Source organism: Ornithorhynchus anatinus, chromosome 1 (genome assembly GCF_004115215.2).
Source record: "Ornithorhynchus anatinus isolate Pmale09 chromosome 1, mOrnAna1.pri.v4, whole genome shotgun sequence".
NCBI classification, from domain to species: Eukaryota; Metazoa; Chordata; class Mammalia; order Monotremata; family Ornithorhynchidae; genus Ornithorhynchus; species Ornithorhynchus anatinus.
This window is the reverse complement of record NC_041728.1, coordinates 13,050,776-13,111,723: the sequence shown is the minus strand read 5'-3', so window position 1 is coordinate 13,111,723 and position 60,948 is coordinate 13,050,776. Positions and strand designations below refer to the sequence as shown.

The following is a 60,948-nucleotide window of genomic DNA, read 5'->3' as shown; positions in this document are numbered from 1 at the left end:
ATACACACACACACACACACACACACACACACACACACAGAAAACACATATACTCTTGTATGCACTCACATACACACACAAATCCCTTCCCATAGTTCTTTGACAACACTGTTGGTACTATAAATTTATGGTCAGATTTGTGTGGGTTTCCACGTTTTACCAGAGAGCCCAGAATGTAATTCAAGCATCTTCATTCACATATTTTCTTATCACTCTTCTCTCAGGAAGCAACGTTAGTACCAATTTCTAGCTATCTGGGGGCACTGCATAGAGTACAGGGCATGTTTTAACATGTAATAGAGCCAATTGAATAGATGTTTAAGTAAATTCAAATTTCCCAGCATTACAAATTTCCTTTCAAACTACTTTATCTGGACTCTAAGTCCAAAGATCCATCTTATGAAATGGTAGCACTCCAATTGCTTCCAGGCTTTCTTTGGTTTAGATAAGCACTTTAAAATTGGGATACTTATATGACTTGTCTACTGGGCTTTGCCAAATGCATCTGAAAGTCAAGAACAGATGATATTATACTGTTTGGGATAATTCCTAGTTGTTCTTGCTTGCAGATACCAAGCAATAAAACACTTTCCCTTAGGGTTTCAGGAAATTTTCTATCTAATTTCAACCTGATCTAGAAAGAGTTGTAGTCTGCAGATCAAACATTTCAATAACAAAACTGGGACGTCACAAGTACTAGTTGATTGACTCTCAATATAGGTTTGCTATCATTTTGGTTGGAAGTCGAGAATAATTCTAATTTTGCTGAATGTTTTATTATCCTTTCTTGAAGAAGAATAATAAATGGTATTTGGTAAGCACTTACTATGTGCCCAGCACTGTTCTAAGCACTGGTGTATTCATTCATTCATTCAATCATATTTATTGAGCACTTACTGTGTGCAAAGCACTGTACTATGCGATTGGAAAGTACAATTCGGCAACAGATAGAGACAATCCCTGCCCAACAATGGGCTCACAGTCTAGCAGGGGGAAACAAACAGCAAAGCAAGTAGTGAGGCATCAGTACAAGGTAATCAGGTTGTCCCGCATGGGGCTCACAGTCTTAATCCCCATTTTACAGATGAGGTAACTGAGACACAGAGAAGTTAATGGCATTGCCCAAAGTCACACAAATGACAAGTGGCAAAGCCGGGATTAGAATCCACAACGTCTGACTCCCAAGCCTGGCTCTTTCTACTAAGCCACCCTGCTTCTTGGAGCTGAAGCAGCTGGAAGAAGGACGTGAATAAACAGCATGCTTGTGCAGCCCTGTCTGTCATGGGTGGCATTAGGCCCAATCAGGTGGTATGCATTAGGAAGTGGACTGATAATTTTGCTCCTTTGCACCAAGATTCCACCCTCAAATTTCCCAGACTATCACAGTACAAGGAGGGTTAATGGCAAATCCCCTTCCCCCTCAAGTCACTCCAGCAACAGGTGACAGTAATATTATTAATGGTTTTTATTGAGTAATAGTGTTTTATAATGGTATTCATTGAGTTCACCTGAGGATAATGCATTAAATTCAGTGCTTGTGAAATTTTAACAGGTTCTTTAGCCACAAAGGGCTTACTCTCTAATGAGGGTGGGGAGGGGCAGATATAAAGGAGGTGTTTCTAGGGAGTTTTTTCAACTTGGAATCAGGCTTATCCCAAGCAGAAAATGAATACTGACAGGAGAATTCACAGGTAATCCCCTATGTAAGAATTTTCTCATATTACAACATGTTTTAGAATTTTATCATATTTGTAAATGCTACAGATGATATGCTGCCATCAGGAGCCTATAAATTGTCACTCTTAGGATAAAAACAAGAATACACACTTATAGAAGCACAAAGTTTGCCAGTGAGGGAAAATGAAATGTAAAACAGAAAAGCTAAAAGGGATCTGAAAAAGCTCTATTTAGTTTCAAATCTTTGAGGTTTCAGATTATTTTTGTTTACTTATGATGTCCTATTTTTATGTTGATTTCTATTTATCTTGTCTTTTTAAATTTGGAAGCACCACCAATGTATTTGTAGAGCTGTAATATTAAGAAAAAGCACAACACCTGGAGAGTCATTTCAATATTCTTATAGGTTCACACTTTTACAAAAGGAAACAAAGCTCTTTTAAAGTGCCCAAATATTGCTAAAATGTGAATGGAGAACACCATAGAGTTTAAGAAATGTGGTTGCAATTTCTGATATTTAAATGGTCCTATATTTTCAAATCTTAAACTGCAATTTCCTCATAAAGAGTTTTAAGCTGAAAGTTTAAAGATGCACAATAAGTCCAGATTTCAGGGCACAGAGCTTCTACAGTGTCTGAAACTAAGCTTTGATTTTCTTTATTTTTTAATGACATAATAAATTCTGGATTATGTCTAGCCAAGGATTCAAGACTGGATTTAATGAAGGGACTGAACTTTTAACCTTTCATCCCACCCCACTTAAAAATGGTCACGTATACTCAATTTACTTTTTACTCGAGTAGGGTATTCTGTGTGGAGAGTGCCTGTCTCAGTGTAGGTAGAGCCTTATTTATTGAATTGGTTTCTGATGGCGAAGGGTGGGAACAGATTTTCCTTCAGGTAACCACTGAGAGTCTCAGGGAACAGGAGGAGCAGGGTAGCCCTCACTCTTTCTGCTCAATTTGTAACTGGCTTTGCAAATGTAATGCTTCTGTGTCCAGCGTGAACACATTCAGTCATGTTCAAGCTCCAAATCTATCCAATGGAACAAGGGTTTTTACCAGGTCACCTTCTGTCTTCCTTAACTCCCAAAGTCACTTCAGCTGTGCTGCTTGTCTTTTTCTACTCTCGGTGAGCCCAAGCCATGCTTCAGAAAGATATCTCCACAGAGCTGTGCTGGTGCCTTGAAACAGATGGAGAAATAAAGTCAGAAAATATGTCCAAGGACTTCATTTACCTCATCTTCTAGCCATACCGTCTTTAACATACAAATGTAAGACCAGGGACCGTCGGTCTGTAGGGAGCTACAAACTGGCAGCACTTTTTCCTCCTCGATGAAGGAATAACGTGATGAGTAGTGAACACTAGAGGGGGAGCTTATCCGTTCAGGAGAGTAAAATCTCCAGACCCTCTGGGAAAGGATCACAATGATACCATAGCTACTGACTTAAATAAGCAAAGTTAAGATTTGGGCAGCTGTGGTTCAGAAGTCAAGAGGTCAAGAATAGGAGAGAGTCCATTCACTGACATTTTCCAAAAAGCCAGCAAATCATGAGTGGGATTGAGAATTTTAGGCTCTGCTACTGCCATAATGTGGAGTATTTTAAACACCCCTCTGGAGGGAGTTGAACATGAAGAGTAGGATTACAGAGGAGTTTTTTTTTAAGGACTGTCTGTCATTTAAATGTCTGAAGAATGATGGAATGAATTATCATAAAATTTTGACAAATGTGATGGCTGAACCAAAGATCGAACATAGACATTGCACTTATTGTGTTCTAATAAGACATGACATTTAAAATGAGTTTACATGCCTGTTAGACCTTTGCTTTTTTTTTCCCAGTGATTCAGAAAACCCGGTTTGGGTGGAGAATTTGTCACCTAATACTCATCTTTACAAAAGGAAACTACATTTTTTGGTCATTCTTCATTCTAGCTAACTGAAAGATCTCTTTTGCAATTTACACGTTCATGTACTGTAGTACCTAATATCCTCACTGGGGAAAAAAACAACTTCTTGGAAGTTGATGTAAACTTCAAGACTCTTTGATCTTTCAACTCTGATCTTGTTTATTTTGATTTTGGATTTTCAAAAAAATGAAAAAGGGTAAAAGTAAACTGAGCGTGATTTGAAATTAGGTTTGATTTTGTTTATCTAATGTTTGACAGCACAAAGACATGGAATGTGGGTAAATTTGAAATGTATAGATAGACAAATATTATAGTCCAGCTTCAAACTAATTTTTTCCTAAGTTACTGGAATGTCTGGGCAAATGGAAAGTGTTAGAGCTTCTCATGCTGCCAACAAGGAGGTCAATTGACTATCAAAATGTCCTGGGTACACATCAGAAGTTTCTCACCAGAATAAGATCCCATCAATAGCTCTTCTTATCACCTTTCTAATCTTCAGAGGTATTTATTAAGCATTTACTGTGTGCAGAGCACCTTACTAAGCACTTGGGAGTATTCAGTGCAGTAGAGTTGGTAGGCAGGTTCCCTGCCCACAAAGAGCTTACATAGAAATATGAAATAAGTTAGGAAGAGAACTGGCCAGAGGAGGCCTGTTCCATCCGCTTTAGCTTCCCCAAACTCTGTGTGGACTCTCGGGTCAGTCTGCTGGGCCCTTTCATAAGGGGATCCCACCTTGTTGTAACTAGCCTACTATGAATTCCACAGCCTCTCACATCTTTATTTGACCAGGCACTTAGGTCATTCTTGATAACCTGGTTCTGTTGTTCCCGGCTCTGCCGCTTGTCAGCTGTGTGACTGTGGGCAAGTCACTTAACTTCTCTGTGCCTCAGTTACCTCATCTGTAAAATGGGGATTAAGACTGTGAGCCTCATGTAGGACAACCTGATTACCCTATATCTACCCCAGCACTTCGAACGGTGCTCTGCACATAGTAAGTGCTTAACAAATACTAACATTATTATTTATTACTTTTAAAAGTCTAGTGGAGATATCATAGAACTGTTAGGCACTTCATTCCTTCAATAGTATTTATTGAGCGCTTACTATGTGCAGAGCACTGTACTAAGCGCTTGGAATGTACAAATCGGTAACAGATAGAGACAGTCCCTGCCCTTTGATGGGCTTACAGTCTAATCTGGGGAGACAGACAGACAAGAACAGTGGCAATAAATAGAATCAAGGGGAAGAACATCTCATTAAAACAATAGCAAATAAATAGAATCAGGGTGATGTACATCTCATTAACAAAATAAATAGGGTAATGAAGATATATACAGTTGAGCAGACGAGTACAGTGCTGAGGGGATGGGACGGGAGAGGGGGAGGAGCAGAGGGAAAGGGGGGAGAAGAGGGTTTAGCTGCGGAGAGGTGAGGGGGGGGGTAGAGGGAGCAGAGGGAAAAGGGGAGCTCAGTCTGGGAAGGCCTCTTGGAGGAGGTGAGCTTTAAGTAGGGTTTTTAAGAGGGGAAGAGAGTTAGTTTGGCGGAGGAGAGGAGGGAGGGCATTCCAGGACCGTGGGAGGACTTGGCCCAGGCGTCGGCGGCGGGATAGGTGAGAACGGGACGGTGAGGAGGTGAGCGGGAGAGGAGGAGAGGGTGCAGGGTGGGCAGTAGAAATAGAGAAGGGAGGAGAGGTAGGAAGGGGCAAGATTATGGAGAGCCTTGAAGCCTAGAGTGAGAAGTTTGTGTTTCGTGCGGAGGTTGATAAGCAACCACTGTAGGTTTTTAAGAAGGGGAGTGACATGCCCAGAGCGTTTCTGCAGGAAGATGATCCAGGCAGCTGAGTGAAGAATAGTCTGGAGCGGGGCAAGAGAGGAGGATGGGAGATCAGAGAGAAGGCTGACACAGTAGTCTAGCCGGGATATTACGAGAGCCCATAGCAGGCACTTGATCTGGGTTCTAGTCCCGCCTCCGTTACTTGCCTGCTGTGTGACCTTGGGAAAATCCTTTAACTTCTCTGTACCTCATTTTTCCTCATCTACAGAATGTAGATCATATACCTAATTCTCTCTCCCTTTTAGACTGTGATCCCCATGTGGGACAGGAACTCTTCCTGATCTGATTATTTATCTCCCCTCAGCCCTTAGCACTGTGCTTGGCACAGAGTAAGGCCTAATAAATACCATCATTATCATTATTAAAAGCAGGAGTTTTTATTTTACAACTTTAGGATACCACAGTGTTTTTTTCCCCCTGTGGATTGTTGCGTTTTCAAATTGGAATACGGTCATTCTGAAAGCTAAGATGGCAAAAAAAATGTAAATGTTAAAATGAGTGGAAAAGTGGAAGAACTCAACAAAACTGATTAATAGCCCACCAACTTTTGATTTGCAAATTTGTGGGTCCCAGATTTCTTGTATTATTGATCCTAGTGGGTCCCACATACAAATACATGACACATGAATAAAGGGTTTTTGTCATTCCGCATAGGGAAATCAAGAATATTTGGCACATGTAAAATGGAAACATGAAGGCTTTGAGCATCATGCCATTCTCTTGAAGACATAATATTTCAGGATGCTAACAACACATTCAGTATTGGGAGGATGTTTCTTTGATTCATTTTTTAAACAAAATTGTTCAGTGGTAATTTTCAAGTTTAGAGACAATACATGCAGTAAAAACAGAGTCATGATTTCACAAAGATGAGGAGAACAGCTGCTGGCTTAAGAATCAAAACATTGTCAGTGGTGAATCCCAATGAAATTTCTCAACAATCCATTCATAGAGCATGGTTGGATATTTTCCCCCAATTCTTAAATCAGTGACAGTGATTTTCTTTGGGAACCTAAACCAATAAAAGGAAATTGCAGCAATTTATTTAGTCACCAGAAAGAATTTCCTGGCTGATAATTTCATGACAGTGGAAGAGGATTCTGAAGATGCTTCTCTGGGTCTTCTTCCCAGATGAATCAATCAATCAATCAATCATATCTAATGAGGGTTTATCCGCACAAAACATTGTACTGAAAACTTGGGAGAGTAAAATAGATGTAGAAGCCACATTCCACCAGCCTGTGAGGGTGTATTCTCCCAGGAGTTTGGAGAATGAATGTGTAAATTGATCAATCAATGGTATTTATTGAGTGCTTTCGATGTGCAGAGTGCTGAACTAAGCACATGGAAGAGTACAATGCAGCAGAGTTGGTAGACACAGGAGTTTACAGCCAAATTCCTTCCAGTCTTAGGACCTTGAAACCTTAGAATCCTGAAACACTGCTGAAGGCGAACAGATCTAGACTGTCAGCTTGTTGTGGGCAGGGAATGTGTCTGCTTATTCTTATATTGCCCTCTCTCAAGCACTTAGTAGAGTGTTAGACATACACAAAGCACTCAGTAAATATGACTGAATGAATGAAATCGATTGAGTACACTGTGTCACCTAAAATATTCAAGAAGGAACATTTCTTTAAACATAGCATTAACTTCCCAGTCCCTCACCCTGGGAAGAAGTTAAATTGCTCCTACAAGGAGAACCCTACAAGAGCCTCTGTCCAAAATGTGCTCCTGGAAGAAGACATCCATGGCCACAATGCTAACAATGCTTTGAAAGTTGTGAAACATAATTTTTGTTCTACATTTTCAGTCCAGAGGTATAACGTCTCAGTGAGATGGACAGCAGAATACCAGTGGGAACAGAATGGGAGAATGTTAATTCTCAGAAATGTGGTAAATGGAACTCTCTGGTAGGGATATTTCCTAGCAAAAATGGTTGCTTTGGAAGATAGAGAAAAGATCCCAAGGAAGGCTCTTGATGAGTAGGTGATATGTTGGTCAGGGAAAGATGGTAAGGGAAGCTTGAAGGCAAAATATAACATGAAACAGTAATTTCGAGAGTGACTTGAAGCAGTTGTGTCCAGTGGTACACGAACCTATTTTTCTGAGGCATTTAGGAAGCTGAAAGAGTATGAGAGGCCTTGTAAATGTGTCTGTGATAAATGAGACTTGAGCAGCCTATATAACATTGCTTTCCCATTTTCCAGGCACATATTTGGTATTTGTAAAGCGCTAAACATTGGGGTAGAAACAGTACAATCAAAGCAGTCACAGTCCCTTTCCCTACATAGGCCTCACAGTCTAAGGGGGAGTGATAACGGGTATTTAAACTGCATTTTACAGATGGGGAAGCTGAACCACAGAGAAGATAAGTGAATTGCCCAAGGTCACTCAGCAGGCAAATTGTAGAGCCAGGATTATAACACAGGTCTCTTGACATCCATTCATTCATTCATTCAATAGTATTTATTGAGCGCTTACTATGTGCAGAGCACTGTACTAAGCACTTGGAATATACAAATCGGCAACAGATACAGTCCCTGCCCATTGACGGGCTTACAGTCTAATCGGGGGAGACAGACAAAAAACAATAGCAATAAATAGAATCAAGGGGATGTAAATCTCATTAACAAAATAAATAGGCTAATAAAAATATATACAAGTGAGCGGACAAGCACAGTGCTGAGGGGAGGGGTAGGGAGAGGGGGAAGAGCAGAGGGAAATGGGGGGAAAAGGGAGCTTAGCTGAGGGGAGGTGAAGGGGGGGTAGAGGCTGCAGAGGGAAAAGGGGAAGCTCAGTCTGGGAAGGTCTCTTGGAGGAGGTGAGCTCTCAGTAGGGCTTTGAAGAGGGAAAGAGAGTTAGTTTGGCGGAGGTGAGGAGGGAGGGCATTCCAGGACAGTGGGAGGACGTGGGCCAGGGGTCGACAGTGGGATAGGTGAGAATGGGGGACGGTGAGGAGGTGGGCGGCAGAGGAGCGGAGCGTGCGGCGTGGGGAGTTGAAAGAGAGAAGGTAGGAGAGGTAGGAGGGGGCAAGGTGATGGAGAACCTCGAAGCCTAGAGGGAGAAGTTTTTGTTTCGTGCAGAGATAGGCAACCACTGGAGGTTTTTAAGAAGGGGAGTGACATGCCCAGAGCATTTCTGCAGGAAGATGCACCAGGCAGCGGAATGAAGAATAGAGTGGAGCAGGGAGAGACAGGAGGAAGGGAGATCAGAGATAAGGCTGATACAATAATCCAGCCGGGATATTATGAGAGCCTATACCAGTAAGATAGCCGTTTGGGTGGAGAGGAAAGGGCAGATCTTGGCGATATTATAAAGGTGAGACTGGCAGGTCTTGGTGACGGATTGGATGGTGGGGTGAATGAGACAGCCGAGTCAAAGATGACACCAAGGTTGCGGGCTTGAGAGACGGGAAGGATGGTCGTACCATCCACAGTGATAGGGAAGTCAGGAAGAGGACAGGGCTTGGAAGGGAAGATAAGGAGCTCAGTTTTGGACATGTTGAGTTTTAGGTGGCAGGCAGACATCCAGGTTGAGATGTTCTGGAGGCAGGAGGAGATACGAGCCTGAAGGGAGGGGGAGAGGACGGGCAGAGCTGTAGATCTGTGTGTCATCTGCATAGAGATGATAGTTGAAGCCGTGAGAGCGAATGAGTTCACCGAGGGAGTGAGTGTAGATGGAGAACAGAAGAGGGCCAAGAACTGACCCTTGAGGAACTCCAATTCTGTGCTCTTTCTACTAGGCCACACAGTTCTTCCTATCTAAATGTGAACATCCGGCCAAAGCAACTCAGAATGGCTTATGAATAAGGAAGGATAGTGATAAATGATCCTGAAATGGACGTAGCTTGTGTCTGCTTAAGCAGATACCATACCCCCCTACAAGGTGGTGGGTGACATGGAATAATTTGTTATTACTGGTGCAATGGTTTTATGAAATACTGGAATTGCAGTGATCATATAAATGGAACAGTCAAATGGGTAGCCAATTTCCAATTGATGCCCATAATGGAACTTCTCAAAACGAAGTTTGGTGAGCTCTTGAAGTGTTTCCAAGTCTTTGGAATTTGGGATTTACCTCATATTCAAGGAAAGGGAAGGAGATTATTATTTCCTGCTGTTCAGGTTTCATTGGACTATCCATCACAATTCACAATTGAAGAATTTCATTTTACACTGACAGACCAGCTAAAAACTGCTAATTATGGTTTGCACAGTTCCTGATTCCATGCTCTAGATTGACGTAAAATGATCCAAATTAGTGGAGCAGCCTTTTGAAACCTAAAAATACTGCTGTGACTCGGCTGGGAGGAGAAGAACATGAGCAAAGTAGAGGGCCCAGGAGTCTAAGGTAAAATCGGTGACTTCTAATGTGTTAAATGTATTTATTTGTGCTTCCAAAGTTCAGATTTCCCCATATATTTTCATACTGATAGAGATAAAATACTAAAGTCTTAAATCCCTCTATGCCATGCTGAGTTGCTAAGGGCTGTTGAGTTTTTGTTATTTCTCCTCTCGAGTTAGCTCTGATTATGCCTGCTGAGTGAAAAATTTGTATTTGCCGACAGAAATAGGAACCGCACCACGTGCACTTGAGCTCAGCAAATGCTCCAATACATCACAAAGATGTGCTCAACCCACCTTCAGAGGCCAAATCGAGCATGTTATTTTCTGTTTAGATCTGATTCTGGAGCCTATCCGTCAGGAGTGTTTTCCGATCTCTGATTAAAGCAAGGCCTACAGAGCTGAGAATGTTCATACAGTCTCATTAGAGGGCTGGATGGAGTGACCTAGGCCTTCCAACACAAACCTCCAAGTGAACTTCAAATATGAGAGTGCATCAATCAAATCCAAGCAAGGCTTTTATGTCATTTTTTCTACTTTGCCTTTAAAGTCCTATAGGAATGGCCTTTCCAGCTGTACAGGCAAGGAGCATTCAATAGAAACAAAAAAGCAAAGCAAGAAAAAAAAAATGCCTCCAAATAGGTATGGTTTTACATCCTCCCTCAAAACATTAGAGAGTCTTCTTAGTGCTTTAAATTATTTAGCAGGCCCAACAATGCAATGGAGAATATATTTGCGTCACTCAATAGCCCTAGATTAATTATTAGTGCTGGGTAGAAGGTAAACCAGTGTGCCTTTTTCGTCTCCCATTTTTCTCCCTCGTCCTTACTAGAAAACAGTCTGGGAGCTATGGACAGCAAGACCATTGGGCTGAAAAGGTTATAAGGCACAATATGAGTCAGGTATTGAGCTAATGTTTCTACTAAGCACTGCTCTGGGCCTTGGAGACATTTCCATAATACATCTTTGAAAGAAAAACATCAAGAAAACCAAGTCTCATATTTTCCCCACTAATATTATTACAGGAAAATGCACTGACGCAGTTAGCAGTGATTATTGGATTAGAGGTACTTTTGCTTTGAACACAAAGCCCACAAACTTATTGTAATAAGATGAGTAACATCAGGGGGAATTAAATAAAATGGGATTTGGGAGCTTGAAAAACAAAATAAATGAAAAAGGGTCAAAATATCTCTAATATCTAAGAGAACTTTGCTGAATCTTCTAGCTTGCTTCAAAGTAAATACTTTATATCCTCAAGATGTCTTAATCGGTTTCAATAGGGATTAGCCATATGCTGAAAACAGAGTGTGCATCCTATAATATGGGTTAGATTATAGAGGGATTCCCTCAGAATGCACCTTGTCTGCCTCTTTTAAAATTTACTAAAGTTGACACAAACTCAATCCTTCACCTAGTCAAATAGACATCGGGTTCTGGTGTATTCAGGTTTTAGAGCTCATTTCCTCTATTTCATTTTATTTAGCATGTGTTTCTTGCAGGCCTTCAGATGTTTAGAAGAATTATGCAGATTTTATAAATGAGTACTACAGCATTATGCCACTTGATAGTGCCCCATCTGTGCTTCCCCATAGTGTTTGACGGGGCATCTGTGTAAATTGTTATTTTTTTTAAGTTAATTAGCTTATTGCATAAAACTTAATGTGCTACCTGATAAAACTTTTGTTCATTTCAGCACTTTTTTTTTCCTGGAGCTGATGTTCAGTTTTAGCTTTGGATAAATCTAAGTTCTGTCTTCTGTAGACTTCTTTATAGCACATTGAAAATGTTTTTGGTGGGTTTTTTTGGTCTTTTTTTTTTAAATGCACTTTCCTCCATAAAGAATCTCCTAGTACAGGAAGAATCTCCCAAATGGTACACCTCAGGGGAGTGTGAGGATGTATTTCTGTTTTTTTGGGAAATACATTCTACAGAGAGGGTATTGATATTTATTTGACAGTTTAGAGATCCCCATCTCTTTTTTCTCTAAAGGAAAACATTGAGTTCAGTAAGACAAACATTACAGATGTTCTCAGAAATCTTCCACTTCTGGAACAGCTTAGATGATAAGGCTCTTAGAGGGTGAAATCTTGTTTAAAAACGTTTACTTAGATCCTATAAAATATGTTATTTAGAAAAAAGCAACATCTGTTTCAAGTGATTCTTCACTGCCATATGAGTAAATAAAAGGTTCCATATTTATTTATGAGTAGTTTTGGTTGCCAAAGAGATGTATTTATATAGGTAGAGGTAGGTAGATAATTTTTTCTCATATAAATCATGGGTTTAGGGATTCTACTAATAGTTTAATATTCATTTGGTCCTGAAATTCTGCCTTTACTCATCCATAATGTTCCAATTCTATGATACCATACAGCAAAGCTATCATTGCTTGGTTTTAAAAGGACATTAGCTAGTCTTCATTTAAGTGTAAAGAAGAACACAATTTGACTTTGGATCGAACACTTAAAAAAAGTCAAAAGCTAACAGTAGGATCATTCCTTGTCTCTTTTCAAGTAGTCAATGAAAGGGTGCTGAGTAAAGACGGGATTTGAATAAGATAGAAAGACAGACTTAATCAACCAATGTTATTTATTGAACACTTCCTGTTTTCAGAGCACTGTACTAAGCCCTTGGAGGAGAATACAATACAGCCGAAATACAATACAGCAGAAATGGTAGACATGTTCCCTGACCACAAGAAACTTACAGTCAAGATGCAACATGAGCATTTCATTGTTCAATATCAATTTCATTCATTCATTCAATAGTATTTATTGAGCGCTTACTATGTGCAGAGCACTGTACTAAGCGCTTGGAATGTACAAGTCGGCAACAGATACAGTCCCTGCTGTTTGATGGGCTTACAGTCTAATCGGGGGAAACAGGCAGACAAGAACAGTGGCAATCAGTAGAGTCAAGGGGAAGAACATGTCATAAAAACAATGGCAACTAAATAGAATCAGGGTGATGTACATCTCATTAAACAAAATAAACAAAATAAATAGGGTGATAAAGATATATACAGTCGGGCGGACAAGTACAGTGCTGAGGGGGTGGGATGGGAGAGGGGGAGGAGGAGAGGGAAAGGGGGGAGAAGAGGGTTTAGCTGCGGAGAGGTGAAGGGGGGGTAGAGGGAGCAGAGGGAAAAAGGGGGGAGCTCAGTCTGGGAAGGCCTCTTGGAGGAGGTGAGTTTTAAGTAGGGATTTGAAGAGGGGAAGAGAATTAGATTGTCTGAGGTGAGGAGGGAGGGCATTCCAGGACCACGGGAGGACGTGGCCCAGGGGTCGACGGTGGGATAGGCGAGACTGAGGGACAGTGAGGAGGTGGGCGGCAGAGGAGCGGAGCATGCGGGGTGGGCGGTAGAAAGAGAGAAGGGAGGAAAGGTAGGAAGGGGCAAGGTGATGGAGAGCCTCGAAGCCTAGAGTGAGGAGTTTTTGTTTGGAGCGGAGGTTGATAGGCAACCACTGGAGGTGTTTAAGAAGGGGCGTGACATGCCCAGATCGTTTCTGCAGGAAGATGAGCCGGGCAGCGGAGTGAATAGACTGGAGCGGGGCGAGAGAGGAGGAAGGGAGATCAGAAAGAAGGCTGACATAGTAGTCTAGCTGGGATATAACAAGAGCCCGTAGCAGTAAAGTGGCCGTTTGGGTGGAGAGGAAAGGGCGGATCTTGGCAATATTGTAAAGGTGAAACCGGCAGGTCTTGGTAACGGATAGGATGTGTGGGATGAACGAGAGAGATGAGTCAAAGATGACACCGAGATTGCAGGCCTGAGAGACTGGAATTTGATAATGTGCATTCTAACCTGAACCTATCTTTGAGGATTCCACAAGTACCCAGAGAGCCTTGATACCTGTGGGATGAAAATTTAGGACAGGAATAATACACTAGCTAATAATCATTGTTTTTAATAGGCACTACTGCCACTGAATTATCAATTTATCAATTAAATTACATTACTTCCTGGTTTAGTTCTTTTTTGCTTAACACTCAATCTTCATGGAACTAATTAAGAATACTATCTGGGATATATCAATGTGTACATGTGTATTTCCAATATATGAGTGATTCATTCATTCAGTCACATTTACTGAATGCTTATTGTGTGCACAGCACTGTACTAAGTGCTTGGAAAATAAAATTTGGCAACGAATAAAAACAATCCCTACCCAACAATGGGCTCACAGTCTAGAAGGGGGGAGACATAAAACAAAACAAGTAGACAGGCATCAATAGCGTCAATATAAATAAAATTATAGATATATACACATCATTAATAGAATAAAATAATAAATATGTACATATATACACACAAGTGCTGTGGGGAAGAGAAGGGGGTAGTGCAGAAGGGGCAGTGGGGAGGGGAGGAGGAGCAGAGGAAAAGGGGGGCTTAGTCTGGGAAGGTCTCCTGAAGGAGGTGAGCTCTCAGTAGGGCTTTGAAGAGGGTAAGAGAGCTAGTTTGGTGGATGTGAGGAGGGAGGGCATTCCAGGCCAGAGGTAGGATGTGGGCCAGGGGTCAACAGTGGGACAGAAGAGAACATGGTACACTGAGGAGGTTAGCAGCAGAGGAGCGAAGTGTGTGGGCTGGGCTGGAGAAGGAGAGAAGGGAGGTGAGGTAGGATGGGGCAAGGGGATGGAGAGCTTTGAAGCCAAGAGTGAGTAAGAGTTTTTGCTTAATATGCAGGTTGATAGGCAACCACTGGAGATTATTGAGGAGGGGGCTGACGTGCCCAGAGCGTTTCTGAAGAAAGATAATCTGGGCAGCAGAGTGAAGTATAGACTGAAGTGGGGAGAGACAGGAGGTTGGCAGATCAGAAAGAAGGCTGATGCAGTAATCCAGTTGGGATGTGATGAATGACTGTACTAACAAGGGAGTGGGTTGGATGGAGAAGAAAGGGTGGATCTTGGCGATGTTAAGATCAAGTTTTTATACGAGTTACCGAAAAAAAAAAGCCTGAAAAAACAATGCTGTTAAATGAGTGGCTGTAAAACCTTTGAGATAAAGTATAGTTTGCACTTATATGACAACTTTCTCTGCAAAACTCAAGGAAACTTAAAACACGCTCAGCAAAATATATTTGAGTGCTTTTATTCCAGAAGGTTTTTTCTCAACAATCCAGGTTCATCTAAAACTTGAAAAGAAACACACCAATTATTCAATAACTGCTTTCCCCCATCCCCTGCTCCCAAAGCTCCCCACATCCAGAGGCTTTGTTTAGGCAAATCTGTTTTCTAGTAGGTAGTCTGCCATAATCATAACTGGTGACCAGCTCCTCCAAAAATTTGACAATGATTAAAATGGATTTTACTAATTTGCCAGGCTGCATAGATTTCAGTGTCACCGTTATCAAAAACTATTTTGTAACCTTGGTAACCCTTGTTATGCATTTTATAGAAGAAATGAAGCAGCCCCATAACCTTGCTCTGAGAAGTTTGCAATCTGAAACTACCTTACCTGTCTTACACTTGATAAGTGAGACATTTCATCAACTGTGATCTCTTGCCTCAGTTAAATAAGATTCAGTTCCCCTTCTAGGACAAACTGATTGGTAAGGCAGCAGTTCAGGAAAGTCAGATTTCTCTGCATGGCTTTCAAAAGGCCTAGTCATTGTGAAATTTTTTGAGGTCTTTGATTTTGAAATAAAGCCTGTATTTTCTAAAGTGAAATGCTGCAATATAGTGTAAAAAACACAAAATTCACCACAGTCTTTGGCACAAGTATTTTGTCATTGTGGATTTGGATTCCAATGAAGAAAAGCATACTTTCATAGCCTGAAAAACAATAAAGAGCAACTAGAACTGGACAGATGAGAAGAGATATAAACCACCTGTAGCACTCAGAGCAAATCCTACCCAACTTTAAACATTTCTTGAGCATTATTTTTAAGGCCCAGTTTTCCATCCTCCACCCAAGAAAGTGTTGAATTGCCTAACAAAAGAAGAGGAAGCCCCAAAACAGCAACTTTAAAATGCTTTTACATTTTCAAAAAGCATTTGAGATCCTGGATTTTTTAAGAGTTCTTTTATATGTGATCAGTCACAGGGACAGTGACTTTTGTGAGTTAACACAAAAGTGAAACAGCACTTTTAAGTGCTTTTCCTCTTTGGAGATTTAATGCACTTTGTAATATATCTGAGATCAGTCAGAGAGAGAAGAGAAGAAAGAATTTTGATTTTGAGTCTGGACCAAAGCTCGAGGACTTGAGAGGTACCTAAACATAATGAAAAGGAAGAAATTTCAAAGGAAAAGTTGGCAGTTATGACCAGAACCCACAGGGCTAGCAGGAGTAACATCAACCAAACTCAAATTTAGAGGGGCACTCTATGATGTCTCTTGATGCCATTGACACTTCAAGGTCCAGTTTCATTGGGGAACGGGCCGGTGAAAGAACCTCTCCAAAGGACACAGCGTGGTAGCACTACTGAGGAAGATATAAAAATACCAGCACCAGCGGCCTATTGTTGTTCTTTCTCCAGTGAAAAAAGTCACATACACCTGGAAGCAAAAGTCAACATTGGAAATGTGGTGATTTAAAATCCTTGGCTTGAATGATACAAAGTTGGTGATATAATGGATAGGTGCTCACCTCTGTGACCTGGGTTCGAGTCACCCTGGGATCCAGGGATTAACATTTTTTGAGCTGTTGGAGGTTATTTTGTCCTAGCAATTCCTTAAAGAAAATATCATAACAAAGAATTGAAATGAAATGGGAAAATGAATCTGAGTAGTCAACTGTTCCTGGGTGGCAAACTTTACAGGGTACTATGAATGTCTTAATGTTAATGGAAATGACTAAATGACTAGCTTTATATTCATTAGAATTTAAAACCATGGACTCTACGAACTCCAGGCTAAATCATCTATAAGCCACAAATGTACCAATTCTTGAACTTCTTCCTACTCTGGTACAAAATATAATTGATTTTAAGTGCACTAAGGGGAACCAAACCTTAGGGGGATTCAGTAGACCAACAGTCTATCAGTGTTCCAAAATCTCCATTAAGTTCAGAGGTGAAAAACACAAGAAGGAGTTAAATTATTGATAAAGATGGGAGTGTAAACACATAAGTTAATAAAAGGTAAAAGGAGAAAAAGTTTTCAAAAAGTCACCATCAAACAGTGTCCAGGGATTCTAAATTCCAATTTCTGACCAATATATGCTTTATTTGAGAACCTAAAACTAGAGGCAGTTGGCACTTTCTGAGTTTAGGTCAAGCACAGTAAACTTTATTTCTATTCAAGCTCCTGAATCCTGTCTTGACTAAGGTTCAGTTCTGGTGAAATCTCAGTGATTCCCTCATCAAAGACATTGTTATGAAATACACATATAGGAATAGTGGGTGGGGCATTTAATGATTTAGTCCAAAGTCAAAACCAAAATGAGAACTAATGGCAAGTTTACAGGGCTTTGCTAACTGCATCTAAAATTTAGAGGCAAAAAAGGGGCTCATTTGATACTTCAAGAAAAATGAAGAATTGATTTCATTTTAATACATCCCCCTGCATGAGGGATTAGAAGGAAGAATTTAGGAGAATTCCCACAAAGACCTATGACATTAAAAAAAAAAAAATCTTTTTAAATTTCCCCATCAAATACATGTACTCTGATTTGATTCTGTTACCAGCAATCCTATTTATATGTTTGTCTAACTGTGAAAAAAGACCAATAGGTTAAAGAAGAGTTTAGATAAGTCACATTTGAAAGCTCAATGATGGGTTTTTAGACAGAAAAAGTTTGAGCTCTTAGAAAACTTAAGGGAATAATTTAGTTCATGAATTAGAAGTCCACTGAGAGAAAAATTCAGCACAGTAGAAACTGTCTAACCATGGACTTGAATAGTTAGACATCCATTGCACTCTTCCTCCAAGCATACATTTTTGCCAACCATTGTTAAGGACAGAATACTGGGCTGGATAATTGGTCTTTTCCAGTATGGAGGTGGTTATTTTTATCTTTTCATAATTTTCCTTTTTCCAAGCATAAATGAAACATAGTCAACTTTCAGTTGAATCAGGTTGGCCTACCACCTATATTATCCCTTGATGATTGATGATATACTAGATCTAGATGAAATGTCTCCCATCTTGCAAGAGTTTCTTTCATCACAAACAGGTTTCTGAGATTGCCTCACTAACTATTATTACTGCTAATACTATTATGATTACTACTACTTATAATAATAATAGTGATTATTATTAACTAATAATACAATACCACTTGAATGACCAGAACACATCTATTGAGTTACCTGCCTCTCTTTAAGGCCAATTATAAGATTTCCCAAACTAGAGGAAATCTCTATCTTCAAAAGGCTACCAGTGAACTCCTCAGTAGGCTATTCATGAGTCTTACAACCTAAGAATTGATGGTGTTCCTTCTTTCATTTGATTTTCTGCTTCTTTAAAAAATCTATGATGTTTAATTGAAAGAGCATACTCTTCCATCCGTTCATTCCTCAAAATTATTTTTTTACATAATTCTTTCCATCACAAAGTGTGTAATGGAATGATAAAGCATATGCAAATTGGTTTTTCATCATTCCTGCTCTTTTTTCCTATTTACCTGATGTAGGTTCAATCACAACGCAAGTTTAACATGTAGAAAGATTCATTTTGGAGTTCCAGGTGGTTGTTGGGTGGTTATATATAATTTTGTTCAATTAAAAATTGATATTCCTTGACCTTCTTTAGACTTGAAAAGAAAATGGGATTGCTAAAATTTATGGTTCTTTAAAGGCACAGATTTTATAGAAACCAAGAACAAGCAAGTCAGTTACCCAGCTGTTAATTTCGACCTAGAATGCTATCCTTTCTCCTTCTCAGTAAGATATCTTCTTCCTCATCCATTCCCATGCTCATTATTACCACTAATTATTCCAGACTGTTAAAACACTATTTTGGAGATTCTTACTTAGTCTTAAAATCTATCTTCTCTGCCAGTACCTTGTACCTTCTAAAATCACTTGCTCCAATATTACCTTCCTAATGGCTTTCTCTTTCCCACTGTTTTCAAACATGTTCAACTCTTCCCCATACTAAAAAACAAAAACTCCTCACTCATCCCTACTCTACCCCGAAGCTATGGCCTAATTTTACTGTAACCTCCAGCTATAGCCTAATTTTTTCTTCTCATCATGTCCCAAATCCTGGAATGGGTTGGCTACACCTGTTGCCTACACAACCTCCTGCCTCTCAAACTTCCTTCTTGACCCATTACAGTCTAGTTTCCACCTCTTTCACTCCAGTAAGACTGTACTCTTCAAGTTCCCAATGAACTCCCTCTTGTCATTTCTAATTGTCTTGACCTTTCATCTGCTTTTCCCACTGAGGACTAACTACCTTCTTCTGGCAACATTAATAGTTGTTTCATAGTTATAGTTCTTTCCTTGATGTACATCAGGTCATATTGGTGAGAGTTCAATCATGTCATGGCAGAACCTTTAGCTGGTCTTGAACTCGAGAAGCCACCTGGCCTAGAAAGAGCACAGGTCTGGGAGTTAGAGGACCTGGGGTCTAATCCTGGCTCAGCCACTCTTCTGTTGTGTGACCTTGAGAAAGTCACTTCATTTCTCTGTGCCTCAGTGACCTCATCTGTAAAATGAGGATTAGGACTGGGAGCTCTATGTGGGACAGGGACTGTGTCCATCCTCATTATCTTGTATCTACCCCAGTACTTAGTACAGTGCCTAGTACATAGTAAGGGCTTAACAAATTCCATTTAAAAGCTCACAGAGAGAAGAAAATGCCTAAAAACTGGGAAAAGGATGTAAAAGTGGAAAAAATATAAGCAGAAATTCTAGAACTGGGTCTGAGTCATACCAAATGTGGCTTTGTGACTGGCAAATCTAATGTTTTCCTTAGGCAGCGGGATAGTCTGGAAGTCTGGAAAAGAGAAGGCTAAAGGAATAGCATAGAACCCAAGCACTGAGCAGACCCGACACCACCCAGGCTTGCCTTTTTCCCTAAGCCTTCTACCTAATTATAAAAAATGAATGATTGTACTCTTCTAAAATACCTTCAGGTATAAAGAGCTTAAGACTCTCCCTCAGTAATCACCTTGACTGTTAGGAGCTTTTACTAAGTCTCACCTAAATCATGTCGCTTTTAAAACCTAAAGTTCTCAGGAAACTTATTGCTCACCTCCGACTGTGTCCTGTAGAGAAACAGAGAAGAACTAGCTGGTGCCTTTTACCCTAGCTTGGTTCTTCTCTTCAGCCTCTAAACACTTAATGTTGCTGCTCTTTGGAGCCTAGCCAGATGTTCCTTGGGCAGATTCAAAGGTCCTGAAAAGGGGTATGACTATGTTTTCATGGAGCAAGTGGGCAAGTGTCTCTGTCACTCCCACTCAAGAATGTGAGGGCTCATCTTCGAGTGGAAAGAGACCCCACCCCCGTACTACTGAAGTAGTGTGACTTGGTGGAAAGAGCACTGGCCTGAGAGACAGAAAATGTGAATTCTAATTTTGCCTCTGCCATATGTCTGCAATGCTACCTTAGGGAAGTCACTTAACTTTTCTGAGTCTCAATTATCTCATCTGTAGATTGGGGAATAAGACTGTGAGCCCCAGGTAGTACAGGGACTTTGTCCAACCTGAATACCTTGCATCTTGTATCTGATTACCTTGTATCTTGTATATTACCTTGTGCTTAGAACAGTGCTTCGCATATAGTAAGCACTTAACAAATACTACAGTTATTATTATTTCCTAGTTTTACTCCAATTTCTCTGGCTACTCTTTCTTAATCTCTTTTGCCTGCTCCCAACTCTACCTCCCACTCCCTAACCGTGGATGCCCCTCAAGAGTCTGTTTGAGTCTCCTATTCTTCTCCCTCCACAGTCACTCAACAAGGGAGTCCATTTACTCCCAAGGCTTCAACTATCAACTCTACGAAGCTGGTTTTCAAGTCTATTTCTCTAGTTCCTGCTTTCCCCACTCCTGCAGTCTTGCATTTCTTCTTGCCCGCAAGACATCCCTACACAGATAGTCCACCAGCACCTTAGGCTTAATATGCCTAAAACTAAACTCACCTTCCTTCCCAAATCCTCTCCTCTATACCTTTCTCATCACAGTTACCACCATCCTTCCAATTTCCAAAGCCCATGATTCCTAGTTTTGATTCAACTCTTATATAAGTCTATTGTTTAACCCAATTTGTTTATCCTCCATAACGTTTCTTGCATCCACTTTTTCTTTTCCATCCAAAAGACTGCCATCCTAATCCAGGACCTCGTCAATAACTTGGTTGATTATTGTACCAGCCTTCCCACTCTTCTTCTCCTTGTCTCTAGCCCTTCTCCTTTTCCAATCTCTACTTTCAATCATTCAATAGTATTTATTGAGCTCCTACTATGTGCAGATCACTGTACTAAATGCTTGGAAAGTACAGTACAGCAATAAACAGAGACGATCCCTGCCCAAAACTGGCTTATAGTCTAGATGGGGGGAGACAAACATCCATACAAGTAAACAGACAGCAATATAAATAAATAGAATTATAGGTATATACATCTATACATAAGTGCTGGGGGGCGGTAAGAGGTGGGGAAGAGCAAAGGGAGTGAGTCGAAGAGAGGGAGCTGAAGAAAAGGGGACTTGCAGTGCTGCTTGGATCATCTTTCTAAATTATTGTCTGAAGACATTTCTCCACTCCCCTCAGAGCCCTCAAATATTACCCCTTAATCTTTGTATCAAACAAAACCACTCATCAGGTCTCATCAGGTCTCTCCCTCATACCTCTCTACTCACTTCTCTTGGACACCCCAACTCACATTCTCCACTTCTCCAAACTCACCTTAAAATTGGGCCTTAAACTAAGCTCTTTCATCTGTAACTCCCTCCCTCTTCAAATGTGCTAGATCACAATCAACCTTCCTCAGGAGGAGGTCTTTTAATGTTTTTATCCTTCGAGGATCCATCCTCTCCACTATCTTCTCAGCACTTTACCTCTTTCTTAGAACTTTTTCTACTTCCTGTGGCACTTTTGTGCATTTCATTTTATATACTATTGGAAAAATCCTTGTCTTGATTTGTAAATTATTTTATGACTGCCTAGATGGTAAGCTCCCTGTGGGCAGGGACTACTTTTTCTTCTATCATACTCTCCCAACTATTTAAGACAAACTCTCTATATAGTCTAGGCACTCAATCATTTCTACTAATTGAAAACTCAAAGTAGGAAATGGGAGGGAAGCAAGTGAAAGTTAGAAGCAACTCATTTCCCAAAATGGAATGCATGCATTCACAGGAAACAGCAAGGTTTATGGGAAGAGCATAACTCGGGAGTCAGAGGACCAGGGTTCTAATCTCTGCTCCACAACTTGCTTGCTGTGAAAGAAATTTAATTTATTGGTACCTTAATCTTCTTATCTAAAGAAATGGAGATTCAATACCTGTTCTCCCTCCTATTTAATCTTGAGCCCAATGAGGAACAGGGATTGTAACTGACCTAATTATCTTATATTTACCCCAGTGATTAGTACAGTGGTTGGCATAGAGTAAACCCTTAACAAATACCACATTTATTTTTATTAGACTAACATTTTCATCATCATTATCCTCATCTGTATTTATTGAACTCCTGCCGGGTGGCCCTTTAAGAACCGAATGTTGTTGAAAGTACTTGTATCAGTCCACAGATGTTATCTTATTATTACTCATAATATCTCACAAGATGGGATCATTTATTATTATTATCTTTACTTTTCTCATGAAGAAACAGTTCACAGATGGGCTAGGTAAGTTGCTCAGAGTCTCGCAGCATGTCAGCGGAAGTAATTGGAAGAGAAACAAAATTCCAGGCTCTCAGAAAAATACCTTAATCATTAGGACTGTCTATTTTATCGAAGTATAAAGTTATAGACTTTTACAGATTTAATATTTCCAAGTTAAATATAGCTTTCTGAATCAATAGGTTTAAAATTAAGTTATTGACTTCAAAGTATATTCGTTTTTGAGGGGGAAACCAAGCCTTTCTTGTGAATCCATTTTTAACTGTCTAATATACTTGATCATTCATCTTTGTATCTGTATCACAGCCTCAGTGAGAAAAGGCAGCCTGGGAGCTTCAGTATCTGAAACCAAAAATGAGCAAGCATTTAGTTTGCTCATTAGCTATGATACAAGTTTCTGAGTGACATCTGATGCTGAAATTTTTAATCTATTCATTTTTGTTTTCAAACAATGTTTTCATTGAATAAACCAAGCCATAGATGATGACAAATTTTCTGTTGCCCTTCAGAGATGCATCATCTACTGCTTGAGGCCAAGAAATGAATAGTTTCCATAATTAGTAAGGGAAATTGAATAATTGGGCTGTGGTTTATGGGGGTTTTTCTCTAAGAAGAGAAACCATGTAATCGGTAAATCCCAGTCAAGTGGGTTTATTTGATTTATTTTTTTTAGAACACAATTATCTGATGCTCATTTAATGTAACCTACAAAATAAATATTCAAGCATAGAAGCTTTTTTGGTTCTATTTTACTAGGAAAATCATCCAACAGCTTTTGTTGAACATTCTCTGTTCTCATAGGGCATTCTCAAATAAAAATAAAATCTCTTTTCTAATTTTTCACAAATTATGCCAATTATATTAAAACTAAGGAAAAGTTGTGTTTTCCACAATTATTTAATAGTAATAATTATGTTATATGTTAAGTGCTTACTGTGTGTCAGGCACTGTACCAAGTGCTGGGTTGGCTACAAGAAAAGCATAGTCCCTTTCTTGCAGAGGGCTCACAATCTTAATCCCCATTTTACAGATGAGGTAACTGAGGCACAGAGAAGTCAAGTGACTTGCCCAAGGCCACATACCAGATAAGTGGCATAAACTGGATTAGAACTTCTGGCTCCCAGGCCTGTGCTCTATTCACTACACCGTGCTGCTTCCCCTAACTGCCCCTAATAATTTACCTCCAGTGCATGAAGGAATTTGAAGAACTTAAAATAAGCAGCAAAATATTCAAAGAGAAAGCATCATCTTCTATCATGGAGATTTCATCTAAATACATGTGCATCTTTCCCAAAATTTTTAAAGCTACAAAGAGTATAGATTGGATTATATATTAAAGGTTTTTTTCCCATCTAATTAAAAAAATACTCCAATTTGCATGGAGTCTGGGTAGGCTTCAGGGCCAGTATCAGAGTTCATTTCCACTCAGGTGATTCAGGTCTAACAGAATAAAATTAAGATGTGCTCCTGTACTCTGGTAGCCCTAATATTCCCGGGTCCAATGATCTATAGCTGACCAGGAGGCATATATAGCCTAAAGGGTTAAATCTTGCCAATCCTGCACCAGAATAAATTTAATTCTCTTTGTTTTGAAGCACAGTCCAGCAGGTACTTTGTGAAAGTTAACTATTTCGCTTAATGATTACACATGAGTCCTTGGTAGGACATTAGACCTTAGAGAAAGAACAAGTGTTATAATTGGCTATATTCATTCATTCAATAGTATTTATTGAGTGCTTACTATGTGCAGAGCACTGTACTAAGCTCTTGGAATGTACAATTCAGCAACAGATAGAGACATTCCCTGCCCAATGATGGGCTCACAGTCTAATTGGGGGAGACAGACGGACAAAAACAAGACAACATAATCACAATAAATAGAATCAAGTGGTTGTACACCTCATTAACAAAATAAATAGGGTAGGTATGATCAATCATAATTTTTTGGGGGGGTGGAATTGTTGCTTATATAGTTCCAGTACCTATAAAATGGAAAACATTTCTCAGAATTTTCACCCCTGAGTGATTAAAGTTTCAATTCTATAATTCACAAGGACATTGTGCATACAGAGATGGAAGAGTCAGAATACAGACATCTGACACGCCTCTTATTCTTGAGAACAAGCCTTTTTCATTTAGCTTGCCTAGTTTCCAGTAGCAAATACTTTTAGTCACACCAATACCTGGAGTTGGAAAAGGTTTTATGTGTTATCACCGCCAGAATTTCCAACTATAAAGTCATTCCCAAAAATGTTGTCTTTGAATCAGCAATACCTTACAGGTCCTAGGATCACACTGTGGGAAAGAAACGTGCCTACCAACTTTATAGTATTTTTTTTTCTCCCAAGCACTCAAGGCATAGCACTTCAAACAATAAATAATAAATACAACTGATTGATTGATTTAGAAAGTATGAGCTGTTAAGTGTCAAGGTTGGTGCAGCCACAGCAGGAAGTATTGTAGCAGGAATAGAGGACCAAGGGTTACCAAAACATCTGGTAGATATTGGGCTTTAGTATAAAACATGTCTGTTTTTTAATTTTACATGTCTATATCTAACAATGCGTTACCATCACTTATCATATAGACCTCAGTTTCAAAGCAGTTATAAAATAGATGAAACCTATTATTTTGAATTCTCCTTTTCAAATAGAGATCATTGGACATACCTATGATTTATTTTCCAATGTAGAGAATAGAGTTTACCTTTCAGGGAAAAAAAATAGAGAAGGATTCAAAAGAATAGAGAGGGATTTTTTTAGAAAATAAAACATTATTTATTACTGCTTTCATGAATAAGGATTATTCACATGGCCCTCTGTCTCTTTTCAAACTTCAACATGCACAAAGAATTGTATATACGGGAATATACAAAAATGGAAGCCTTTCCATATATATAGTGTGCAGGTAAGGACTGCCCCATTGTCAACAAGCATACCCTTGGGTTATTTGTGGAATCCTTCACAGCCTCACTCATTTTCCCAAAGAGAACATGTTAGGTGACAGTTTGCCTGGAATTAGTGAGTGGACTTGTGAGGAGGATGGGCATCAGCAGAATACATCATAACTGCTCTATGGTGACAAGTAATAAAAGTGGAGTAACTATAGTAAAGTTGAACAGGAGAAATCTCAAATAATGTAGCATGGTAGTGGGTAGGTAGAGCTCAGACTGTGGCTGAGAAGCGTCTTGGCCTAGTGGAAGGAGTATGGGCCTGAAAGAGAGAAGACCTGAACTCTAATACCAGTTCCATCACTTGTCTGTTTTGTGACCTTGGGCAAGTCACTTAACTTTCCTGTGCCTCAGTTACCTCATCTGTAAAATAGAGATTAAGACTGTGAGGTCCATGTGGATCATGGATTGTGTCCAACCAGATTAGCTTGTATCTATCCAGAGCATAGTACAGTGTCTGGCCCACAGTAAGTACTTAAACAATACCATTAAAAAATAAAAAAGACAGGGAAACCTGGCATGCCACAGTCAGAAGGAGAGAACTGTTCTGAAGCAAACACTTCGATAAAGTTGTGAGACCAAGTACCAGAAATGAAAAGAGCACCAAACAATCCATCAGTCAATTATTGAGTGCTCACTATGTGCAGAGCATTGTACTAAGCATTTAGGAGAGTACAACATAACAGAGTTGGGAGTCACATTCCCTTCTCACGAGGAGTTTACTGTCCAGATGGGGAGTTGGACATTAAAATAAATGCTGTGGGCCTGAGGCTGGGGCAAATAAAGAGGGCAACTCTAACCATAAGGTTGACCCAAAGGGAAGAGGGAGTAGGGGAAATGAGGGCTTAGTCAGAAAAGGCCTCTTGGAGGATATATGATTTTTTAAAAAGACTTTGAAGATGTAGGGAGTGATAGTCTGTAGGATATGAAGGGGGAGGACGTTTCAGGACAGAGACAGGGTGTGGGCAAGGTGTTGGTGACAAGTAGACGAGATCAAGATATAGTGAATAGGTTTGTGTTAGAGGAGCAAAGTGAGTATGCTGGGTTGTAATAGGAAATCATTGAGGAAAGATAGAAGGGTGCAAGGTGACTGAGTATTTAAAGTCTAAGGTAAGGAATCTCTCTTTGATGTTCAGGTGGCTGGCCAACAACTGTAGGCTCTTGAGGAATGGGAAAACATGGACTGAATGTCTTTTTATAAAAATGATCTGGGCAACAAAGTGAAGCATGGACTGGAGTGGGGAGAGACAGGTGGTGGAAGGTCAGCAAGGAGGCTGATGCGGTAATCAAGGCAGGGTAGAATAAGTGGTTGGATTAGTGTGGTAGCAGTTCTGAGGAAGGGGAAAGGGAGGATTTCAGCAATATTGTGAAGGTTGAACTGACAGGATTTGGTGATAGATTAATATGTGAGTTGAATGAGAGTGAGGAGTCAAAGATAAGGCCAAGCTTACAGGCTTAGGACACAGGGAGGTTGGTGGTACTGTCAACAATGATGGGAAAGTCAGGTGGAAGACAGAGTTTGTGTGAGAATAGGAGGAGTCCTGCTTTGGACATGTTAGGTTTGAGGTGTCAAAGGGATATCCATGCAGAGATGTCCTGAAGCCAGTGGGAAATATGAGACTGCAGAGTAGAAAATCAGGGCTAGAGATGTAGACTTGGGGAGTCATCTGCGTAGAGATGGTAGTTGAAGGTATGGGAGTGAATGAGTTCGCCATAGGAGTGGATGAGGATGGAGAATAAAAGGAAACCCAGAATTGAGCTCTGAGGGCCTCCCACATATAAGAAGTGGGAGATGAAAGAGGAGCCTATGAAAAATATTGAGAATGAGCATCCAGAGAGATAAGACAAAAACCAGGAGAGGATAGTGTCATTGAAGGCAAGGTTAGATAATAATGTTTCCACAGTGCCGAGGAAGATTAGGACACAGTGTCGAGGAGGCCATTTTATTTGGCAAGAAGAGTTCACTGCTGACCTTTGAGAGGGTAGTTTCTGTGGAGTGAATCGGAAGGAAGCCTGATTGGAGGGGATCAAGGAGGGAATTCAAGGAGAACAAATGGAAATGGTGGGTGTAGACAACTTGTTCAAGGAGTCTGGTGAGGAATGGTAGGAGAGAGAATGGGTGCTAACTGGGGGGAGTCATGGGGTCAAGGGAGGGTTTTTTCCAGGATTTGAAATACAGCAGCATGTTTGAGAGCAGTAGGGAAGAAGCCATTGGAGAGTGAACAGCAGAAGATGAGGATCAGGGAGGGAATAAGGCAGGGGAAGGTGTTTTTAATAAGGTGCAAAAAGGAACTGGGTTGGAGGGTCAGGTGGAGGACGGGTATATTTTAAGAGTTGATGGGAGATTTCTTCTTGAAAGCACTGGGAAAGATGAGATAGTTGAAGAGGGAAAGGAGTTGGGGAAATTTTAGGGAGGTCACACCGGATGCTTTCAATTTTATCAATGAAGTTCACGGCCAGGTTCTTAGGCGCAAAAGGTGGGGTGACCAGGAAACAAGGGATTGGAGAAGGGAGTTAAACATATGAAACCACCAGTGAGATCAATGGGCATAGTAGTCAATGAGGATGAAGCAATAATGTTGCTGGGCAATGAGGACTGAGTTAAAGCAGGAGAGGTGAAGTTATAATAATAATAATGTTGTATTTGTTAAGCGCTTACTATGTGCTGAGCACAGTTCTAAGCGCTGGGGTAGACATAGGGGAATCAGGTTGTCCCACGTGGGGCTCACAGTCTTAATCCCCATTTTACACATGAGGGAACTGAGGCACAGAGAAGTTAAGTGACTTGCCCACAGTCACACAGCCAAGTGGCAGAGCTGGGATTCGAACTCATGAGCCCTGACTCCAAAGCCCATGCTCTTTCCACTGAGCCACGCTGCTGCTCTATGATGATGAGCAAGGTCATCCTGATATCTACATTTCCACCAGAAGCCCTCCTCACCTTGGCACAGGAGCAAAGGAAGCATACACTGGAGATTAGTGGTATAATATCGATGAAGAAATAGGGGAACAAGTGAGTTAGGTCCAGTATAAAGAGTGGTGTTAAGGGTGTAATTTAGTTATTAAGGAAGATAGTTTGGTAATGGAGACTAAATAGGGCATGATGACTTGAGAAAACTTATATGGGTCAAAAGATTAGAGATCATCAGAGAGTGAATAACAAATGTGAGAGTGAAGCAAGGGACAATAATATTTACACACGAACATTATGAAGAAAGGATATCCAGTCACTCAGTGGATTTATAAGCAATACCCACACATACACAAATACAATTTCACCATTAGTAGCATTATATTGGCCCCAAAGGGCAGATATATAAGCAGAATAGTGACCGTACTCTTCTGTCCTCAGGGCATTTCCACTCTCTAATGGTGTTCTACACACTGCTCTGTCTATTATGCATTAGAGAAGAAGTCATGGGAATATCAACTGATGAGGGCCATGGCATGAATTTGTATAAGGACAAGAAGGGAGTGTTGGGAAAGGGTAGACAGGATAAGCTCATGAGAGTCAAACCATCGATCAGTAGTATTCATTGAGGGCTTACTCTGTGCTGAGCATTGGTTTAAGCATTTAGGAGAGAACAATAGAATTTGGAAGACAAAATCCTTGCCCTCAAGAAACTTACCTTCTAATGGAATCCCAGCAGAGGATCCTAGAAGAGATGCCCTTTTTTCCCAGGGAAGGAATGATATGCTCTCTTCATCATGTTTATAATATTGTACCATGCTCCTGTAACACTAAGGAACATGATTCAACACTATAGAAACAGAAAGATGAGTATTTCACTCTATGCTATTGCTACTATGGATAGAGTTCAAGGCTTAACACATACCACAAGATAATGTCATGAAGTTCCCTTTTGTTAAATAATAACAATTAAAAAAACTAGTCAAATGCACATGTGATTAGATCAAATTTGGGGTTGCATCTATATACAAAGGTAACGAGAAAAGGAAAGTCATATTCTCAAATGATAATCACTGTTGGGAACTTATTATATGGGAAGATACCCGAATTCTATACTCTTAATTTGACACGTCCACAGGACACTTCTCCATAAATTCTGCTTAAAACTTACTGTCCAAAATCCATTTCATTTGATTTCATTCTAGTTGCAATATATAAGTCCTATCCTCCCATCATATTTCTGATAGTGGCTGAGTTAGTCTAAAAAACATATTATATAGTCCTTATTTTTTTCCTAAATGTTCTTCTATTTGGAAAAATAATTTTGTTGGCAAGCACTTTGTTTCATCCTACAGACCGAAAAAGGATACATGACATTTATCTTGCTTCATTATGCTGTGAAAAGGAATGAATCTTAAAATTCTACTCTATAACACTCCTCCTAATAATGCTCATACATCAGATTTTTTAAAAATCTTGTTCTTGCTGTGACTATTATTCACAGGAAAAAATGAACAATCATTATGAACTCTCATTATGTCTTTAAATAAGAAGTTCTCAATTTATTCAGCAATAAAATGCCTGTTAAATTCTCTAATCAGAACCCATCTTGACTTGCTTAATCACCTCCCACTTTTAGAAACTACAGATGAAAAACATGGGAAACTGACAATATCTTCTTAGTGAAAAATATTAACCCAAGGTATGATTTATGTTTGCAAAACCCAGAGAAGCTTCATCAACTCTAGAGAGCCGGAGAGACCTGGGTTTGCATTGTCCTGTCTCCATAACGGAAGGCTGTCTCTGACTCTTGCCCTTCACCCTCCAGAATATGGAGAGCTCCATCCAGTGTGTTCCTGAAACAACAATCTGGCTTTTGAAAAAAATGTTTTCCGGTAACTATTTTCTTAGAAAACAAATCAATATATTCCAATATATCCGCTCGGTAGCTTAGCTGGAGTGTTGTTGAGGAGAGTTTTTTAAAAAAAAATGAAGGCAAGAAAAGGAGCAGAAAGAGAAAGAAAAAAATTATGCCGCCTAGCTACAAGCTGCAGAGGGAAATTAATATTCAAAAGGTTAAGGTGTCTGTGAAATGTATGTAATGAGTAACACTCATAGTTTGTTACTATAGGTTCATTGCCTCTAATGTTGAGGACGGCACATGGATAATTTACGATTCCCATTGTCCCCTCTGCAGGGATTAATTCTGAATTATTTATGTACCTATATACGCACAGAACTGAAACATTTTAGTTAAAGTCAGCCACTCACTCATAGTCTTGAAATTATGCAGCCCTTGTTGCTAAAAATGATGTTAGCCTCTTGTGATTTAAGTCATAACATTTTATTTTCAGTCCCACTGAGAGAGAAAGCATACAGGAGGGGAAAAAAATAGATATATTTTCCAGGCGAAATCTCAGAATGCATTTTTTAAAGATGTAAATAGATAATGGTAATTTTGTTGAGTCAAATTATTGTTGTAGAGCGCATGTAAATAAACCTTTATTTTATTCATGATTTGTGAACATTTTTCTGTTTCACTGTCGAATTTTTCAGAGGGAGTATCTTTAAATACAAAGGCTTTGCATTTCAATAAGGAGAATTTCATCTATTAATCAAAGAATACGTTTGCATTCTGAAAAACTGTTCTTAACCATTTTGAAATCCCATAAAATTGTTGCAGTTTGAGGAATCAAAGTCATCACTGTGGCTTTCCTTTAAACTCCAGTGATTCTTTTCTGCCCTTAAAGATGCCTTTATTACATCAGAATTATTTAATCATGGGGAAAAACCAGATATTAAATATTTCCTTCCAAAAATAGAAGATTGAAATGTGGGCTGCAAAAATGTTTGTGGGAAGCTAGCTAGCCACATGAGCCGGAACATAGTCAACGATAAAAGGGAAGTAGATTTTCATTTACAATATTATACCCATTTCCATTTCTTGTTTCCTTGTGGCATGTTTATTTGGTTGTTGTTGTTGTTCTTTCAGATGAAAACCACAAACACACTTAGATTTCCCCTAAATTTTGGGATGGATAAAAAAAGAAAACTTACTATGCCCAATGAGAAAAGAAGAGAAATGCAGGACAGAAGAGAAGAAAAGGAACCTAACAGAGCTGACCCTGGACCTTTGGGCTTTCAGACGATCTGGCCTGTTCTGATCTGAAGAATTATGTCTCCCCTATAATTATGATGCATCTTGAGCAGGCAGCCTGGGACACGACTGGAGTATTTTGTGGTAACCAGATGAAGAATTAGAAGTATTTGAAGTGTGAAAGAAAAAATATACATATAAAACATCAGTCCCCTACTCCCCACGCCCGTGCACAATTCAACAATTGCTAATAAATTAGAAGGAGGGGCGTATTGATGTACTACTTGACTGTAACACAAAGAAGTGTAGTTAGCAAAAAGCTGCGGAGGGTAATGAACAGTATTTTAACTCGGCAGTTTAACCTCGGTGTCTGTCAGCTGTGACCTTTTACCAACCCCAATGAGAGTCTGATTTCTCACTTTTTGCTACTCACTGCTGGATGAGTGAATGTAGAATTTGACAGCGAGAGGTTTTACATGAAAAGGGAAGGTACTTAAAAAGCATGTTTTGTGATGATAGGCTACATTTATTCACTGTTCATTACGCTTGGTGCCGCCGTAGCGTTGGTGGATTGATTGGGTGTGAGCAGCTTGTCTGCTGGGGAAGGGAAGAGGCGGTATTGACCTGCATGGGAGCCAGAGTGACCTCTAGATGACCCCCCTTTCACCTGAAATTGACCTTGAAAACAACCTAGGGTTCACCCCACTTTAAATGGGAAAAAAGGGGTTCTAACAGCATGTGAATGATGGGAAGTGACATATTGCACATTTTTTCTTTTTTTTTTTTAACTTTTATAGGGGTTAGGGGTGTGTATGTGTGTGTTTGTGTGCATGAAGAGGTGGGGGTGGGGGGTGAATTTCTAGATCCTGCAGCTGCATTATTTGGTGTTTGTTCAGATTTATGGAGGGAGCCAACTAGACTTTGGACTGCTTGATGCTAAATTTGGCCATTCATCATTATTGATTAGAGCCCGCACTCTCTGACAGAGCCCAAACCTTCCTATGACAATTGCTATTTCAGTTGTTATGGGCCATAATGGGCCACAGGGATGATTTAAACGTGCACAATAGCTATCTGTAATTACACATGAATAATCCATGAATTCTCCACCACACGGCTTAATAATCAGACCCTAACAACCCTGGCTGACACATTTGTCCCTGTTCCCCCTTTCAGCACCTAAACCTAAACAACATTCCATGCAAACTCACAGCCACCACTGGAAAAATGTCCTCCCCTTTTTCCAGGCCCAATATTGAGTTTTCCATCCTGAGTGAAAAATAAATCTGCTAAAGTTGAGGGTAATAGAGTATTGCCTTTTTGATGATGGTTTGGTCACCTAATGAACTTGACTTCTTAAGACAAAAAAGGCTTCCCATGGTTGTTGGGTCCATTATTCTTAAGAAAAGATCTTTGTGTTTTAGTGTGGCAGCAGAGAGGGGGTAGGTTGTGGTGAGGAGCTGTATGTGGAAGGGAAGGAAGACATTCTCTTTTAACCAGACAGTACCATTGAGATTTTCCATCTGCAGAAACTTAGACGTTTACCAATTGGAGTAATTTGAAGTGGACAGGAGCGCAGAATAGAATAAAAAGAAGAGACCAACTCACATGCATGACACAGTGGAAGGTGGAGGGACAAAAGTGTACATTCATTGTAAAGAAGTTGTCTTCAATGAATTAATATTAGATGGTTTCCCATCAGTAATTAATCATTAATATTCTCATTCACCATGCTGCTGTGCTTGATTCAAATATGACCTTGCTGGGTCTTGGTGTATCTAATCATGGGGCCACTTGTTGCTTGGCTTGATAGATCATCTGATCCAGAAAACTGTGGTTAACCCTGGGTCTTCTCTAATATTTAACTAGTGCAACATTTTCACCAAGGTATTGAGATGGCTTGAATCTGGAATTCTTGGCAAGATTAATTTTGGAAAACCCTGTAAGTGCAGAGCACAGAAGAGCAGATCTCAGACAGTAGGACCAAATTTGTAAGTCTCCAAAAAAATTCAGTAAGTGTATGCTTGAACTTGATTTGACTCATTTTCTATTTAAAGTAATACTATCTCATTTGCAGGATATTCCAATCAGCTTGTTTATAAGATCCAGCCAACGGAACATTTTTGCACGGTAACATGGTAGAATCCACACAGGAGGCTACTACAAGCTGGATTTTTTCCCCCAGCATATGACTTGCTTGGACCTGAGCTCTTTAAAAGCTTCATAGGGAGCTAATTTAACTCAAGGGTGTTATCTACTTTGTTTTCCCTACCTCTACTGTCTTTACAGTGATGAATCCCTGGAAAAGTACCCGGCAGTTAGGAGGACCTGCACATTTTAATTATTCTAATTTAGGATCATATGCTGCTTTCGCTGCTTTTTTTTTCCTGGAGGACCATACTTTCTCACTTCAAGTTATTTGTACATTGATATGAGTTTTGAGCATATTGCTAAATGAACCTTCTGTTAAAGATCAAAACGTAACACTTAAAAAACAGAGTTAAAAAAGTAACTATTGTCAAATGAAATAAAAGCCGGCACAATTCTATTCTGTCATGCAAATGATTTTTAAAAAATATTATTTCCTCCTAACTGCTGACATTTATCTGTACATCAAGTAAACACAAAACAGGGACGTGCTTTCTTTAATAGCTAAGTCTTTAAAGAATGCCAAAAAAAAAAATGAATGACTTGTAATTGGTGTGACATTAGAAACCCATGTACTAATGCCGTCAGCTTCCATCTCATCTTGGTTCCTACCTCTCTATAAAGGATAAGGCAGTTTTGCCCAGAGGAAGAAATAAAAGAGAATCCTCGTTAAAAGGTACATTAACGAAAAAAGAGCGTCTTTATTGGGGACGTGTGCAGAAAGGGATGTTTGAGTAGTAAATGATAATTTACTTTTGAGGTATATTAAAAAGGTTTAATCTTACTGATCATGAGTTAAATTGGATGTTTTAATCAGTTAGTGAGTGCCAAAAATAATTATGCCAGAGTGCTTAGTCTGCAGAATGTGTACACAAAGCATATAAATCGTTTCCTTCCCCAGGGATTTCTCAGAATAACACACAACTAAAAAGACAAAAGCGATATCAAACTCATATAAATTAACATTGCAAATGATCTGAAAAATACAATAAATAACATGATCCTATCACATTGAATATGTTACACGAGGAAAAGTGTCCAACACAAATATATTCATGAATCTCCTATATCCTTACTGAACTTTTTCCGGACACTTTCCTTCCATTTACTTTCTACAGTTCAATTAAAGGTCAGTCCTTTCATGGACAGATTTGGTCTGGTGACCACCTCTAGAAATCTGTGTTCACTTCTGCGAGTAATGTAAAAAGTAAAGTAAAGTAATGAGAAGCAGCGTGGCTCAGTGGAAAGAGCACGGGCTTTGGAGTCAGGGCTCATGAGTTCGAATCCCAGCTCTGCCACTTGTCAGCTGTGTGACTGTGGGCAAGTCACTTAACTTCTCTGTGCCTCAGTTCCCTCATCTGTAAAATGGGGATTAAGACTGTGAGCCCCACGTGGGACAACCTGATTCCCCTGTGTCTACCCCAGCGCTTAGAACAGTGCTCGGCACATAGTAAGCGCTTAACAAATACCAACATTATTAAAAAGACTGTTTATCTTTGTCAGTTTTTCTTAAAGAAGGTGATACTTGTCAAAAACTATTTAGTGATAAAAGCATCTTTTCAATATAATATCTTAAAACTGGGGCTTTCAAAAGTATGTCATTTTTGGCCTCCTCTACAGTGAATTCCAAAAACACATTGAAATATTAGAGGAAAGGGGTAGGGTATAGATGGAATGAACCATGGAATAAGACAAACTGATGTTGAAATTAGCTTTACTATTTTAGTTTTTGAAGAATAGGAGTAGAGTAGAATTAGGTAATCCTTTTGCCTGACTTTTTATAACACAAATTTGAACTCAGTGAAGGAATTCCATTTGGAAAAACAGAAAAAGGAAAAATTGTTTTAGTACATCTTAATGATTATGTCTGTTTTATTATTCTTTGTAAAAGTTTCCTTTCATATTTCTTGTCACCCACTTAAAAAACCTTAATACTTACACAAAGTAATTATTATAGCATTTGTTAGAGAAGCATTGTGGCTCAGTGGAAAGAGCATGGGTTTGAGAGTCAGAGGTCATGGGTTCAAATCCCCACTCAGCCTCTTGTCAGCTGTGTGACTTTGGGCATCACTTAATTTCTCTGCGCTTCAGTTACCTCATCTGTAAAATGGGGATTAAGACTATGAGACCCAAGTGGGACAATCTTTTATCCTCCCCAGCTCTTAGAACAGTGCTTTGCACATAGTAAGCACTTAACAAATGCATCATTATTATTATTATCATTATTATTATGAAGTTCTTACTAATGAACCAAGCACCGCAATAAGCACTGTGATAGATATAATACTATCAGATCAGACACAATTTCTGTCTTTCATGGATCTCACGTATTTACAGGGAAGGAGAACTGGCATTTAATCCCCATTTTAGAGCTGAGGAAATGAAGGCACAAAGATGTTGAGGATCGGGGTCGCCCAATGGAGACAGCCTGGGCCTGGGAGTCAGAAGGATGTGGGCTCTAAATATGGCTAATGCTACTTGTCTGCTGTGTGGCCTTGGCCCAGTCATTTCACTTCTCTGTGTCTCAGTTACCTCATCTGTAAATTGGGGAATTAGATCATGAACCCCAGTTGGGGCATGGACTGTGTTCAACCTAATTAGCTTGTACCTACCCCCGCAATTAGTAAACACTTAACAAATACCATAAATAAAAATAAAAAAGTCAAGTGACATGCCCAAGCTCACACAGCAGAAAACTGGCAGAGCCAGAATTAGAGCCCATTTCTCCTGACTCCCAGTTCTGTGCTTTTTCCCATAAGCAATGTTCCTTTTCCCCATATTTATTCAATCCAAATAAAATTATTTGGAAATAATGTCATTCTCTACTTCATTGCCTTCAAAAAGGGTGATTTCTAATTGGCCCAATTGAAATGAGAGAAGAAATTCTCTGTAGTAATAGTAATGTGGCAACACGACCAAAAAGAAATCTCAAGAAGGACTGGAGGGTCCATTGTCGGTTCCCTTGGACCCTGGACAAAAGGATTCAAGTCTTATCATATGAGCTATCCTGGGCATGCAGTGGAAAGCATTGTTGAAGCAGTGCACTGTAGTGGAGAGAGCTCAGGCCTGGGAGTCAGAAAGCCTTGAGTTCTAATCCTGACTCGACCATGTGTCTGCTGCATGATGTTGGGCAAGCCACTTAACTTATCTGTGCCTAAGTCACTTCATCTCTAAAATGGCAATTGAGACTGTGAAATCCATGTGACACAGGGACTATGTCCAACTTGATTTGCTTGTATCAGCTCCAGGGCTTACTACAGTGCCTGTCACATAGTAAGCACCTAACAAATATCACAATTATCAGTATTATTACTGTCATATGAACCATTTTGCAGAAGTATTCCAAGGCAACATAAACCTACGGCATTTCTCTAGAGGACTTCATGTCCTCGCAGATGTCCATGAACATGACTGAACCCTGGAAATAAGGGGGAGGAGCCCAATCAGAGGTGGTTTGCTACTCACAAAGAGGATTCCAAACATAAAGGTAACTGGACAGGGGAGAGGCCAGCTGAAAATGCATATCGCGCCTACAGAATCTGCTCAATTAGTTCAAGAGGTGCATGATTGGAAAATCCTGTGAATTATTGGCTCAAAAATATTTCCTACTGCATAGGCACAGGTGATAATTAAAGAAAAAAGTTTTTTGGTCCTAAATTCATTCATCAATCAACAGTATTTATTGATGGTTGAAGCTTCTTGAGGGCAGAGATCATGTCTACCAACTCTATTATATAGTACTCTCCGACTTGCTTAGCACAGAGCTCTGCACACAGCAAGCACTAAGTAATAATGACATTTGTTAAGCACATGCTACGAGCCAAGCACTGAGCTAAGTGTTAGGGTGGATACAAGATCATCAGGTCGGTTACAATCTCTGTCTCCCATGGGGCTCACAGTCTAAACGGGAAGGAGAACAGGTATTGAATCCCCATTTTACATATGAGCAAACTGAAGCATGGAAAAGTCAAGCAATTTGCCCAAAGTCACACATCGGATCCTCTGATTCCCAGTCCTATGCTCTTTCCACTTGGCCACGCTGCTTCCCATCAATTGATTGATGCCAGAGCACTGTTCTAAACTCTTGAAAGAGTACAGTGGAGTTAAGCAGACACAATCCCTGCCCTCAAGGAACACAGTAAGGTGACAGTGTTGAACCTTTATAGATATGGTTAGCAGTAAGTATCCCAGCAAGGTCATAGCGTTAAAAATGAAGGTGAAGCCTTAAGTTTTAGCCAAAAGCAGTTATGACTTTATCTGGAAATTATGATCCTTAAGGCAATGCTGATCAGCCATTCACAAAAGACAGCAAACAACTCTGTTGAGAAGTAGGAAGGAAGGAAATGTAAGATTGAATGTTATGTCTCAGCAGAAGCAAACCAAACAAAACAATTATCTCTTGTTTTTAAAATAACATTCTGTCACATAAAGCTGAAAACTGTATAATTTTTCCAATTGATTTTCTCTTTTACCAGACAGTGTTTGGTTATTTGACAGTTTCAAAATGATGGTATCAGAGCTGGGTGGAAACAGCAGACATTGTCGGCATTGCCTAAGACAATAAGTTTGCAAGTGTTTAGGCAGAAAAATCAGATTGAAACCTCTTTGGAAAAGATTCTAATGATGGTTTCTACAGAAGGTGATCCCCCAGGATATGTGAAAGTACCAAAAGGCAGGCCTATTGGTGACATAGATAGGTGGCATAACAGAGTACAATTTAAGTGCCAGTCACTGCCTTTCACAGTTGACTTGCCATAACTAAATTAGAAATCGGGTTCATCTTTCTTCCTCCTGAAAGCTTATTGGTAAGATGCAGCTGCTATTTACATCAGAGATGCTTACGGTAGAAAGGATCAAAACCAAAGTTTGGGACATCTTGCAGGAAACAAACTTCATGTAGTCATCCTTAACAATTACTTAAAAAGAAAACACAGAAGCTTCCAGCTATGGATAGTAAGCATTCCCATATCCTAACATATGACATCCACATTATCTCCTGCCATCTAAAATTGCTCTTTGGCTTATCCCAGGAAATGAACACAAGTCCCAGCTCAAAATTACAAAACGTAAAGTCTAACAGAACGACCTGATTGTCAAACAGCCTTCTTATAGCTTAACTCTAACTAACTCTCTTCTCCTCTTCAATTACCCTACTGAGAGCTCACCTCCTCCAGGAGGCCTTCCTAGACTGAGCCCTCCTTTTACCTTTGCCCCTCCTCCCCTCCCCATTCCCCCTACTCCCTCCCTCTGCTCTACCCCTTTTCTTCCCCCAGCACGTGTGTAACTTTTGTATATATTGTTACTCTATTTTATTAATGATGTGTTTATATCTATGATTCTCTTTGTCTTGATGGTATTGATGCCTGACTACTTGTTTTGTTTTGCTGTCTGTCCCCCCAACTTAGACTGTGAGCCCATTGTTGGGCATGAATTGCTTCTATCTGTTGCCGAATTGTACATTCCAAGCGCTTAGTACAGTGCTCTGAATGCAGTAAGCACTCAATAAATACGATTGAATGAATAGCCAATTTGAGACATGTATCCAACTGACTCAAGGGACAAATGTCAGTCAGTCAAGTCAGTCAGTCAATTGTATTTATTGAGTGCTTACTGTTTGCAAAGCACTGTACTAAGTACTTGGGAGAGAACGATATAACAATGTAACAGACTCATTCCCTGCCCACAACGTACTTGCTGTCTAAGGACAAACGTAAAACTAACCCTAAATAACACAAATATTTTTGGCAAAGACTCTTCAATGCTTAAAAATGGAGGCTTTGGCTTGAGATTTTTAAATAGTTCTCTCCACAGTTAAAGCCGTAAAAAATAACTCAATTGTAACTTCCCTTGGAAGGGAATATGTGCTTTTTTTCTGTTGTACTTTCCTAAGTGCATACATAGAAAGGTGATTTACATAGAGAAGGTGCTCAGAAAATACCACTGATTGAATACCTTCATCTGCTGACATTCCTGCAGAAAGCTACAGGCATTTAGGAAATCTAATCCACATCACTGCACAAACTATTCCTAAATGAATGGAACATTGAAGAACTGCAACAAAAACAATATTCTCCATCTTCACGTGGAAAGTGGACAGTCTATGGTGGAAATTACTGGGACATTTCATGATTTTCTATGGCTTGCTAGATTCTTGCTAAAAAGCTTCTGTACTGACAGCTGAAGAATAGAGTTAGAAACTAGTCAGCTATGCACCTTGTCATGTGGCTTCAGAACAAAACTCAGCACATCAGCTGAGAATCAGCATGGCATAGTGAATAGAGCAATGGGCCTGACAGTCAGAAGGTCACGAGTTCTAATTCCAACTCTGCCACTTATCTACTATGTGACCTCAGGCAAGTCACTTCACTTTTCTGTCCCTCAGTTACTTCTGTAAAATAGGGATTGAGACTTTGAGGCCCACATGGGACAGGAACTGTGTCCAACCCGATTTGCTTGTATCCACCCCAGTGCTTAGAACAGTGCCTGGCACATAGTAAAGTGTTTAACAACTACCATAATTATTATTATTATTATAAAATCTCTGAACTATGCCCAAGTCAGGACAAATATAGGGAACACCAGTAGGAACTCTATAATGTTTTCATAGGCCTTTCAAAAGCATTCAGCTATCAAGGCTGTGACAATTACTAAAATAATTGATTCCTCTGAGAAGTTCTCTAGGATTCTTAGGCTACTCCATGATTAGTGGAGTAAGAATTGAAGGTGACCTTCTGACCCTTTCTCCTTCACTATCATAATAAAGCGGCACTGTATCCTAGGCTCAGTCGTATTCAACCTATTCTATGCTACCAGGCTCGAGGATGCAATGAACGATCTGCAAAATGATGTCAAAAGGCCTTTCCAGGCCCTGAGTCTCACAAAATGGCGATCTACAAAATGGTGTCAGAAGTCCTTTCCAGGCCCTGAGACTCACCAAATGTCTTTAAGACTTTATGCCATCATTGGCAGTCTACTGACAACTCTGACGTCTAGGCACAGTACTTGAAAGCAATTATGCATCAGTTTGAAGCTCTCGACTGACAACAAGCCATCCACTTGTGTTTACCCCATTGCTTAGCACAGTGCCTGGCAAGTAGTAAGTGCTCAAGAAATAATTTTTTTAAAAAAGAAAGCCATCACACAGGGATGGCCAGAAGATTTGGAGACTTGGAGAGAAGGATCGGAACAAGGAAGCTGAAGGCTTGGGAGAGATGAGAAGCAGGGTGGAGTTGGAGAAGTAGCTCTCTAGGCTGTAAGCTCATTGTGGTCAGGAAATGTATCTGTTTATTGTTTCACTGTACTCTCCCAAGCTCTTAGTACAGAGCTCTGCGTACAGTAAGCGCTCAATAAATACAATGGAATGAATGAATGAATCCAAAGATTCCACTTTGCATTGAAGAACTTAGTGCTTGTGCTGAATTCCTTGAGCTTGAAAGACCCAATTCAGTGTTGCATGATACAAAAAAAAAATTAGAAAACAAAATAGAAAGGAACAGGCTAGCTTTTGACCTATGTAGAGTGGAGGTAATGAAACAAGAAGCTTCACACCAACCAACTTCAGATTCTGAAAACTACTGAAGCTTCTGAGAGTACAAGAGAAGTTTGTGCCTTTGCTAAATACGAAGGTCCAAGGAATGTTAGGTCCCCGAAGCCCCATTTGGGAAGCATTCTCTGCCTATAGTATTTGTTTCTCAATTGAGTAAGTCTATTCTGACACAGAGGATCTTCCAGTGTAAATGTTTGTCTCAAACCATTGCTCTCTGCCATATTACAAGATGTTTTCTGGACAAATTTTTTATTGATCAATTTATCAATGAGAGATTCCCTTTATAGTTGTCTTATCTTGAACCCCATCCTATTTCCACATGATAATAGAAGAGAAAAGAAATTCATATTCGTGGGTGTGAACAATACAATTTGGAAACATTTGCTTTGGGTAGTTGGAACCTTAATTCTTGGTCATATTCAAATAATGAATAAATAACCACTCACATGTTCTGCTGAGGGTATATATTAGATTCGACACATTGCATAAATTGAAATACATTCCAATTCTATCTATTTGGATAAACAAAAATAACAACAAAGTTGTGAACGTTCCCTTCCAGGAGAAGAAATTCTAAATGGAATGTTTCTAAGTGCTGTAATTCAGAAGTTTTTCTACTTTGTTCTTATACAAAAAAAGGGAAATAAATGGGAAAGCTGTAATTCCGGGCATTATCACAAAACTATTAACGCACCCAAATTGTTCATATTGTAGTTTATTAAATCATCCCATTGGAGATGCCAAGTAGCTCTACCCATAATCAGAAATATGTCCTAAATGAGTGTGTTACTGTGAAAACTTTAAATTCCAAATTTCTAGTCAGTAATTAAATTACCATAAAGCCTGGAACTAATAGCCATGAACGTCCCCTGAATGGAGAGAGATATAGTTTCTGATCCTATAGAACTACCTCCTTCACAGCACCAGAAACTACTCCAGAATTCCCATTGAGGGAGCTTTGAATTGATGCTAATAATCAGTGCAAAAACATAGATGAGAATGATTGCAGCTAAGAAAATAGTCAAAATTTTGAGAAGAATCATAAATTAGATCATCAATACTGAACTAGGGCATTATTAACATTTAAAAATTAAAATGGATAAAAATCATCCTTTTGATTTTTACTGAGGAGCAAATATAGATTGAGGGGCTCCTTGTGGTATTCTGTTAATGATCCTATGCATAGACTAACGCATGCCAATGTTAGAGCCATTCCTTGATACAGACAACCTTACCCCAGGTACAGCCACCTTCATGATACAAACAACCCTGAAGTTCAGCCATTATTGTTCAAACCCTCAACAATCCAGTGCCTCATTCCAAGATGACTGGAGGCCCAGTTGAAGAAGTTATAGTCTCTCCACCACCAACTAAAATCATGGTATTACAGGTCTTGAATCACTTTTCAAGAGAGCCAATGAATTTGTGAAAGTGACTGAAGAATCTAATCTAGATTCCAATCTAGAAACCCACATTAGAATGTGGGGCTCACAGTCTTAATCCCCATTTTATAGATGATGTAACTGAGGCACAGAGAAGCTAGGTGATTTGCCCAAAGTCACACGGCTGACAAGTGGCAGAGCTGGGATTAGAACCCACAAACTCCAATTTCCAAGTCCGGGCTCTTTCCACCAAGCCACTCTACTTGATATGAAAGGGGAGAAAGTTTCAGACCAGAGACAGGACATGAGCAAAGGATCGGTGGCTAGATAGATAAGATAGTGGTACAGTGAATAGTTCTTCATTCATTCAGTAGTAATTATTGAGCGCTTACTATGTGCAGAGCACTGTGCTAAGCACTTGGAATGTACAATTGGGCAACAGATAGAGACAATCCCTGCCCAACGACGGGCTCACAGGCTAAACGGGGGAGACAGACAGCAAAGCAAAACAGAACAAAACAAAACATCATCAGGATAAATAGAACCATGGAGCTATACACCTCATTAACAAAATAAATAGGGTAATAAATAATACATACAAATAAGGAGAGTACTGAGGGGAGGGGAAAGGGGAAGAGCAGAGGATGGGAGGGTGGGGAAGGTGGAGGGAGGAGGAGCAGAGGGAAAGGGAGGGGCTCAGTCTGGGAAGGTCTCCTGGAGGAGGTGAACTCTCAGTAGGGCTTTGAAGTAGGGAAGTGTGCTACTTTGGCCGATTTGAGGAGGGAGGGCATTCCAGGCCAGAGTTAGGATGTGGGCCAGGGGTTGACAGTGGGATAGGCATGAACAGTGGACTGTGAGGAGGTGAGCGGTGGAGGAGCAGAGAGTACCGGGTGGGCAGTAGAAAGAGAGAAGGGAGGTGAGGTAGGAGGGAGAATAGGTTGGTATTAGTGGAGTGAAGTGAGAGTGTTGAGTTGTAGTAAGAAATCAGTGAGGTAATATAGGACGGGGCAAGGTGATTGAGTGATTTATAGCCAAGAGTAAGGAGTGACTGGGGTTCTTTGTAACTAATTACTGTTTCTTTGGGCAAGTCACTTACCTTCTTTGTGCTTCAGTTTCCTTATCTGTAAAAATGGCGATAAGATACTTGTTCTCCCTCCCCTTAAATTATGTGCATCAGGTAAGATAGGCACTTTGATCTGCTTATTGCTTCTCTAATAATACAATACTTCATTCATTCAGTTATATTTATTGAGCGCTTACTATGTGCAGAGCAGTGTACTAAGCCCTTGGAATGTACAATTTGGCAACAGATAGAGACAATCCCTTTCCAATAACCGGCTCAGAGTCTAAATAGTATTTGCACATAGTAAATGCTTAATGATATTAGTATCATTATTATTATTATTATCATTATTAAGGAATTGATCCACGTGTGAGTGGCTTGCATAGTACCCTGGTCCTCAGTTTTCCCTACCGTTATTTTCGAGTTGGGGCAGAGGGTGCAAGAAGTGAGTAGGCAGGAAGGGTGCAGCAGATTCCAAAGCTCCCAGCATAACATGCCATACAAAACCCCAACGGCTTGCAGCATTATGATGGAAGCCATAGCACCTCAGCCAAGTTTCAGATAATAATAATAATAATGTTGGTATTTGTTAAGCACTTACTATGTGGACAGCACTGTTCTAAGCACTGGGGTAGATACAGAGTAATCAGGTTGTCCCAAGTGAGGCTCACAGTCTTAATCCCCATTTTACAGATGAGATAACTAAGGCTCCGAGAAGTTAAGAGATTTACCCAAAGTCGCACAGCTGACAGGTGGTGGAGACAGAATTAGAACCCATGACCTCTGACTCCTAAGCCTGTGCTCTTTCCACTGAGCCATGCTGCTTCTCTGTAGCAGTGTGGAAGGAAAGAAGGAAGGCAGGGAGGCAGGGAGGGAGGGAGGGAGGGAGGGAGGGAGGAAGGAAGGAAGGAAGGAAGGAAGGAAGGAAGGAAGGAAGGAAGGAAGGAAGGAAGGAAGGAAGGAAAGAAGGAAGGAAGGAAGGAAGGAAGGAAGGAAGGAAGGAAGGAAGGAAGGAAGGAAGGAAGGAAGGAAGGAAGGAAGGAAGGAAGGAAGGAAGGAAGGACTAGGAAGGCAGCCTTCCTAGTAGCTGCTGAGGTCTTTACCACCCTTGTAGGCCAGCTATCTCTAAAATTCCTGCTGATCCTTGCTGCTCTAGATTGTTCATCAGTCAGACAGTCAATCATATTTATTGATTGGTGCTTACTGTGTGCAGAACACTGTACTAAGTGCTTGGGAGAATACAATATAACATTAAGCAGACACATTCCCTGTTCACAAGTCAGAAACTGATGGCATGACACCCAGGAGAAAATTCCTTCGGTCTGGAATTTATAAACACGCTCACACATACATACCCTTCCTGCTGTATTTGAAGTAGTATATACACATCCATCTCCTATGGATTTTGAAAAATGATCCACACACACCACACAAACACACACCTTCTACAGACTTTTGAAGTACCCCTAGCCAATCCAGAAACCCACATTAGCAACCTCTGTTTTAGAGTTTTCATACTCTTCCTGTCTGGAATAGTATTAAGCTAAATACCACTTTAAATGTCTCTCGCCAGCTATGTTTCCAGTTGCAAGACTTCCCCATGCTAAACCCGGCTTCCTGAGACATCAAAGTTAAAACTCAGTTAGCATGCAATGTAGCTGGCTGTGAGGAAATAACCAATCGACTCCAGGAACTTTCTCCTTAGTTGTGTCTCATTCTGAACACTTCAGCTTGCTTGATGGGACAGGACCATCCCTTGATGGCTGTCAGACCTAGTTTATGGGATGGTGGTCCAGACAGAGTAGAAGCAGTATTCCTTTTGGGTTCCTTTATAGCGGTGATTTTTCATGGCCAGCCACAGCCCCTCTCTGGAGAGAGTAGAGAACTGAACCTCGATTCCAGCCAGAGGAGGAAGTCAAATTAGCATCAAATAAGGGGCTTGATTTCCCCAAGCCTTTTTCAATTTAGACTTCTCTGGGTTTCCTCCTTCCCCACTCCCATTCTCGGTAAATACCACGGCCGTTGCTGTGAGTTAGGGCCCGTTTCTGACGGAGCATTTCACGCCTCTGGGCGGCCCACGTGGCCTTAGTTCAGGGAAGGGTCAGACTTGACGGGGGCGAAGGCTGACAGTTTGCTGCTGCATTTTCAATGAAAAACCATATCTCAGGTAAATGACCTTTGAAAAGAAAGACCTTGGAAGTTATGAAACCCTGGATCTGATGGGTTGTATTTGCCTCTCATTTACAGTATCCATTATGAGCGGCTTTTCTTTTTCTTTTTTTTTCTCCCGGGACTCTTACTTTGGGTCTTCCTACGGCCTTCTTCAGCTCTTCTCACGTACCAACAATTTCCAGATTTTTCAAAGTGATTTCCCCCCTCTCTGCCAGAGAGAGAAAGATATTTAAAATGTGTAGTAAACGACTCAGCCATTGTGAAATTTGTGTTGAGCTGTGTTTTCTTTAATCAGCGCTTTAACATTCATTGGAAATAAAAAATCTGTTTACTATGCTGGAGGAATTAAGCTCTGAAGAGATTGTTTTAGTTCTCTTTGTTTATGATGATTTGTTAGCTCTTGACTGCAGAAATAATTTTGTTGTTTACATTAATCTATGGTGGCAGTATTAACTTCACATCATACATAAATATAATTATTGATCATTACCAGCTGTAATTCAGTGTTAGAATTACAGATTTACATAATTGTGCTATTAAGTGTAAACTTGAACTTCATATCTGGGGTCACAAATAACTGGAGGCTGTAGAAACAGAATATTCTGATTATATGTCATTCATATTTTAATACACGCTGTTGCAATTTTGATCAGTGGTAATGTAAATATTTTTATGTACTTTACAGCAATGAGATGTTAATGGCTGGAAATTACGGCAACATTGATCTAGCTAATAAAATGTAATACATTAGGAAGAAAGAATATTTATGATATGCTTCGAATGTTACTATACATCACCTGCCTAAGGAACACATGCCTCATCAAGGTTGGGGAAATTTTTTAGGCTACGTTAAAAGCATTCCTGTTTAGAAGTTGTTTTTATTTGTTTTGACTCTTTGCATGCAGTTTGCCACTGATAGAGATTCAACCTGGGACTGCAGTTCCTGGGGTAGGAATGGCTTCTACTCCTCTATATATTCGTTCAATCCTATTTATTGAGCACTTACTCTGTGTGGAGCACTGTACCAAGCACCTGGGGGAGTACAATATAACAATAAACAGACACATTCCCTGCCCCCAATGAGATTATAGTCTTGAACACTACAGCAATCACTACCCACTGCCTTTCTGGAAACAATCCTCAGATCTGTTGTGCCTCCAAATTATTCTGAAGTACCACTGAATGCCTTAACACAGCCTGGAGCTGAGAGTTGGGATCTACCCTTAGAAAGATGCATAGCTACGGTCTTTTGAAAGCCAAGATACACTGCAAACCCATTTTTATCCATGGCTAACTAGAGCCAGTAACTACCTATCTATTAATCAGGAGTATTTAATGTATGCTTACTGTGTGCCAAACACTGTATTGAGCTTGGGACAGTACCTTCATATTGGGTTTTACATAACCAAAGTAAAAATGGTCCAAAGCTCTCACAGGTCATCGTCATCATCATCAGTGGTATTTATTGAGAGCTTATTGTGTGCAGAGCACTGTGTTAATCGTTTGGGAGAGTACAATACAACGGAGTTAGTAGACACATTCCCTGCCCACAACACAGGTGACAAGTGAGTATAAGCTAGACTGTGAGCTCGTTGTGGGCAGGGAATGTGTCTGATGTTATATTGTACTCTCCCAAGCACTTAGTACAGTGCTTTGCACACAGTAAATGCTCAGTAAATATGATTATTATCATTAGTAGCAATAATAATAATGTGACGTAAGAAACTAATTTGATGGCAGTTGGCACCTTGATAGTGAAACTGGGTTTGGACTTGTCTTCTCTTATACTGTCGAGTCATCTCCAATCCATAGCAATGCCATGGACACATCTCTCAGAATGCCCCACCTCCATCTGCAATCATTCTGGTGGTGTATCCATAGAGTTTTCTTGGTAAAAATACAGAAGTAGTTTTCCACTGCCTTCTTCCGTGCAGTAAACTTGAGTTTCCGCCCTCAACTCTCTCCCATTTTGCTGCTGCCCAGTGCGGGTGAATTTTGACTTGTAGCAGATTGCCTTCCACTTGCTAGCCACTGCCCAAACTAGGAATGGAATGGATACAAGCCTCTGTTTGACTGTCCCTCCCAGTTGAGACTGGTAAAGTACTGGAAACTCTCCAGGTGTGACCCTGAGAGGGGAGGATTTGGACTATGTTAGTAAAAATACTTCTGCCGGGAGTGTTAGGGCAGCAACGTTAAATCCTGGGTAGTCTACCAGGATGGGATGGGGAGAACTGTGAGGGCATCAACATACGTGACTATTCATAATTCTCTTTCTGTGACTTTCAAGTGTCTAGCCACACACTCTCTCAGCCACTGTGGTGGAGAGATTAGCATTCCTCCACTACTATCCTGATTCTATTCTTTAGGCAGGTTCAAAGCTACTCCATAAAGACAGTGCCCAAGACACGGTCATTTAGTCTCTCACAAACTCTCCATCTCCGAGACGATTAGCTGGCTACACTGCCAAGCTAATGGTAGAATCCCTGCTAATGCACATGCGATTCCTTGCCCCAGCCCACACCTGAACATGCCCTACAGAGTACTGTGTCATCATACAGAACATCATTCTCGCATACGCCAGGGGAATGGTTCAGTCTCTCCAAGTGGAGGTCTTCTGAGATGGATTTGTGATTGTCCAGTTTCCTGCCATGTTGGAGCATTGTCAGGTTACCCAGAAATATTTCTACTTTTCTACATTTAATTCACCAAGCATTTGTTCCCTTCAATTGGCCTCTGTTCTATCTTTGCAAGTGTCATCTATTTGGAAAGAAATGATTGTTTCAGCTTACAGGCAGTCTCAGTTTACAGAAATAATCATGATTGTGGGTTGTATTAAGCACTAATTACGCACTAAGGACTGGGGTAGTACTAGTATTTATTAAGCACTTACTGTGTGCAGATAAATGTAGTAAGAACTAGGAAAAAATACACAGGCAAAGAAAAAACACTATATCTGTCCCTCAGTCCAGGCCTGAGTGATGACTGCTTCATATGGAGCACTGTACACCTCCGGTCTGGATTTCACAAGTGTGGAATGCACCCTGATGAATTATTCCTCTATTCATTCATTCATTCATATTTATTGAGCACTTACTGTTTGCAGAGCACTAAGCCATAAGAAAGTACAATTCAGCAATAAAGAGAGACAATCCCTACCCACACTGGGTTTATAATCTAAAAGGGGGGAGAAAGAAATCAAAACAAGTAAACTGGCATCAATATAAATAAATAGAATCATAGATATATACATATACATATATATAGATATATACATATATATATATACATATACATAGATATATACATATACATATATATATACATATCAAAACAAGTAAATAGGCATAAATAGAATCATAGATATGTACATATATACAAAGTGTTGTGGGGCGGAAAGATGGGGATAAAGCAAAGGGAGTGAGTTGAGGTGATGCGGAGGGGAGGGGGAGCTGAGGAAAATGAGAGTTTAGTCTGGAAGGCCTCTTGGAGGAGGTGAGCCTTCAGTAGGGCCTTGATTAGGGGAAGAGTGTTTGGCGGATTTGAGGAGGGAAGGTATTATAGCCAGAGGTAGGACGTGGGCCAGAGGTTGACAGTGGGACAGGTGAGAACGAGGCACAGTGAGAAAGTTAGCACCAGAGGAGCGGAATGTGTGGGCTGGGATGTAGAAGGGGAGAAGGGAGGTGAGGTAAGAGGGAGCAGTGTGATGGAGAGCTTTGAAGCCAATAGCAAGGAGTTTTTCTTTGATACGGAGGTTGACGGGCAACTCCTGGAAATTTTTGAGGAGGGAGGTGACATGCCCAGAACATCCCTCTAGAAAGATAATGGATTGGATAATGAAGTATGGACTGAATTGGGAAGAGACAGGAGGTTGGGAGGTCAGGAAGGAGGCTGATGCAATAATCCAGTCGGGATAGGATTGTACTAATGTGGAGAAGACTTCAGTTTGCTATTTAACAAATGAGGTATTTTCATTATTGTCTTGTCTTTTGCTGTCAAGTCATCTCCAACACTTAGCAATTCCACAGACACATCTCTACCGGAATGCCCCACCTCAATCCGCAATCTTTCTGGTAGTGTATCTATAGAATTTTCTTGGTAAAAATACATAAGTGGTTTACCATTGCCTCCTTCCAACTCAGTAAACTTGAGTCTCTGACCTCGACTCTCTCCCACACCGCTGCTGCCCAGCACAGGTGAATTTTGACTTGTAGCAGATTGCCTCCCACTCTTTATCCACTGCACAAGCTACAAATGGAATGGATATGCCCCTGCTTGACTCTCTATCCCATAGGTGAGTCTAGTAGAGTACTGGAAACTCTCCAGGTGTGACCCTGAGCGGGGTTTTTCATTATTACCTATGGGAAATTTGCAGCATCCTTAAACCAAGGTTGTAATGAAGACCTAACAGTACCAAGCACAGCATTCATTCATTTATTTATTTATTCATTCATTGTACTAAATGCTGAGAATGAGTAAATTGGAAGCTAAATTAGATACAATCCCTGGCCTTCAGTGAGCTCACACTCTCACAGGCGGCAGGGAGATTGGCAACAGACATATGAGGAAAAACTGAACTGCTAAAGACAAAACAATGCTCCTCTAATGCCAACCTACTTACTGTGCTCAACCTCATCTCTCACCACTTGCTCACACCACCCCTCCTGACTGGATCTTCTCCCCTCTTCACGTGCAGCAAACTACTCACCAGGTGCAGCGTGGCTCAGTGGAAAGAGCACGGGCTTTGGAGTCAGAGATCATGGGTTCGAATCCCAGATCTGCCACTTGTCAGCTGTGTGACTGTGGGCAAGTCACTTAACTTCTCTGTGCCTCAGTTACCTCATCTGTAAAATGGGGATTAAGACTGTGAGCCCCACGTGGGACAACCTGATTCCCCTGTGTCTACCCCAGTGCTTAGAACAGTGCTCTGCACATAGTAAGTGCTTAACAAATACCAACATTATCATTATTATTATTATTATTTTCCCCTTCTTCAAAGCCCTACTGAAATCACACCTCCTAGGAAGGCTTCCCTGCTAGTCCCTCATCTCCCCACTCTATTTCTCTCTCTCTGCTGTGTCAATGACACTTAAATCCATTTCCCCTAAGCATTTAGATAGACACCCACCCACCACCACCTCAGTATTCATGTAGATATTTTAAAACTTGCTGCTTTCCCCTACCTGAATTAAATTTTAGTGTCTGTCTCTCCCACTAGAATGGAAGCTGCCTGAGGACCAGGCTCATGTCTGGTATACTCTCCCTAACCCTTAGTAAAATGTTCTGTACACAGTAAGCATTCAATAAATACCACTGATTGATTGATCGATTGATTGAAATGGTCTGAATCCAAATCCTGTTCACTGGCCTCATCACTTCCCACTAAAGGTTGCTCATCTGTGAAAAAAGAGATAACCACTTAGGCCTCTTCACAAGATCACTGTGTCACTTAACTAATTAATACTGTAATTATAAAGTACTTAGAAAATATAATGTTCTGTACTGATGCCAAGCATTATTATTAGAATCATTTGAGTGTGCTGCTCATTTGGAATTATTACTTTAGCAAGGCAAATAATCCTAAACATTAAGAAGGCCCAAACTACATGTTCTAATAAATCTAACTTATTGATATAATTCATAACAAATTCATTTATTATAGCTGCAATATACCTTATTAAAAGAATGCATTTTAGTTCATGCCATGGTTAAAAAACAGCCCAAAGCAACTGAATTACTTTGGACCTATAAATACTTTAGAATTGTTTTCCTACCTTCTTTATGATGACAGTTTGAATTGCATGAGTGGAATAAATGCCTTCTCTCCATTCATTTGTTTTAGTGCTTTATCATTGTCAGGATTCTCACTAATACTTTTGGGCGGAGGTGGACATGGACTTAGGAAAGAGCATGATTAGGGCCCTGAGATGTAAAATGTGCAGAAAAACAGAGGACTGTTAAGCTTTTTGATATTGTTTTATCCTAATTCACCAACAGGGAGACATTCTGAGGAGAGAATGCCTGAGGGATGGGAGGGAGAGAAAAACTTGATGAGGGCTTTAGGGAGATCCAGATTTTGAGAGAGAGCCAAATTATCTCTGTGGGTTAAATCTACAAGTCCCAGAATTGAGAGGAAATTAGTGAAGCTGAATAAAATCCATGCCTGGCTGATTATTGCAGCCGTATATCAAAAGGCAAAATCTAATGACTAATACTCCTTAAAATACAGCCACAGTGTGAGCTGCTGGGTTTTAGAATGAGTCTGTTGTTTAAAAGATTTGGAGTGATGGCATTTTCGCCACTACTGGAAAAAGTCAGCTTCCGTAGTCAAGTTTTTACATCTCAGAAAAATATAACTGAGTTGGTTGGCTTGATCAATACCATGGCCTCTTTTTTTTTCTTTCTGTGAGAACTCAAGAGGAGAAGTGCTATTGTTGTGAGTAAAACAGTTTGCCCTATGGGATTTCACCTGCTGATTTCTGCTTGGGTTCTCCTTATTACAGAAACCTAAAGACACATGGACACATGTTAACAGCTGCAAAAAGAATGACTCGGGAATTTCTTGTCTTCATTTACACTCCCATGTTGCATTAATAATAACTTAGTCAACCCTTTAATTACTCCGTGTTTCCCAAGGCATTATAGAAACTGCCCACACACTTTTCTATTGAAAATTATAAATGGACCGATAAATGAAGCAATCTCCCCACCCACTACCTCATTTTGTACAAATATTTTTCTGTCATATAACAATGTGATCTCAGAAAATGACCATTGTTGGCGATAGCATCTCTGGGAGAGCTATCACTTGCCAGATTTAGGGGATTTGAAGCGTACATTAGCAAAGCAAATGAAAAATGAAGCCTGAGCTATATTTGCATTGTTCTAACTGGATCTCTGGTGTTTGGGGTGACAGAAAATACTACTTGCAAAAGATCATAATCTGATGAAAGCAAACTGTGTCAACAGGTTCAGTTTACAATTGAAATGTATTTTGGAGATTAAAAGTCAATGTACTGTAAAATGTATTACAAAGAAAAATTATATTTGAGGATAACAAATTGAGATACTTAAATTGTAGAGGAAGCAGCTCCAGCTAATTTTCTTTGAACATTTCAGTGTCCTGGTGAGAGAAAAATGTTCACCTGCATAGAGGGAGCCATTTCTAATTCACTGTGAAAATGTCTAGAGTGGGTTCACCTTCCTAAAATCTTGTCACTTGATTTGTAAATTACCAAAAATATTTTACGTCTATTCCAGTTGCCATCTATTTAACCAAATTGACCTCTGCCCTGGAAATACATTCGCCTGTCCTCCCCATCCTACTCAAACCTGCATTCCACTCATTCCCAATTCACCTTAAACCTAATACATTCAAATGGCAATCCTTTCTGACGTGAACCCTCTCCTATTTCTAATTTTTCATCACTGTTATCTATACACCATGATTTCTGTCTCTCAAATTGGGTGTTATCGTTAACTCTTCTCTGTCTCTTCTGGTCACATATTCAATCCTCTCTAAATCCTCCTGGGTTTTACTCAATAAAATGTTATTGATCTGCCCCTTTTCTCTCTCCCCTCACAACCACTACACTGCTTCAAACCCTTATTACCCTTCCTGCTAGACTACCTGCAATAGCCTCTCTTTTCAGCTCCTTTACACAGAACTGCACATACCATTCGATGCCCAGCTCCACCACTTGCCTGCTGTGTGACCCTGGGCAAGTCACTTAACTTCTTTGTGCCAAGGTTCCCTCACCTGTAAAATGGGGATAAGACTGTGAGCCCCATGTGGGATGTGGACTGTGTCCAATCCGATTAGCTTGTTTCTACCTCAGTGCTTAGAAAAGTGCTTGACACATAGCAATCGCTTAACAAATACTATCATTATTATTAATAATAATTGTTATCACTATTATGTCACCATTTGGTGCACCTCACTCCCCTTCTTGTAAGACACCAACTGGTCCTCCTTGCTTTTTACATAAAATAGAATCACTTTATCATCAGCTTCAAAAGTGCTGAGCCCAACTACAGTGGAGATTTTCCTTCCAGGAAAACATCCTATCAGCTTCTGCTCTCAACCTCCACCAAACCATCCCCATCCGTTTCACCAATAACATCCCCACTAGTCAATCAAAAGCACTGACTGAGAGCTTACTGTGGGCAGATTCTTGTACTAAGTGCTTCAGAGAGTAAAATCTGCCTCCGTCATGGCAAAGGACCTTATCCCACTTTGAGAATAACTTTGAAAATAACCTGGTTGTCTTATGTAATTGGCTATTTCAGTCTGACCTGTCACATTTAACATACCCACATATTTACCCTTCTCCTCTTTCACCTCCTTCTCCTCCTCCTCTTCCTCATTCTCATTATTATCACCATCATTGAGTTTGCAATGAACAACACAATAATAGGCAGAGTGTGGAATTACAGATGAAGTAATAATAATAATAATAATAATAATAATGGTATGTGTTAGGCACTTACTATGTGCCGAGCATTGTTTTAAGTACAGGGGTAGATAGAAGGTAATCAGGTTCATTCATTCATTCAATAGTATTTATTGAACACTTACTACGTGCAGAGCACTGAACTAAACACTTGGAATGTACAATTCGGCAACAGATAGAGACAATCCCTGCCCATCGACAGGCTTACAGTCTAATTGGGCTTACAGTCTAATTGACAAAGTCCCAGTCCCATATGGGGCTCACAGTCTTAATCTCCATTTTACAGATGACGTAACTGAGGCACAGAGAAGTGAGGTGACTTGCCCAAGCTACCACAGCAGATATGTGGCATAGCCAGAACTAGAACCCACGTCCTCTGACTCCCATGTCTGTGCTCTTGTGGGAGATAGTAGTTAATAAAAGTATTTACCTAAACATACCAATCTCCCCAAAGGATGACAAATTAGACAAAAAATTTGGAATAAGGCTTTCCAAGGCACAAGTGAGAGAGAACATCAGAAAAACATTATTCTAGAGGAGATTTAGCCACTATGAAGCTTCAGAAGCTTGGGTATTTATGATCTGACTGTTACCAAAATAATAAGCCTAGAAGAAAATTACTTATTTTTTCCCCAGAGAAGAATGTCCCCATTTAAACAATATGGTCAAGAGGGTGGTATAGTGACTGCAAATATCTCATCGTTTTTCTCTTTCTGTGAACAGTAGCCTCTCTCTTTTCTTCTCCAATCAGTAAGAATGAGGATGAAACTGGATGAAAGGGAATCATCTCCCTCAATAATTAATCGGCTTCCATCCTTCCACTCAGCTCCAGTTGAATGGAATGATGATGAGAAGAGGAAGCTAATGCGGTTGTCTCCCCAGAAACACAATAGCGGGCAGAGAGAGGACAGTCCTCCTGCATGTTTGGATTTAAAATTAAACATCAGAAATATTCACATGGTTCTAACAGCTTAATTCTCCATCAAGCATTGTGTGGAAGCTAATGAGCAACAGCTTTGTCCACATTGAAAGAAAGAATACAGAGTTGTCTTCATCAAAATTTCCCCAAAGACATTCTTCTGCCCTACCAACTGACAAGTGTCTTTAAGGAAAAGTCATATTTGAAGTTAAAGAAATTAGAGTTCAGTGATATGTTTTACAGACCACCACTCTCCAAATCTTCAATTCCCTAGCAAAATTGTGTCTCCTCCAAGAAGCCTTCCCTGACTAACCTCTCATTCCCCATCCTATTTGCGTACTCTTCTGCATCCTATGCATTTGAGTTTGCACCCCTTAAGCATTCTGATATCCTATTCCCAACCCTACATCACTTCTGCACATATTTTTATACTCTGTTGCTTTCTGTAATTTATTCGAATGTCTGTCTACTCCCCAAGATTGTAAGATGCTTGAGGGACAGAATCATGTCTACCAACTCTATTGCATTGCACTCTTCCAAGTGGTTAAGATGGTGCTCTGTACCCAGTAAGTGCTCAATAAATACCACTGATTGAGAGATGTCAAAATAGCTTCTCTTGCCAGGGGCAGCTTCACCACTTAAATGAGGAGAGCTTTGAAGCAGCATAATTTCTTTGTTTTTGTATTTGTTAAGCACTTATTAAGTGCCAAGCACTGTTCTAAGCACTGGGGTAGATACAAGGTAATCAGCTTGTCCCAAATGGGGCTCACATTCTTAATCCCCATTTTACAGATGAGGTAACTGAGGCACAGAGAAGTTAAGTGGCTTCCCCAAGGTTGCACAGCAGGCAAGTGGCAGAGCAAGGATTAGAACCCACATTCTCTGACTCTCAAGCCCATTCTCTTAAGGGAGATAGAGAGTAGTTAATAAAAGCAATGAGCTAAACATACCGGTCTACCCACAGGATGACAAACTATTGTTCTTCCAAGCTTTATGGTTCCACTATCGGGGACAGAATCCTAAGTTTAATGTACCATTTATTCTACATGAAATTCATAAGAAACTCCTTTCCCCTCAGTTCTCCTGCAAAATAATGCTTTCTCTGGTAATTTTTGAATATTAATAAACTGTTGGGTTGACATTACAAGGCTCAGCATGGCTTTCATTGCTGTTTCTTCTTCTTGTTCTTAAATCTCACTGAAAACCTGAGGGTCAGGAGTGAAATGCAAGTGTTTCCATAGGAGTTTTATTTTTGCTAGCTGTTATTGACTAATGAGATTTGACTTCCCAACCAGTTCTTGTCCTTGTTAGGTGTTAGAAGCAATGGCTGGGTAGTCGCTCAGTCTCTTTCTATAAGGGCCAACATTTTTGGAGTGGGTTTTAGTCCTCTGATGGATATAATGAAGAATAAAATCGGGTAATTTCACTAAGGTAAAGAAAATCTCACAAAAGTTTCCCTTTGGATAGGGATAGAGCCGAGAGTACGATCTAGATTTCCTGACTCTGTCTTTAAGGTGCTGTCAACTGCCACAGCCCGCTACTATTGCTCTGTTTAAAAAAATCCAATGTCAGAGGTAATTTAAGGTAGCAATATTTATCCATATGGAACAGGCTGAAGGGTGAGAAACCCTCTGTTTGCCATCATCTCAATTTGTATTTGATTTGATACAGTCTTCTATGTGACATCTCAATGAATTTTTAATTGGTCTAAAATATATTTTGCTTAATTGGGCTGATTTTTTTTTCTCAGAGTGCAGATACAATTTGGGAGTCTGGGAGCAGATCATTTGAAAAGAAAAGAACTGGCTGACCTATAAATTAAATATAAACCACCACACGTTTTTGTGTAATCATTTACAAATTAAAGATTCCATATTAACAAGACTTGCCCAACCATTCCATACAAAAGCTTTCAAAAGTCATATAAAGCTTATTAGCAAGATGCAGCACAATGAATAAGAAAACTATTTATATTGGCCCAGATTCTACCTTCAGTCCCTCATGCAGAATTCTCATGCAATTTAATATATGATAGTATCTTAAGGCATCATTCAGACCTATGATGAGGAACAGCTCTTTGGTTGTCTTGGAGATATATATGATGTCACTGCTAAAGATTCATGTTCATGAAAAACCTACTTTCTGCAGGAAACCCTTCCAGATTAATCCCTCGGCCACATCATCTGCTGTAGCTACCTCAGCTCTTAAGTATCTGTTCATCACTGCTTTGCTCTATTTCTGTAATTTAGCAAACTCTCAGTTACCTCAAATCATCAGGATCAAACCTATGTGGACAACTGGCTTTTTTGGAGTTCCAGAAAGTTAAGCATGGTTGACCTTTTTAACATATTTGTGTTTTCCTTGCATTTTCCCCTCGATAGTCTACAGGCCCCTTGACAGCATGGACCGTGACACCATTTTCTTTGTTAATTTCTTTACATTTTCAGCATTCTGCCCTGTCCAAATCAAGAGGGGTCAGTATACGCTTCTATGGTGATGAAATTGTCCAGAATCGTACAGCAAACTTGCAAAATAGAGCTCCTCTAATAACTCTCTATGAGAATGGAGAGAGGCGCTACTCACTATAAAAAGTATTCTCCCTAGCTCCTTGCCTATTCAGCCAATAATCAATAGTATTTGCTGAGCAACTAGTCATAGTAGCTTGAGAGTATAAAAGCAGCAAAGGAGGAACACAGTCCTCGCCCTCAGGGAGTTTACAATCTAAAGGATTAGCCTAATAAATGGATTACCATAGCCATAGCTATTGATATTCATAGAGGTTTTGTTCAAAGTTTCACCTCTCACTGTTAGCTGCATTCATGCTTCTGAACTATAGGCCAGTAGTCCCTGGCCCCACCTCCAATCCCTGCTATCTGCTCTTCATTAATAACAATAATTGTGGTAATTCACAAGCACTTATTATGTGGCAGGCACTGAACTAAGCACTGGGGTAGATACAAGCTAGTCAGGTTAGATAAAGTCCAGGTCCCATCTGGGGCTCACAGTCTTAGTCCCCATTTTATAGGTGAGATAATTGAGGCCCAGAGAAGTAAAGTGACTTGCCCAAGATCAAACAGCAGACAAATGTCAGAGCCAGGATTAGAACCCATGACCCTCTGACTCCCAGACCCATGCTTTATCCATGATGCTTCACACTGCTTGCCAGTAGCCACAGCTCGCCCTTTCCAATCACTGGGTTTCCAAGGACACAAGTGAGAGAGAACATCAGAAAAACCAACTACAACTCCGGGAGGCCCGGACACATGTGAATTGTCGGAAAACCTTCCCAGGGCTTTAAGAATTGCTACCTTTGGGCACAGACGGGATTTGTGATTCCACCTACTTTGCAGGCCTTTCTCTAATCGATCCCTTGGGAATACTGAGAGGGAGTGGGGTTTATATAAGGAGTGTGCTTATCTAAGAATATCCTGAACATATGAAGCCATTGTCTTCTGAGATCTTCATTTGTCACTGTTGCAAGGGTGGATATTCCGGGAAAAAAGATTATGTGTCAGCCAATCAATATTGCTTATTACAGTGATGTCCCTCCAGGACCGCTCTGGGTAATATTTTCAGCAATAGCACTCCAATGATGTGCAGATCAGCGAACCAAGGTTATTAATTAAGTTCAGGATATCAAAAGACTCGGGTCCTCATTGCAAAATTCAAGTGTACTGAATTAATTTTCCCTGTTCTCCATTCATTCACTCAGTCATATTTATTGAGCATTTACTGTGTGCAGAGCATTGTACTAAGAGTTTAGGAGAGTACAATACAACAATAAACAGACATAGTTCCCTGCTCTTAAGAAGCTTACAGTCAAGAGAGTGGGAGACAGACATTAATATAAATGAAGGGAATAGATATATGTAGATAAGTGCTGAGGGGCTGAAATGAGGAAGAATAGAGGGAACAAGTCAGGGCAATGTAGAAGGGAGTGGGAGAAGAGGAAAAGGGGGGCTGAGTCAGGGAAGGTCTCTTGGAGGAGATGTGCCTTCAATAAGGCTTTGAATCAGGGGAGAGTCAGATTTGAGGAGGGAGGGCAATCCAGGCTAGAGGCAGGATGTGGGCCAGGGGTCTGCGGCAAGACAGGAGAGTTCGAGGCACAGTGAGAAGGTTAGCGTTACAGCATTAGAGGAATGAAGTGTTCAGGCTGGGTTGTAGAGGGAGAGAGGTGAGGTGAGGTAGGAGGGGGCAAAGTGGTGGACCATTTTAAAATCAGTGGTGAGGAATTTTTGTTTGATGCAGAGGTGGGTGGGCAACCACTGGAGTTTTTTGAGGAGTGGGGTAACATATCCTGAACATTTCTGTAGAAAAATGATCCAGGCAGGAGAATAAAGTATGGGCTGGAATGGGAGACTGTAAGCCCGTCGATTAGACTGTAAGCCTGTCAGAGGGCAGGGACTGTCTCTGTCTGTTGCTGACTTGTACATTCTAAATGCTTAGTACAGTGCTCTGCACATAGTAAGCACTCAATAAATACTATTGAATGAATGAATGAGAATAGAGGCGTTGGGAGGTCAGAAAGGAGGCTGATTCAGTAATCCGAGCAGGATAAGTTAAGTGATTGTATTAACATTGTAATAATAATAATAATGTTGGTATTTGTTAAGTGCTTACTATGTGCAGAGCACTGTTCTAAGGGCTGGGGTAGATACAGGGTGATCAGGTTGTCCCACGTGAGGCTCACAGTTAATCCCCATTTTACAGATGAGGTAACTGAAGCACAGAGAAGTTAAGTGACTTGCCCACAGTCACACAGCTGACAAGTGGCAGAGCTGGGATTCGAACCCATGAACTCTGACTCCCAAGCCCAGGCTCTTTCCACTGAGCCATGCTGCTTTTCCAGCAGTTTGAATGGAGAGTAAAGGACATATTTTAGCAATGTTGTGAAGGTGGGACCAACAGTATTTAGTGATGGGCTGACTATGAAGGTTGAATGAGAGAGAGTCAAGGTTAACAGTTATGGGTTATGGGCTTGTGGGGCAGGAAGGATGGTTGTGCCATCTATGATGATGGGCATGTCAAGGAGAGGGAAGATAAGGAGTTCTGTTTTGGACATGTTATGCTTGAAGTTACGGGAGGACATCCAATCAATAATAATAATAACTTTGGTATTTGTTAAGCACTTACTATGTGCAGAGCACTGTTCTAAGCGCGGGGGATAGATACAGGGTATCAGGTTGTCCCACGTGAGGCTCAAAGGTAATCCCCATTTTACAGATGAGGTAACTGAGGCACAGAGAAATTAAGTGACTTGCCCACAGTTACACAGCTGACAAGTGGCAGAGCCGGGAGTCGAACCCATGAACTCTGACTCCCAAGCCCAGGTTCTTTCCACTGAGCCATGCTGCTTTTCCAGCAGTTTGAATGGAGAGTAAAGGACATATTTTAGCAATGTTGTGAAGGTGGGACCAACAGTATTTAGTGATGGGCTGACTATGAAGGTTGAATGAGAGAGAGTCAAGGTTAACAGTTATGGGTTATGGGCTTGTGGGGCAGGAAGGATGGTTGTGCCATCTATGATGATGGGCATGTCAAGGAGAGGGAAGATAAGGAGTTCTGTTTTGGACATGTTATGCTTGAAGTTACGGGAGGACATCCAATCAATAATAATAATAACTTTGGTATTTGTTAAGCACTTACTATGTGCAGAGCACTGTTCTAAGCGCGGGGGATAGATACAGGGTATCAGGTTGTCCCACGTGAGGCTCAAAGGTAATCCCCATTTTACAGATGAGGTAACTGAGGCACAGAGAAATTAAGTGACTTGCCCACAGTCACACAGCTGACAAGTGGCAGAGCCGGGAGTCGAA

General features: G+C 40.3%; 1 long non-coding RNA gene across 4 annotated transcripts; it reads left to right on the top strand.

Moving 5' to 3' along the window:
- The first annotated feature begins 1,622 nt into the window (after positions 1 to 1,622).
- LOC114807974 lies at positions 1,623 to 34,000 on the top strand. 4 transcript variants are annotated; one of them, XR_003755980.2, is made up of 4 exons: positions 1,623 to 1,691; positions 9,638 to 9,771; positions 31,348 to 31,941; positions 33,322 to 34,000. It is a non-coding gene; the product is annotated as an uncharacterized LOC114807974 (long non-coding RNA). The 4 variants fall into 4 exon arrangements; XR_005659782.1 differs by lacking the exon at positions 33,322 to 34,000 and having other exon boundaries at positions 31,348 to 31,965; XR_005659784.1 differs by lacking the exons at positions 9,638 to 9,771; positions 33,322 to 34,000 and having other exon boundaries at positions 1,652 to 1,691; positions 31,348 to 31,965.
- The last annotated feature ends 26,948 nt before the right edge of the window (positions 34,001 to 60,948 follow it).